Source organism: Pseudophryne corroboree, chromosome 9 (genome assembly GCF_028390025.1).
Source record: "Pseudophryne corroboree isolate aPseCor3 chromosome 9, aPseCor3.hap2, whole genome shotgun sequence".
In the NCBI taxonomy this organism is placed as follows: domain Eukaryota; kingdom Metazoa; phylum Chordata; class Amphibia; order Anura; family Myobatrachidae; genus Pseudophryne; species Pseudophryne corroboree.
This window is the reverse complement of record NC_086452.1, coordinates 403,160,051-403,232,139: the sequence shown is the minus strand read 5'-3', so window position 1 is coordinate 403,232,139 and position 72,089 is coordinate 403,160,051. Positions and strand designations below refer to the sequence as shown.

At 42.1% G+C, this 72,089-nt stretch overlaps 1 long non-coding RNA gene across 2 annotated transcripts; it reads left to right on the top strand.

Moving 5' to 3' along the window:
• Positions 1–12,222: 12,222 nt before the first annotated feature.
• On the top strand, positions 12,223–58,223 carry LOC134957080 (uncharacterized). 2 transcript variants are annotated; one of them, XR_010186441.1, is made up of 3 exons: positions 12,224–12,288; positions 55,288–55,436; positions 57,792–58,223. It is a non-coding gene; the product is annotated as an uncharacterized LOC134957080 (long non-coding RNA). The 2 variants fall into 2 exon arrangements; XR_010186442.1 differs by lacking the exon at positions 55,288–55,436 and having other exon boundaries at positions 12,223–12,288.
• Positions 58,224–72,089: the final 13,866 nt, after the last annotated feature.

Sequence of the window (72,089 nt, the reverse complement as noted above, 5' to 3'; positions counted from 1 at the left end):
AAAAAAAAAAACACGGGTAGGTGGTATACAATTATGGACGGACTGCCGAGTGCCGACACAGAGGTAGCTACAGCCGTGGACTACCGTACTGTACTGTGTCTGCTGCTAATATAGACTGGATGATAATGAAATGTAGTATGTATAAAGAAAAAAGAAAAAAAAAACACGGGTAGGTGGTATACAATTATGGATGGACTGTCGAGTGCCGACACAGAGGTAGCTACAGCCGTGGACTACCGTACTGTACTGTGTCTGCTGCTAATATAGACTGGATGATAATGAGATGTAGTATGTATAAAGAAGAAAAAAAAAACACGGGTAGGTGGTATACAATTATGGATGGACTGCCGAGTGCCGACACAGAGGTAGCTACAGCCGTTGACTACCGTACTGTACTGTGTCTGCTGCTAATATAGACTGGTTGATAATGAGATGTAGTATGTATGTATAAAGAAGAAAGAAAAAAAAACCACGGGTAGGTGGTATACAATTATGGACGGACTGCCGAGTGCCAACACAGAGGTAGCTACAGCCGTGGACTACCGTACTGTACTGTGTCTGCTGCTAATATAGACTGGATGATAATGAGATGTAGTATGTATAAAGAAGAAAAAAAAAGCCACGGGTAGGTGGTATACAATTATGGATGGACTGCCGAGTGCCGACACAGAGGTAGCTACAGCCGTGGACTACCGTACTGTACTGTGTCTGCTGCTAATATAGACTGGTTGATAATGAGATGTAGTATGTATAAAGAAGAAAGAAAAAAAAACCACGGGTAGGTGGTATACAATTATGGATGGACTGCCGAGTGCCGACACAGAGGTAGCTACAGCCGTGGACTACCGTACTGTACTGTGTCTGCTGCTAATATAGACTGGATGATAATGAGATGTAGTATGTATAAAGAAGAAAAAAAAACCACGGGTAGGTGGTATACAATTATGGACGGACTGCCGAGTGCCGACACAGAGGTAGCTACAGCCGTGGACTACCGTACTGTACTGTGTCTGCTGCTAATATAGACTGGATGATAATGAGATGTAGTATGTATAAAGAAGAAAGAAAAAAAAACCACGGGTAGGTGGTATACAATTATGGATGGACTGCCGAGTGCCGACACAGAGGTAGCTACAGCCGTGGACTACCGTACTGTACTGTGTCTGCTGCTAATATAGACTGGATGATAATGAGATGTAGTATGTATAAAGAAGGAAAAAAAAAACCACGGGTAGGTGGTATACAATTATGGATGGACTGCCGAGTGCCGACACAGAGGTAGCTACAGCCGTGGACTACCGTACTGTACTGTGTCTGCTGCTAATATAGACTGGATGATAATGAGATGTAGTATGTATAAAGAAGAAAGAAAAAAAAAACCACGGGTAGGTGGTATACAATTATGGACGGACTGCCGAGTGCCGACACAGAGGTAGCTACAGCCGTGGACTACCGTACTGTACTGTGTCTGCTGCTAATATAGACTGGATGATAATGAGATGTAGTATGTATAAAGAAGAAAAAAAAAACCACGGGTAGGTGGTATACAATTATGGATGGACTGCAGAGTGCCGACACAGAGGTAGCTACAGCCGTGGACTACCGTACTGTACTGTGTCTGCTGCTAATATAGACTGGTTGATAATGAGTATGTATGTATAAAGAAGAAAGAAAAAAAAACCACGGGTAGGTGGTATACAATTATGGACGGACTGCCGAGTGCCGACACAGAGGTAGCTACAGCCGTGGACTACCGTACTGTACTGTGTCTGCTGCTAATATAGACTGGATGATAATGAAATGTAGTATGTATAAAGAAGAAAGAAAAAGAAAAAAAAAAACACGGGTAGGTGGTATACAATTATGGACGGACTGCCGAGTGCCGACACAGAGGTAGCTACAGCCGTGGACTACCATACTGTACTGTGTCTGCTGCTAATATAGACTGGATGATAATGAGATGTAGTATGTATAAAGAAGAAAGAAAAAAAACCACGGGTAGGTGGTATACAATTACGGATGGACTGCCGAGTGCCGACACAGAGGTAGCTACAGCCGTGGACTACCGTACTGTACTGTGTCTGCTGCTAATATAGACTGGATGATAATGAGATGTAGTATGTATAAAGAAGAAAAAAAAACCCCGGGTAGGTGGTATACAATTATGGATGGACTGCCGAGTGCCGACACAGAGGTAGCTACAGCCGTGGACTACCGTACTGTACTGTGTCTGCTGCTATATAGACTGGATGATAATGAGATGTAGTATGTATAAAGAAGAAAAAAAAAACCACGGGTAGGTGGTATACAATTATGGATGGACTGCAGAGTGCCGACACAGAGGTAGCTACAGCCGTGGACTACCGTACTGTACTGTGTCTGCTGCTAATATAGACTGGTTGATAATGAGATGTAGTATGTATGTATAAAGAAGAAAGAAAAAAAACCACGGGTAGGTGGTATACAATTATGGACGGACTGCCGAGTGCCGACACAGAGGTAGCTACAGCCGTGGACTACCGTACTGTACTGTGTCTGCTGCTAATATAGACTGGATGATAATGAAATGTAGTATGTATAAAGAAAAAAGAAAAAAAAAACACGGGTAGGTGGTATACAATTATGGATGGACTGCCGAGTGCCGACACAGAGGTAGCTACAGCCGTGGACTACCGTACTGTACTGTGTCTGCTGCTAATATAGACTGGATGATAATGAGATGTAGTATGTATAAAGAAGAAAAAAAAAACCACGGGTAGGTGGTATACAATTATGGATGGACTGCCGAGTGCCGACACAGAGGTAGTTACAGCCGTGGACTACCGTACTGTACTGTGTCTGCTGCTAATATAGACTGGTTGATAATGAGATGTAGTATGTATGTATAAAGAAGAAAGAAAAAAAAACCACGGGTAGGTGGTATACAATTATGGACGGACTGCCGAGTGCCAACACAGAGGTAGCTACAGCCGTGGACTACCGTACTGTACTGTGTCTGCTGCTAATATAGACTGGATGATAATGAGATGTAGTATGTATAAAGAAGAAAAAAAAAACCACGGGTAGGTGGTATACAATTATGGATGGACTGCCGAGTGCCGACACAGAGGTAGCTACAGCCGTGGACTACCGTACTGTACTGTGTCTGCTGCTAATATAGACTGGTTGATAATGAGATGTAGTATGTATAAAGAAGAAAGAAAAAAAACCACGGGTAGGTGGTATACAATTATGGATGGACTGCCGAGTGCCGACACAGAGGTAGCTACAGCCGTGGACTACCGTACTGTACTGTGTCTGCTGCTAATATAGACTGGATGATAATGAGATGTAGTATGTATAAAGAAGAAAAAAAAAACCACGGGTAGGTGGTATACAATTATGGACGGACTGCCGAGTGCCGACACAGAGGTAGCTACAGCCGTGGACTACCGTACTGTACTGTGTCTGCTGCTAATATAGACTGGATGATAATGAGATGTAGTATGTATAAAGAAGAAAGAAAAAAAAACCACGGGTAGGTGGTATACAATTATGGATGGACTGCCGAGTGCCGACACAGAGGTAGCTACAGCCGTGGACTACCGTACTGTACTGTGTCTGCTGCTAATATAGACTGGATGATAATGAGATGTAGTATGTATAAAGAAGGAAAAAAAAACCACGGGTAGGTGGTATACAATTATGGATGGACTGCCGAGTGCCGACACAGAGGTAGCTACAGCCGTGGACTACCGTACTGTACTGTGTCTGCTGCTAATATAGACTGGATGATAATGAGATGTAGTATGTATAAAGAAGAAAGAAAAAAAAAACACGGGTAGGTGGTATACAATTATGGACGGACTGCCGAGTGCCGACACAGAGGTAGCTACAGCCGTGGACTACCGTACTGTACTGTGTCTGCTGCTAATATAGACTGGATGATAATGAGATGTAGTATGTATAAAGAAGAAAAAAAAAACCACGGGTAGGTGGTATACAATTATGGATGGACTGCAGAGTGCCGACACAGAGGTAGCTACAGCCGTGGACTACCGTACTGTACTGTGTCTGCTGCTAATATAGACTGGTTGATAATGAGATGTAGTATGTATGTATAAGAAGAAAGAAAAAAAAACCACGGGTAGGTGGTATACAATTATGGACGGACTGCCGAGTGCCGACACAGAGGTAGCTACAGCCGTGGACTACCGTACTGTACTGTGTCTGCTGCTAATATAGACTGGATGATAATGAAATGTAGTATGTATAAAGAAGAAAGAAAAAAAAAACACGGGTAGGTGGTATACAATTATGGACGGACTGCCGAGTGCCGACACAGAGGTAGCTACAGCCGTGGACTACCGTACTGTACTGTGTCTGCTGCTAATATAGACTGGATGATAATGAGATGTAGTATGTATAAAGAAGAAAAAAAAAACCACGGGTAGGTGGTATACAATTATGGATGGACTGCAGAGTGCCGACACAGAGGTAGCTACAGCCGTGGACTACCGTACTGTACTGTGTCTGCTGCTAATATAGACTGGTTGATAATGAGATGTAGTATGTATGTATAAAGAAGAAAGAAAAAAAAACCACGGGTAGGTGGTATACAATTATGGACGGACTGCCGAGTGCCGACACAGAGGTAGCTACAGCCGTGGACTACCGTACTGTACTGTGTCTGCTGCTAATATAGACTGGATGATAATGAAATGTAGTATGTATAAAGAAGAAAGAAAAAAAAAACACGGGTAGGTGGTATACAATTATGGACGGACTGCCGAGTGCCGACACAGAGGTAGCTACAGCCGTGGACTACCATACTGTACTGTGTCTGCTGCTAATATAGACTGGATGATAATGAGATGTAGTATGTATAAAGAAGAAAGAAAAAAAAACCACGGGTAGGTGGTATACAATTACGGATGGACTGCCGAGTGCCGACACAGAGGTAGCTACAGCCGTGGACTACCGTACTGTACTGTGTCTGCTGCTAATATAGACTGGATGATAATGAGATGTAGTATGTATAAAGAAGAAAAAAAAAACCACGGGTAGGTGGTATACAATTATGGATGGACTGCCGAGTGCCGACACAGAGGTAGCTACAGCCGTGGACTACCGTACTGTACTGTGTCTGCTGCTAATATAGACTGGATGATAATGAGATGTAGTATGTATCAAGAAGAAAGAAAAAAAAAACCACGGGTAGGTGGTATACAATTATGGATGGACTGCCGAGTGCCGACACAGAGGTAGCTACAGCCGTGAACTACCGTACTGTGTCTGCTGCGACTGGATGATAAATAATGATATAAAAAATATATATATATCACTACTGCAGCCGGACAGGTATATATTATATAATGACGGACCTGCTGGACACTGTCTGTCAGCAGAATGAGTTTTTTATAGAATAAAAAAACACCACACAAGTCACACGACGAGTGTTTAACTTTTTCAGGCAATCACAATATAGTATACTATACTGGTGGTCAGTGTGGTCAGGTCACTGGTCAGTCACACTGGCAGTGGCACTCCTGCAGCAAAAGTGTGCACTGTTTAATTTTAATAATATGTACTCCTGGCTCCTGCTATAACCTATAACTGCTCCCCAGTCTCCCCCACAATTAAGCTGTGTGAGCACAGTCAGATATTATACATAGATGATGCAGCACACTGGGCTGAGCACATATATGGTATGTGACTGAGTCACTGTGTATCGTTTTTTTCAGGCAGAGAACGGATTATATTAAATAAAACTGCACTGGTGGTCACTGGTCAGTGGTCAGTCACTAGTAAACTCTGCACTCTCTAGTACTCCTAAGCTCCAGTAAATCAAGTGTCTCTGTCTCAATCTCACTCTCTCTCTTCTAATCTAAATGGAGAGGACGCCAGCCACGTCCTCTCCCTATCAATCTCAATGCACGTGTGAAAATGGCGGCGACGCGCGGCTCCTTATATAGAATCCGAGTCTCGCGATAGAATCCGAGCCTCGCGAGAATCCGACAGCGTCATGATGACGTTCGGGCGCGCTCGGGTTAACCGAGCAAGGCGGGAAGATCCGAGTCGCTCGGATCCGTGTAAAAAAAGCTGAAGTTCGGGCGGGTTCGGATTCCGAGGAACCGAACCCGCTCATCTCTACACAAAACCCGAAAAATTTCCGGTGCACATTACTAGTCAAGATGCATATCTGTTGCAGGTCCTGGAGTTCAGATTACGGCAGCACTAAGTAGCCTCTTCTCATTCGCTGTATGTCTTTTGACCTCTTAAGCTTATTATTATAGCATAAGTAGCAGCTGTCTATTTACATTATTTAAAGATAATTCCATTTATACTCTAGTAAGAAAATACATTTTATTATTAAAGGAGAAACCATCAGATGTTTGTATGTTAATATACTTTAACCGCTTAACGGAAAAGCATTTTTAAGAGCATATTCACTGTAAATATGTTATTTTTTTAAAAAAATACCCACCTTATGTCTATAGGCCTCTCCATTGTAATTTTACTTCCCACCGCCATCAGATATATTGCCTCTAGTGGCGTAAGATCCCGTGCATTATCAAACCCCCCAGGTGGTAATAGAACCCCTGGCAGAGCCCCCACCCTCACTTCCAGTGACAATGGGCTGTAGCAGCAGGAGTACATTCATTCTGCACTTGGGAACACATTTCCTCCACATCTAATGATGGAAGCAGTGGAGTTTGATGGGGTTTCGATGGGATATGACCTGGTCAGGTACCGGACTCCTGGATGCAGTCACATACTATAAATTTAAGCCAGGCTAGTGGTATATATACTTACTTGTTACTTTTGACTAAACATGGGGATATGCTAGTGTTTCTGTATATCACTGGATGCTTGTAAATGCGCGTATCCATATTTGTGTAATTTCTAGAGATGTGCAGCGGGCATTTTTCGTGTTTTGTGTTTTGGTTTTGGATTCGGGTTCGTGGTCGTGTTTTGGATTCGGACGCATTTTGGCAAAACCACCCTTTCGGGTTTTGGATTCGGATACGTTTTGGATTTGGGTGATTTTTTTAAAAACCTCACAAAACAGCTAAAATCATAGAATTTGGGGGTAATTTTGATCCTATAGTATTATTAAGCTCAATAACCACAATTTCCACTCATTTCCAGTCTATTCTGAACACCTCACACCTCACAATATTATTTTTAGCCCTAAAATTTGCACCGAGGTCGCTGGATGGCTAAGCTAAGCGACCCAAGTGGGCGGCACAAACACCTGGCCCATCTAGGAGTGGAACTGCAGTGTCAGACAGGATGGCACTTAAAAAAATAGTCCCCAAACATCACATGATGCAAAGATAAATAAAAAAAGAGGTGCAAGATGGAATTGTCCTTGGGCCCTCCCACCCACCCTTATGTTGTATAAACAGGACATGCACACTTTAACAAACCAATCATTTCAGCGACAGGGTCTGCCGCACAACTGTGGCTGAAATTACTGGTTGGTTTGGACCCCCACCAAAAAAGAAGCAATCAATCTCTCCTTGCACAAACTGGCTCTACAGATGCAAAATGTCCACCTCCTCCTCATCATCCTCCGATTCCTCACCCCTTTCACCGTGTACATCCTCCTCACTGAGTATTAATTCATCCCCACTGGAATCCACCATCACAGGTTCCTGATTACTTTCTGGAGGCAATTGCTGGTAAATGTCTCCACAGAGGAATTTATCATTCATTTTGATGAACATCATCTTCTCCACATTTTCTGGAAGTAACCTCCTACGCCGATCGCTGACAAGGTGACCAGCTGAACTAAACACACTTTCGGAGTACACACTGGAGGGGGGGTAACTTAGGTCAAATAAAGCCAGTTTGTGCAAGGGCCTCCAAATTGCCTCTTTTTCCTGCCAGTATACATACGGACTGTCTGACATGCCTACTTGGATGCTGTCACTCATATAATCCTCCACCATTCTTTCAATGGTGACAGAATCATATGCAGTGACAGTAGACATCTCAGTAATCGTTGGCAGGTCCTTCAGTCCGGACCAGATGTCAGCACTTGCTCACGATTAGCACAAGACACTGTACTAGTATTAGTAATGTAGTATTACTGAGCACCACAAGACAATGAGCAGTGATACTGAGCACTGATGATACTACTGAGCACTGATACTAAGCACTAATGATACTACTGAGCACTGACACTGAGCAGCACGATGAAGCACAAGACACTGTACTAGTATTAGTAATGTAGTATTACTGAGCACCAAAAGACAATGAACAGTGATACTGAACACCGATGATACTACTGAGCACTGACACTGAGCAGCCCTATGCAGCACAAGACACTGTACCATACCTCCCAACTGTCCCGATTTCAGCGGGACAGTCCCGCTGATTGGACACTGTCCCGCTTTCCCTTTCACGGGTCGCAGTGTCCCGCGGGCGGGGGGGGGGGGGGGGAGTTGGGAGATCCTGTGATCACCGCTGCTCTGCTTTGAAAAGCAGCCGGTGATCACACTGAATAGATGCCGTGCGCATGCGCACGGCATCTATCAGCACAAGGAGGAGTGCCGGGGGCTGTCCAGCAGCTCATGGAGCGCTGAACACTCCCCCAAAATGACGAAAATGGGTGTCGCCGCGGCAATAGGCCTCACCCCCTTACCAAGAGGCTTCGCCTTTCTGCCCGAAGCTCTGCCCCCTTTTCATCCGCGGCTGCGCCTTCGGCGCGGTGTGTCCCTCTTCGAAAAAGACAAAAGTTGGCAGGTATGCTGTAATACTATTAGTAATGTAGTATTACTGAGCACCACGATGCAGCACTAGACAATGAGCAGTGATACTGAGCACCGATGATACTACTGAGAACTGGCACTGAGCAGCACGATGCAGCACAAGACACTGTACTAGTATTAGTAATGTTGTATTACTGAGCACCACAATGCAGCACAAGACAATGAGCAGTGATACTGAGCACTGATGATACCACTGAGCACTGACACTGAGCAGTACAATGCAGCACAAGACACTGTGCTAATATTAGTAATGTAGTATTACTGAGCACCACAATGCAGCACAAGACAATGAGCAGTGATACTGAGCACTGATGATACCACTGAGCACTGACACTGAGCAGTACAATGCAGCACAAGACACTGTACTAGTATTAGTAATGTAGTATTACTGAGCACCACAATGCAGCACAAGACAATGAGCAGTGATACTGAGCACTGATGATACTACTGAGAACTGACGCTGAGCAGCACAAGACACTGTTCTAGTATTAGTGTGCAGCACAAAAGCACTCTGGAATTGTCACCCTCCAGATACCACTGTGACTGGAATGATGATGACCGTTGCACAGTCACAGGACACTACTACCACAGCACCCTACAGCAGCAAGATGCAGCACAAGAGAGACACTGTACTAGTATTACTGAGCAGCAATAAGCACTGATACTGAGCACTGATACTGAGAACTGACACTGAGAGAATGTAGCCACGTCCTCTCTATATCCTCTACAATGCCCGAGTGAAAATGGCGGCGACGCGCGGCTCTTTATATGGAATCCGAATCTCGCGGGAATACGACAGTGGGATGATGACATTTTGCCTCGTTAGGGCTTTCCGAGTCAGGCGGGAACAATCGAGCCAGACTCGGAACTGTGTTTGACACGTGGAGTTCGGGGGGGGTTCGGTTCTCGATGAACCGAACCCGCTCATCTCTAGTAATTTCCTGTATTAGTTTTGGAAATCAAAACTGCATGAGCCCTACAATATCTAAAGGAATTATCTGGAGCTGTACATATTTTGGTACAGGAACATAATGACACCTTCTCAAACTACACCAACTTTTAGAGGATGATAGAATGAATACAATGGGCGGGATGTAAAAGAGTTCGCTCAACGTGCGAGATGTCGGCTGACCTCAGACATTATTTTAAAGGGGCAGTAATTTACAAGGCAAAACCATTCCTTTGTAAATGATTGCCCCTATAACAAATTGTCCATGTTCGACCGGCATCAGAATCTATTATATGCCATCCAATGTGCTTTATATTACTTGGACAGTTTATATGTATGCAAAACAAAAAGGCAGTTGTTTTTAGAACTTGTCCTTACTATTAAAAATCTGTTTATATTTAGAAAAGTATGAAGTACTATAGTTTATATTTTGACTAAAACATTGAAGCTTGCAATCCACATCCACAATATCATTCCAAAAGTAACAAATCTAATCATTTAGATGTTTATCTTTATCATTATTATTTGAGTATAATAGCTTGATATTTGGATTTGAGATGTCTCATTGAGTTATTGTACTGTTTGAGGAGCACAGTGACTGACTGGAGGAGTAGAGGAGGTGCAGAGTGAGGTTGGAATCACCTACTAATGCCAGCACTAGGAAGTACACTGAGATACTGTAAGTTTAATCTTGCATACTGTATGTTGCATACTTTGCGTATAGGATATACAAAGTTGAGGCTAAAAAAGAAAATAATGATGGTACTTGATTATGTAATCCTGTGGTGCAAGTAGAAACATTTTCTTAGTAGTACTGAGTGCCGAAAAATGGGCATGGTCACGTGTTGTAAGGGTGCGTGACCACATGCCACTAATGGGAGTGGCTACATGACACTTGCAATGCTGCCACATGACACAGACCCTTTTCTTTTTCACTCTGGGGGCAAGGCTAGAAATATATAGTAATGCCTCAGTATAATAGAAATATATAGTGATACCCCCAGTATAATAAATATATGTAGTAATACCCCCAATTTAATAACATTATATAGTAATGCCGCCATTGTAACAGGAAATATACTGTAGTAGTGCCACTGGTATAACAGAAATATATAGTTATGTCCACATTACAATAGAAATATATAGGTATACCCCAATAATAATAGAAATATATAGTATAGTAAATATATAGTAATACCCCTATAATATAGAAATATATAGTAGTGTCCACATTATATTAGAAATGAATTACTGCACACAGGGATGCTAGATACATGTCCAGCAGCCCAGCCTGTAAAGAACAAAAGCCGCTCAGTGCTGATGCATCATACGAGCTGAATGAAGGGAAACGGCTGCACTGCTGCTCCCAGCAAGGGACGCTGCGGAAACTGCACTCAGGCTCCTCTCTTCACGCCAGCCACAGCTGCAAGAGGAGGAAGCGTGATGTGACACCATGATGTCACCGTCGTGCCCCAGTAACCCTGACAAAGTGGGAGGTGGCGTCATGCTGCCAAGCACCATGATCTTGTTGCTTTGTGGCACATTATAATCGTGATAATGGCGGTCATGGGTGCAAAGTGTGTGGCAGGTGGTACTGAGTACCCACTGCCAAATTCTTAAGGGTACTCCGTACCCGAGCGTAACCGCATACTTGAATCACTGATGTAGTCTGTCTCACCAAGTGAGTATGGCAAAGCTTATGATGATACTGACTGCGTTCTCAAGTCAGTACCCACTTGGTGATCACTGTTGTGTAATTGTAGCACATCCTAAATGAACTTACTGGCAGGCAAGTGCTTTACTGGGAAATGTGCTGCTCTCAAGGGAGTCTGGGATAGCTTACTCTATTTTGGATATCCCTCAGACATAGAGAAGATTTAGGCAACTATGGATAGGTCTCTCTGCTCCTGCATGCTTTGTCCCGTAGTCACTGAGAGATGTACTAAGACATAAATCACATTTTACTGGGAAGAAGGGGACAGTAGGTGGTTAGTAAGAATATAGGAGACAAGGTGATACATGGGGCAGGGTTTCCTCTTACTACAAACAAGAATAACATTGTGCACTGGTATCTATTTATAAAGAAATAAAAGATTATACTGAGAATTTAATCTCAATAAGAAGTTTCACTGTGCATCATGTTCATATGCAAAGATACGATACTGAGAAGTTCATACAAAATTAAATAGGCTTTATATGTAATGGTGGGTGCCAATATAGTGAAAGATCATAACAACAGATACCTTTAAATTGAGTCTTTTTTTCTTGACTCCTATTTTCTTAGATACTGTAGTTTGGACTTTAGACACTCAAATATATTTGAAGTTAACTGTGCTTATTACTTTCTATATTTGCAAAACATTAATTATACTATACTTGATTATCAGCAATTTAATTAATTGCATGAGGGAAATCTAGGCAAAACATTTATCTGTGTCAGCATGCTATTTTGTAGACATTAAATAGCAATTTTCATCCGATGAAATATATGACTGTAATTTTTAAAATACTTTCAGAAACAGTCACACCAGATGTAGGAGAAGAGTCACCTTTTCATTACGAATTATCCTTTTTTATACGGTAAGGGCATGTTTTGGCTTTCAGCTATGCAAATACAAATCTTTATAATACCATTATAGCATATGTTACATTTTTGTAAAATGCAGCTTGGATCAAGTATCAACTTTAAAAGAAAAAATATTTTCCATTCATTTTTTCTTAATTTTTAGGTACTTTACAATTTTCACACCAATGTTAATGGCCAAATCTAATTATTGAGCATGATCAACTAAAAGCATTCTGTAGGTCCTCAAGTGCTTAAGACATATTATATGCATTTTTAAAGAGCAGAAAATAACTCAATACCATCACAATGGCAAACTGATTACCTACTGTAGAATTGCGCAAAAGTATTGTGATGAGTGCAAGCTAATTGTTCCTAATTTCAGACCCAGGAGATTGGGAGCTCAGTATACTGTAGGGCTCAGAAAGCTGACACATTGCCTATATTCATTGCAAGAGGCAAAAAAGTTAAGAGGGCCAGTTGTAGATTGACAAAGTATGAGGTTGTTGTTTACATTGTATTAGGCAGAGGACTAAGAGGGTCATTCCGAGGTGATCGCTAGCTGCCGTTGTTCGCAGCGTAGCGATCAGGCAAAAAAATCAGCATTTCTGCACATGCGTACGGGCCGCAGTGCGCACGCACGAAGTACTTTCACAAAAAACTATGCAGTTTTACACAAGGTCGAGCGACGCTTTTCAGTCGCTCTGCTGATCAGTTAGTGATTGACAGGAAGTGGGTGTTTCTGGGAGGTAACTGACCGTTTTCAGGGAGTGTGCTAAAAAAACGCAGGTGTGTCAGGTAAAACGCAGGCGTGCCTGGGGAAACGGGGAAGTGGCTGGCCGAACGCAGGGCGTGTTTGTGATGTCAAAGCAGGAACTAAACAGACTGAAGTGATCGCAAGGAAGGAGTAGGTCTGCAGCTACTCTGAAACTGCTTGAAAAAATTTCAGCACTGTTCTGCTAACCTTTCCTTCGCACTTCTGCTAAGCTAAGATACACCACCAGAGGACGGCGGCTTAGCGTGTGCACTGCTGCTAAAAGCAGCAAGCGAGCGATCAACTCGGAATGAGGGCCTAAGACAGATGGCCAAGTGAAAAATGGAAGCTGTTCTTTCAGTGAAGACTCACTAAAGTAACTGAGAATTACTCCTTTCACACTGCCAAAACAACCTGGGTCAATGCCGCTGTGACTCAAAATATGGCTGCCCGACGACAGCTAGGCTGTGGAGGAAGGGAGCAACCCTAAACATGTGAGAACTTCCCTTAGCGCAGGTGGGGTGGGGGCAGGACCTGGCATGCGGGACTGTCTTGCCCTGTGCTGGGCGGCCCCCTGCATGTTAGTGGAGAGAGTTGTAGTTGTGTGAATTTTCGCAAAATTACAACTCATGATAAATTAAGCTCTTAGGGCCTAATTCAAGGTTAATTGCAAAAGCAAAATCTTCCTCTAATTGGCAAAACCATGTGCAGTGCAGGTGGGGTAGATGTAACATGTGCAGAGAGAGTTAGATTTGGGTGGGTTATTGTTTCTGTGCAGGGTAAATACTGGCTGCGTTATTTTTACACTGCAATGTAGATTTCAGTTTGAACACACTCCACCCAAATCTAAAGGGGGGTACCCACAGAGAGATCAGTGCTTAAATCTAAGCAATCTGACTAGATTGCTTAGAACTTAAGCACGGATCTCTCCGTGTGTATGCCCCACAGCGATAGCGATGCGCGGACCCGCGTGTCGCTATCAACGGTGCTAGATTGGCCTGCATGCAGGCACAATATAGCAGGTCGCGCATTGTGTGCTGAGGGGTCACTGATAGATCGCTCAGCACACATCTCTCCCCGTGTGTATGGGGCTTAACTCTCTCTGCACATGTTATATCTGCCCCGCCTGCAGTGCATACGGTTTTGCCCATTAGAGGAAGATATTGCTTTTGTTAACAACCTTGAATTAGGCCCTTAATATGGTATGGAATAAGTCATAAGCCATTATAAGATGTTATAGGGCTTAGACAAAGCTATGGAGAGAAAAGTGATGTTTTTATGTTGAGGAGTCGACATACACAGGAAAAATATATTATCTGTTTATTATTTACATATTTGTGCGTATATGTTTATATATGTATGAGAAACTCTGACATAACCATACTTGTCATTTTTGTAAAACAATCTGAGTACAAAAAGTGTATTTTGCAGACTTTCTGCAGCAAGTTTTTTATTCTTTTGGTCTGAAATCAACCACTTGGAAACCCCCACCTTGTGTGTTTGCCTGTGGGTCTATGGGAGTTCTCTGATTTCTCCTTGTCTGAGTATGCAATACACGAGATGGTGTTTGCATGAATTCTTGGTTATACTTTATGAAATATTTTTGATAAATGACCCATAGAAAATACATTATATATGTGATATTCTTATTAAATTAAGATATGCTATGAGTAATGTCTTGAACTGAATTTGTGTGCCTCGTAAAACTTCAGTACATCATATATAATTCTATTATAACTGTGCAAGTGCTGGGGAAATAAGTCTTCTGTAGACTTGAAAAGTTATACAGTATATGTGTAGATAGATAGATAGATAGATAGATAGATAGATAGATAGATAGATAGATAGATAGTTAGATAGTTTTAATATGTAAAAGACTCAATCGCCCAGGATTTGTAGTCATGGTTGCAGTTTGGTACGGGATTTCAGTGCCGGTAGTCACAAGACCAATAGCGGCTTCCCGACGGTCAGAATCCTGACCCCTTGTTGATAAGTATGCTAACTCTTCTCCCTAACCCTCCTTCCCGCAGCCTAACCATTACCCTCCCTGGTATACTTACAGTATAGTACATTTATGATGTTGACTGTCAGGATTCTGGTGTTGAGATTCTGATGGGTATTGGGATTCTGGCATCAGTCTTCTAACTGCTGGCATTCTAATCGTCGGAATGCCAACTACAACCCCATGGTTTAATTGAAGGTAAAATATATATTTAATTCAGTCCCATGTGATTCAGCTTAGCCTTATATATACATACTGTGTGAAATCATACAATATGCTGATATATACTGGTAACAGGAATCCCATTAAATAATATCATGATAATACCTTAAGTTGGAGGAATGCAGGGTACATCACATATGACCTGGACTCTGGGTGGATTTTTCGTAGTATGTGGTGAAAAAAATCAATATCTCACCATTCACTTGTAAACCACGGATGTTGCAGCCAAATAATGAATGATAAAAACGTTCCATGCAGGTTAATAAGCCAAAACCCAAGAGGCAAGCATTAAAATGATACTTTGATTTATTTTGTATATGGTTATTGGAAGATATTAGAGCAGTGAAAGGCAACCACATAGTCTTCACGAGAAGCATAGATATCTTCATAATAACTGCACATTACACTTGGGGGTAAATTTACTAAGAGGCACATTTTAAAGTCATGGCTGGATTTAAAGGGGCAATAATATTAAATACAAAACAAGGCATGCTTTGGATTTACTACTATTGCCCCTTTAAATACTGCTAATGAATGCGGGGTGGCTTTGAGAAGTAGTACAATTACCACTTAGTATCAGTAATACACTAAGTTAAACAATACAATTAATGAAAGAAAAAGACACATCTATAAAGACTTATCAGAAAGCTGATATACAATATAACACTGCAATTTAGAGTAAAGTAGATATCAACCAGAGAGTGCAGGTAAATGCTCATAGGGCTGCATGTAACCACGGGACCAGGGCTGTTTCTAGCCAATTTGGCTCCCAGTGCAAGACTTAACCCTCCCCCCCCCCCCATTGGCATTAAAAAAGATGCACCCTCCCCCGTGGATATAAGAAATACTAATTTGAGTGCGCGCTCCCGGCAAGAGTGTGTGGCCTCTCTAAAATGGGAGTGGCCTCACAAAATGGGTGTGATCTCACCTGAAAAGGCTACCTTACACCCCAGTTTTTGACCCTGCACCAACAGATCAAGGTCGCCAAAGGGAGAATTTTTACGATCCCATCCTGCACATGTGGCAGCATTTTCTGAGGGGGAGGGTGCAGAAAAATGCGATTGCCTATGCCTGTCAATCATGCAGAAGCAGTCGTGGGGCGGGGTGGCGGCAACGCTCCATTTCCAGGGCAGAGACGTAGCATTGTGGGGGCGATGTGGCACGAGTGCGGGCATGTCATGGGCATGATCGCGGCCACCATGACCGGGAACATGGCGGCAGGCCTCCTGCAGGTGCAGCTAAGCTGTGTCGGCAGGAGGCATCTTATATTTCTGCAAACAAGCAGAAATTGTGATTCATTCACAATTTCTGCTTGTTGAAGGTGTGGGGGGGGGCGGCAGTCAGCATAGCTGGGTGGCCTTGCCCTGAGATGGGCGGCCCCCAGCTTGCTAGCAAAAGGATTGCAAATTCTGCTTATTAGCAGAATTTGCAATCCTTACTAAATTAGGTATATTGCCTTTATCATTTTCCCCTATACTCCTGGTTAAGGAGCTGATTCAGAAGTAGATGCTGTTTCAATGTTTTTGCAGTTTGGCGATGTTTGGAGGACAGTGCACGCATCAGAGTTGTTGTGGTGCACGTGTGCCTCCATACAGCTGAGACACAGTCGCAGTGCCCCATAAGCCTCAGCATGATTGACATGCTTTTCTCATTTAGGGAAGGCAACAGGGTGCGTTCTAAACAATGGGGACAATTTTCTGGGTGCGCCGAAGCCAGTGGCTTTGTCCTCGCATCTAGATTTGCGGCGTAATTTTGCCAAACATCCGGAGTAACCTGAGGCTTTCTTAGATGTACAATAAGCCGGCCAATGTTTACACTGTGGATCAGACGCTGCGTCTTCGGATATGAAAAGCCAGCAGTGGGTGTCTATATACAAAGAGATGCCACCTGCCAATGGCGGTTACAGAGGAGGGGCTCCAGCGCAGTCCAAAATTCAAATAAGGGAGCCAGTCCAACTCCAAATGAGTCCCGCATTGTGATGCTTGGCAGCTCTTAGAGTGGCAGTTGGTGTTGTTTCCCTATTTGAATTTTGGACTGTGCTGCAACCCCACCTCTGGAACCGCCACTGCCACCTGTTGCATTAGCATATACATTCAGATCCACTGCGATCCACAGCACCGATCCACCCTGCATCCCCCTGCATTAGCCCCTGAATGTGGAATCTTTAATGGAATAGTTGCTCACAGTTATTGTTTTCTATTAAAGTTCCTGTATAATGTATATATGCACATTTAATAAACATTTATCTAATGTGTTTTATGGTTATTTACTACTGTAGTGCACATTACTAGCAATTCTGTAAAGTCTCCTGCTAGTGTCATGTTGCTATGGTAACTCAAAGCTAAATGTGATAGTACTTCTGAGATAGAATCTGGAAATATGCCACAGGTTCAATAAGATCGGCCATCTGTTTCCGTCTGTTGTTGTGCTATCAGTTTACAATACGTTTCTTGACATATTTCACCTGCTACACATCAAATAAATAGGGCTCTGTGTGATTTGGGAAACATTGTGAGATAACAGCATCTTTATAACTTCAAGACGAATTCTGCTTTCCCTGGAGCGGGATTTGTACATCATAGGTTTCCTTTACTAGAAAATAGGGGAAAACAAACTGATAAAGACATGAGAAAGGTTGAAAAGAAATATACAGCGTGTCACCCACTGAGGTCTGGTACCCCATGATGTGCCTTGTCCGGCCACCTAATATTTAGATACTTCAGAAAAACAAGTATGGCAGGTCAAAAATAACGAATTAAATGGATTTGTCAAATCTGTTTTTCATTATTAGTGTTTTTGAATAAAGTTCAGCAAAGTATCTTCTGTGATCTCAGATCACTGCCTAACAGTTATCTACAACCTTTGTGAGAGCTGCAGACAGAACAACACAACAAGTGCAAGTTCAATTGTGTATTTAAATGTTAAATGTTACAAATTAAGGAATTATTTGGTGTCTTAATATAAAGCAAGTAACATTATGTTGATAGTAAATAGTGCTAGAAACTTGCTATCATGGTTCTCAACAATCAAGTAATTCCAGAGTTCCCAAGGATGTGTCTTGTTCAGAGGTGTAGCTAGATGCCATGGTGCCTGGAGCAACAGTATGTTTTGGCGCCCCCTCCCCTATACTGAATTGGGTGCATGTTACATTTGAAAAGAAAAAATATTGAAAAATCCAAAATTGGTGACAGGGCCGGTTCTAGACCTTGTGGATCTCAGGGTGAATTTTTTTTGGGGGCGCCCGTCAGTGGGACAGTGCGCACCAAAGTAGCGCAACAAAAATATAGGGGAGGTTATGCCATAGTAGAGCCGCTTATAAATGTTACTCTGCAGCTTCTTATGCAGAGAGAGGTGCTGCAACAGCAGCCTGGGGCAGAGACGGGTGCCGCAGCACCCGAGGCAGGAAGAGGTGCTGCAGCAGCTGTGGCAGAGATAGGTGCTGCAGCACCTAGGGCAGAAAAAGGTGCTGCAGCAGCTGGAACAGAGAGAGATGCTGCAATAGCTGGGACAAAGAGAAGTGCTGCAGTAGCCGTGGCAGAAGGAGGTGCTGCAGCAGTCGGGGCAGAGAGTGGTGTAGCAGGACAGAAGTAACCTGCTGCACAGCTACAAGCAGACAGTGAAACATATAAGGAGGGTGGCAGAGCTCCGGCATGTGTCGGCTTTCAGTGTCTCCTGCTATCTCCTCTGACCTACCCTGCTTCCTACCTAGTCTTAGAGTCCGAGTCAGTGTGGTATAGCGGGCAGAAGGCGGGGGTGAGCAGGCGGCGGAGTGACCTCTAACTTTTCCGGCTTGCGTTCCACTGGAGCCACCCTTGCTACACCCCTGGTCTTATTGCACTTTTCCGCCATAGTACTTCCAGCAGTGGTGGTTAGCAGCAATGGATGGTTTGGAATTTTATCAGGAGAATTCAATCAGCTGCCCTAATTTACCATGGTCTAATTGATTCCCTGGGGCTATCCAATTAGTCCCGAAGGAAGCAGTTATTGGGAAGTGTGTGTGTGTGTGTGTGTGTGTGTGTGTGTGTGTGTGGTAGGGGTGGGGGGAATGTTTCCAGCAGGCTCAGAAAAAATCCCAGACAAATAGTGTGTTAACAGGTGCCACAAACGTGTTAACGCATAGGTCCGTGAACTTATCATTGGTTCTATGTGATAACACCCATTAACACATGTTATTGCCCAATAAAATATTAATTTAATGGGTGTTAAAAAGGGTGTTGGCTGAAAACAGGAGTGCAATTGAATAGCCCAGTGATTAAAGCTCGATGCTACCACCCTTTTTCACCACGGTTAAATTGATGGTGCTATTTGAATTGCCCTCTAAGTGGTGGTAACTGAGAGTTTGCACTTCACAATTGTGTACAGGTAAATGTTTTGGGACAGATCCAATTACACACAAGCTGCTGCTGGTAACTCACGCTGCTCAAATATGCGCAATTATGGTATTTGATTTCTGCTTGTACCTCCATTGGCTCTATGCAGAATTGTCACATCCTGCAGAGCTGTCAAAATTCATAGACTAATCATCCACTCTCTCATCTCGATCAGTGAGGACTACAGTTCTGAATGACATATTCATTTTCATTTGTAGAGCTGCCATCCGATACATCAAGTCTTGTGTATTTCTCACAAGTGAAGCTATGATACCCTTCCATATGATGGATCAGAGCTTATGTTTCATCTCTTCTCTATGGCAGCTTTGGCTGATCTTTTGTCAACAAGTCAAAAAACAGAATTTTTCAATGTTTTTAGTAGAGATGAGCGCCTGAAATTTTTCGGGTTTTGTGTTTTGGTTTTGGGTTCGGTTCCGCGGCCGTGTTTTGGGTTCGAACGCGTTTTGGCAAAACCTCACCGAATTTTTTTTGTCGGATTCGGGTGTGTTTTGGATTCGGGTGTTTTTTTCAAAAAACACTAAAAAACAGCTTAAATCATAGAATTTGGGGGTCATTTTGATCCCAAAGTATTATTAACCTCAAAAACCATAATTTACACTCATTTTCAGTCTATTCTGAATACCTCACACCTCACAATATTATTTTTAGTCCTAAAATTTGCACCGAGGTCGCTGTGTGAGTAAGATAAGCGACCCTAGTGGCCGACACAAACACCGGGCCCATCTAGGAGTGGCACTGCAGTGTCACGCAGGATGTCCCTTCCAAAAAACCCTCCCCAAACAGCACATGACGCAAAGAAAAAAAGAGGCGCAATGAGGTAGCTGTGTGAGTAAGATTAGCGACCCTAGTGGCCGACACAAACACCGGGCCCATCTAGGAGTGGCACTGCAGTGTCACGCAGGATGGCCCTTCCAAAAAACCCTCCCCAAACAGCACATGACGCAAAGAAAAAAAGAGGCGCAATGAGGTAGCTGTGTGAGTAAGATTAGCGACCCTAGTGGCCGACACAAACACCGGGCCCATCTAGGAGTGGCACTGCAGTGTCACGCAGGATGTCCCTTCCAAAAAACCCTCCCCAAACAGCACATGACGCAAAGAAAAAAAGAGGCGCAATGAGGTAGCTGACTGTGTGAGTAAGATTAGCGACCCTAGTGGCCGACACAAACACCGGGCCCATTTAGGAGTGGCACTGCAGTGTCACGCAGGATGTCCCTTCCAAAAAACCCTCCCCAATCAGCACATGATGCAAAGAAAAAGAAAAGAAAAAAGAGGTGCAAGATGGAATTGTCCTTGGGCCCTCCCACCCACCCTTATGTTGTATAAACAAAACAGGACATGCACACTTTAACCAACCCATCATTTCAGTGACAGGGTCTGCCACACGACTGTGACTGATATGACGGGTTGGTTTGGACCCCCCCCAAAAAAGAAGCAATTAATCTCTCCTTGCACAAACTGGCTCTACAGAGGCAAGATGTCCACCTCATCATCACCCTCCGATATATCACCGTGTACATCCCCCTTCTCACAGATTATCAATTCGTCCCCACTGGAATCCACCATCTCAGCTCCCTGTGTACTTTGTGGAGGCAATTGCTGCTGGTCAATGTCTCCGCGGAGGAATTGATTATAATTCATTTTAATGAACATCATCTTCTCCACATTTTCTGGATGTAACCTCGTACGCCGATTGCTGACAAGGTGAGCGGCGGCACTAAACACTCTTTCGGAGTACACACTTGTGGGAGGGCAACTTAGGTAGAATAAAGCCAGTTTGTGCAAGGGCCTCCAAATTGCCTCTTTTTCCTGCCAGTATAAGTACGGACTGTGTGACGTGCCTACTTGGATGCGGTCACTCATATAATCCTCCACCATTCTATCAATGTTGAGAGAATCATATGCAGTGACAGTAGACGACATGTCCGTAATCGTTGTCAGGTCCTTCAGTCCGGACCAGATGTCAGCATCAGCAGTCGCTCCAGACTGCCCTGCATCACCGCCAGCGGGTGGGCTCGGAATTCTGAGCCTTTTCCTCGCACCCCCAGTTGCGGGAGAATGTGAAGGAGGAGATGTTGACAGGTCGCGTTCCGCTTGACTTGACAATTTTGTCACCAGCAGGTCTTTCAACCCCAGCAGACTTGTGTCTGCCGGAAAGAGAGATCCAAGGTAGGCTTTAAATCTAGGATCGAGCACGGTGGCCAAAATGTAGTGCTCTGATTTCAACAGATTGACCACCCGTGAATCCTTGTTAAGCGAATTAAGGGCTCCATCCACAAGTCCCACATGCCTAGCGGAATCGCTCCGTGTTAGCTCCTCCTTCAATGTCTCCAGCTTCTTCTGCAAAAGCCTGATGAGGGGAATGACCTGACTCAGGCTGGCAGTGTCTGAACTGACTTCACGTGTGGCAAGTTCAAAGGGCATCAGAACCTTGCACAACGTTGAAATCATTCTCCACTGCGCTTGAGACAGGTGCATTCCACCTACTATATCGTGCTCAATTGTATAGGCTTGAATGGCCTTTTGCTGCTCCTCCAACCTCTGAAGCATATAGAGGGTTGAATTCCACCTCGTTACCACTTCTTGCTTCAGATGATGGCAGGGCAGGTTCAGTAGTTTTTGGTGGTGCTCCAGTCTTCTGTACGTGGTGCCTGTACGCCGAAAGTGTCCCGCAATTCTTCTGGCCACCGACAGCATCTCTTGCACGCCCCTGTCGTTTTTTAAAAAATTCTGCACCACCAAATTCAAGGTATGTGCAAAACATGGGACGTGCTGGAATTTGCCCATATTTAATGCACACACAATATTGCTGGCGTTGTCCGATGCCACAAATCCACAGGAGAGTCCAATTGGGGTAAGCCATTCCGCGATGATCTTCCTCAGTTGCCGTAAGAGGTTTTCAGCTGTGTGCGTATTCTGGAAAGCGGTGATACAAAGCGTAGCCTGCCTAGGAAAGAGTTGGCGTTTGCGAGATGCTGCTACTGGTGCCGCCGCTGCTGTTCTTGCGGCGGGAGTCCATACATCTACCCAGTGGGCTGTCACAGTCATATAGTCCTGACCCTGCCCTGCTCCACTTGTCCACATGTCCGTGGTTAAGTGGACATTGGGTACAACTGCATTTTTTAGGACACTGGTGAGTCTTTTTCTGACGTCCGTGTACATTCTCGGTATCGCCTGCCTAGAGAAGTGGAACCTAGATGGTATTTGGTAACGGGGGCACACTGCCTCAATAAATTGTCTAGTTCCCTGTGAACTAACGGCGGATACCGGACGCACGTCTAACACCAACATAGTTGTCAAGGCCTCAGTTATACGCTTTGCAGCAGGATGACTGCTGTGATATTTCATCTTCCTCGCAAAGGACTGTTGGACAGTCAATTGCTTACTGGAAGTAGTACAAGTGGGCTTACGACTTCCCCTCTGGGATGACCATCGACTCCCAGCAGCAACAACAGCAGCGCCAGCAGCAGTAGGCGTTACACGCAAGGATGCATCGGAGGAATCCCAGGCAGGAGAGGACTCGTCAGAATTGCCAGTGACATGGCCTGCAGGACTATTGGCATTCCTGGGGAAGGAGGAAATTGACACTGAGGGAGTTGGTGGGGTGGTTTGCGTGAGCTTGGTTACAAGAGGAAGGGATTTACTGGTCAGTGGACTGCTTCCGCTGTCGCCCAAAGTTTTTGAACTTGTCACTGACTTATTATGAATGCGCTGCAGGTGACGTATAAGGGAGGATGTTCCGAGGTGGTTAACGTCCTTACCCCTACTTATTACAGCTTGACAAAGGCAACACACGGCTTGACACCTGTTGTCCGCTTTTCTGTTGAAATACCTCCACACTGAAGAGCTGATTTTTTTGGTATTTTCACCAGGCATGTCAACGGCCATATTCCTCCCACGGACAACAGGTGTCTCCCCGGGTGCCTGACTTAAACAAACCACCTCACCATCAGAATCCTCCTGGTCAATTTCCTCCCCAGCGCCAGCAACACCCATATCCTCCTCATCCTGGTGTACTTCAACATCTTCATCTTCAATCTGACTATCAGGAACTGGACTGCGGGTGCTCCTTCCAGCACTTGCAGGGGGCGTGCAAATGGTGGAAGGCGCATGCTCTTCATGTCCAGTGTTGGGAAGGTCAGGCATCGCAACCGACACAATTGGACTCTCCTTGTGGATTTGGGATTTCGAAGAACGCACAGTTCTTTGCGGTGCTTTTGCCAGCTTGAGTCTTTTCAGTTTTCTAGCGAGAGGCTGAGTGCTTCCATCCTCATGTGAAGCTGAACCACTAGCCATGAACATAGGCCAGGGCCTCAGCCGTTCCTTGCCACTCCGTGTGGTAAATGGCATATTGGCAAGTTTACGCTTCTCCTCCGACAATTTTATTTTAGGTTTTGGAGTCCTTTTTTTACTGATATTTGGTGTTTTGGATTTGACATGCTCTGTATTATGACATTGGGCATCGGCCTTGGCAGACGACGTTGCTGGCATTTCATCGTCTCGGCCATGACTAGAGGCAGCAGCTTCAGCACGAGGTGGAAGTGGATCTTGATCTTTCCCTAATTTTGGAACCTCAACATTTTTGTTCTCCATATTTTAATAGGCACAACTAAAAGGCACCTCAGGTAAACAATGGAGATGGATACTAGTATACAATTATGGACTGCCTGCCGAGTGCAGACACAGAGGTAGCCACAGCCGTGAACTACCGTACTGTACTGTGTCTGCTGCTAATATAGACTGGTTGATAAAGAGATGTCTATGTAACTATGTATGTATAAAGAAGAAAGAAAAAAAAACCACGGTTAGGTGGTATACAATTATGGACGGACTGCCTGCCGAGTGCAGACACAGAGGTAGCCACTGCCGTGAACTACCGTACTGTACTGTGTCTGCTGCTAATAATATAGACTGGTTGATAAAGAGATGTCGTAGTAGTATGTATGTATAAAGAAGAAAGAAAAAAAAACCACGGTTAGGTGGTATACAATTATGGACGGACTGCCTGCCGAGTGCAGACACAGAGGTAGCCACAGCCGTGAACTACCGTACTGTACTGTGTCTGCTGCTAATATAGACTGGTTGATAAAGAGATGTCTATGTAACTATGTATGTATAAAGAAGAAAGAAAAAAAAACCACGGTTAGGTGGTATACAATTATGGACGGACTGCCTGCCGAGTGCAGACACAGAGGTAGCCACAGCCGTGAACTACCGTACTGTACTGTGTCTGCTGCTAATATAGACTGGTTGATAAAGAGATGTCTATGTAACTATGTATGTATAAAGAAGAAAGAAAAAAAAACCACGGTTAGGTGGTATACAATTATGGACGGACTGCCTGCCGAGTGCAGACACAGAGGTAGCCACAGCTGTGAACTACCGTACTGTACTGTGTCTGCTGCTAATATAGACTGGTTGATAAAGAGATGTCTATGTAACTATGTATGTATAAAGAAGAAAGAAAAAAAAACCACGGTTAGGTGGTATACAATTATGGACGGACTGCCTGCCGAGTGCAGACACAGAGGTAGCCACAGCCGTGAACTACCGTACTGTACTGTGTCTGCTGCTAATATAGACTGGTTGATAAAGAGATGTCGTAGTAGTATGTATGTATAAAGAAGAAAAAAAAACCACGGTTAGGTGGTATACAATTATGGACGGACTGCCTGCCGAGTGCAGACACAGAGGTAGCCACAGCCGTGAACTACCGTACTGTGTCTGCTGCGACTGGATGATAAATGATATAAAAAATATATATATATCACTACTGCAGCCGGACAGGTATATATTATATATTATATAATGACGGACCTGCTGGACACTGTCTGTCAGCAGAATGAGTTTTATTTTTATAGAATAAAAAAAAAAACAACACACAAGTGAAGTCACACGACGAGTGTTTAACTTTTTCAGGCAATCACAATATAAGTATACTACTAACTATACTGGTGGTCAGTGTGGTCAGGTCACTGGTCAGTCACACTGGCAGTGGCACTCCTGCAGCAAAAGTGTGCACTGTTTAATTTTAATATAATATTATGTACTCCTGGCTCCTGCTATAACCTATAACTGGCACTGCAGTGCTCCCCAGTCTCCCCCACAATTATAAGCTGTGTGAGCTGAGCAGTCAGACAGATATATAATATATATAGATGATGCAGCGCACTGGGCTGAGCCTGAGCAGTGCACACAGATATGGTATGTGACTGAGTCACTGTGTGTATCGCTTTTTTCAGGCAGAGAACGGATATATTAAATAAACTGCACTGTCTGGTGGTCACTCACTATATAATATTATGTACTCCTGGCTCCTGCTATAACCTATAACTGGCACTGCAGTGCTCCCCAGTCTCCCCCACAATTATAAGCTGTGTGAGCTGAGCAGTCAGACAGATATATAATATATATAGATGATGCAGCACACTGGGCTGAGCCTGAGCAGTGCACACAGATATGGTATGTGACTGAGTCACTGTGTGTATCGCTTTTTTCAGGCAGAGAACGGATATATTAAATAAACTGCACTGTCTGGTGGTCACTCACTAGTAAACTCTCTGCACTCTCTACACTTCTACAGTACTCCTCCTAGTCCTAAGCTCCAGTAAATCTCTCTCTCTTATAATCTAAATGGAGAGGACGCCAGCCACGTCCTCTCCCTATCAATCTCAATGCACGTGTGAAAATGGCGGCGACGCGCGGCTCCTTATATAGAATCCGAGTCTCGCGAGAATCCGACAGCGTCATGATGACGTTCGGGCGCGCTCGGGTTAACCGAGCAAGGCGGGAGGATCCGAGTCTGCTCGGACCCGTGAAAAAAACCATGAAGTTCGGGCGGGTTCGGATTCAGAGAAACCGAACCCGCTCATCTCTAGTTTTTAGGGGAAATTTTGATTCACACTATTCAATTTCAATTATGTTTTTTCGACTTGTCAAAAATGCCGGCACTGGCGAAAAACATGTGGATCGACGAATTCACTGCCAATCCACGTTTTGTCGAATCCACAGGGGGTTTTTGCCAGTTTTTGGGTCCGTTTTCGCCCATGCTGTTTCGACCCAAAAACAAGGTGAAATGGTATGGGGGAAAAAATATTCAGACAGGCGAAAATGCCCGCAAGTGAATATGGTGGGTCAAATTAGTGCAGTTTTTTTGGCTAGCCAAAAAAATCGGCACCAATTGAATATCCCCATAATTTGCTAGCACATATTATTTTGAATTATACAACTGACATATTTTTACATATTCATTTTTTAAATGCTAAACATATGAAAATAGAGTGCATCAGCACTACAGTACTTCCATACCACTGGCCCTGCAATAGCTTATTTTCTTGTACTGCATACTTCATGATCGGCTATAGTCTATGCACATTTGATCCTTTTTCTGTGCCGCATTTAGGCTTATCAATTGGTAAATCTTCATTCTCATTTGACCATCTTTAAGCAAGGGAGGACATTAATGCTGGGTACACACTAAGCGACATATCATCTGATATATCATTCCAACACGTACACATCACATAGTTGATGTCGGCCTCAGGGTCGTACCATCTGATGTACTGCACAATAGATGCAGCTACCCCACATACGATAGTATACAGGAAAGTGTAACGATATATCGCACCAACATACATGCAGTTTAATGTATCAGTACAACCCATCTGCCTGTCACTGAGACACACATCGTTTTAGTGTGTACCAAGCCTAAGTCTTTATCCTCATCATACTTCTTGCATGTAACTATTACATTGCCTAATTTTCTCTAATACTAAATATAATTACTGTGAATGATGAGACTATCACTTTATTTTTTTATTTTAAAGTACTTTATTTTCACTGCTATTATGACATGACATACAGTAAGAGTTGAACCAACATACAGTAACCTGACATACAATAAGAGTTGAACAAACATACAGTAACCTAACATATAGTAAGAGTTGAACCAACATAGTAACCTGACATACAGTAAGAGTTGAACCAACATGCAGTAACCTGACATACAGTAAGAGTTGAACCAACATACAGTAACCTGACATACAGTAAGAGTTGAACCAACATACAGTAACCTGATATACAGTAAGAGTTGAACCAACATATAGTAACCTGACATACAGTAAGAGTTGAACCAACATATAGTAACCTGAACCAACATACATTATCCTGACATACAGTAAGAGTTGAACAAACATATAGTAACCTGACATACAATAAGAGTTGAACCAACATATAGTAACCTAACATATAGTAAGAGTTGAACCAACATATAGTAACCTGACATACAGTAAGAGTTGAACCAACATGCAGTAACCTGACATACAGTAAGAGTTGAACCAACATACAGTAACCTGACATACAGTAAGAGTTGAACCAACATATAGTAACCTGACATACAGTGAGAGCTGAACCAACATATATTAACCTGACATACAGTAATTGTTGAACCAACATATAGTAACCTGACATACAGTAAGAGTTGAACCAACATATAGTAACCTGACATACAGTAAGAGTTGAACCAACATATAGTAACCTGACATACAGTAAGAGTTGAACCAACATATAGTAACCTGAACCAACATACAGTAACCTGACATACAGTAAGAGTTGAACCAACATATAGTAACCTGACATACAGTAAGAGTTGAATCAACATATAGTAACCTGACATACAGTAAGAGTTGAACCAACGCACAGTAACCTGACATACAGTAAGAGTTGAACCAACATATAGTAACCTGACATACAGTAAGAGTTGAACCAACATAGTAACCTGACATACAGTAAGAGTTGAACCAACATACAGTGACCAGACATACAGTAAAAGTTGAACCAACATATAGTAACCTGACATACAGTAAGAGTTGAACCAACATAGTAACCTGACATACAGTAAGAGTTGAACTAACATACAGTAACCTGACATACAGTAAGAGTTGAACCAACATATAGTAACCTGACATACAGTAAGAGTTGAACCAACATACAGTAACCTGACATACAGTAAGAGTTGAACCAACATATAGTAAACTGACATACAGTAAGAGTTGCACCAACATACAGTAACCTGACATACAGTAAGAGTTGAACCAACATACAGTAACCTGACATACAGTAAGAGTTGAACCAACATACAGTAACCTGACATACAGTAAGAGTTGAACACAAGTCATAGTAACATAGTATCTAACATAGTAACATAGTATCTAAGGTTGAAAAAAAGACAATTGTCCATTGAGTTCAACCCATTTGCGGTCTCCTATGCAGGATTAATTGGTCTAAAAGTTTGACTGATGCTGATGTCAGCCATTGCGTTTTATCCCTCTTTTTATAGTAACTATTGTGCGTGACTATGCACCATAGCCCTGGATATCCTTATCCATTAGGAATTTATCTAACCCATTCTTAAAGGTGTTGACTGAGTCCGCCATTACAACTCTCTCAGGCATGGAATTCCAAACACGTATTGTCCTTACCACGAAAAAGCCTTTACGGAGTATTGTGCGGAATCTCCTCTCCTCTAACCTAAGCGAGTGTCCATGAGTCCTCTGTGTTGATCTAAACAAAAACAGTTCCCGTGCAAGCTCTGTGTATTGTCCCCTTATATATTTGTAGATGTTGATCATGTCCCCTCTTAGTCTCCTCTTTTCCAGTGTAAACATGACTAGTCTTGCAAGCCTTTCCTCGTATTCCAGCGTCTCCATGCCCTTAATTAGTTTTGTCGCCCACCTCTGAATCTTTTCTAGCTCCAGGATATCCTTTTTGTAGTATGGTGCCCAGAATTGCACACAGTATTCAAGGTGTAGCCTCACTAGTGATTTATATTATGGGAGTAGAACACCCTTGTTCCTTGCATCAATTCCCCGTTTTATGCATGCTAATATCTTATTAGCTTTCTTTGCTGCAATCCTACTTTGGGTACTGCTGCTTAGTTTGCTATCTATGAGAACACCTAAGTCCTTTTCCAGTACAGTATCCCCTAATTTTACCCCATTCAGTATGTACAGTAGGTGTTAATTTTGTTCTTGCTACCACAGTGCATTACCTTACACTTGTCTGTATTGAAGCGCATTCTCCATTTGACTGCCCATGCTTCTAATTTAACTAAGTTGTTCTGAAGAGACTCAGCATCCTCCTCTGTATTTATAGCCTTACACAATTTGGTATCATCTGCAAAAATTCACACCATGCTCTCTAGACCTTCTGTTAGGTCATTAATGAAAATGTTGAACAATAGCGGTCCTAGTACCGAGCCTTGTGGCACACCACTTAACACTTCAGTCCATTTTTTTTAAAAGATCCATTGACCACAACGCGCTGCTCCCTATTGTCTAACCAATTTTTGACCCAAGTGCATATTGTGCTTCCTAGCCCTATTTCTTGTAGCTTGTAGATAAGTCGCATGTGTGGTACTGTGTCGAAAGCTTTGGCAAAGTCTAAAAAGATTACATCCACCTCTTTACACTGATCGAGGTTTGCACTTACTGTTTCATAAAAGCCAGGTAAGTTGGTTTGACAGGATTTTCCTTCACAAATCCACGTTGATTCCTTTTAATGACTTTATTGGCTTCGAGGAACTTCTGAATACTATCCCTTAGAATACCTTCCAGTACTTTCCCCACTATAGATGTAAGACTAACTGACCATACCTGATATAATTACCCAGTTCAGCTTTACTTCCCTTTTTGAATATAGGCACTACTTCCGCTATACGCCAGTCTTTGGGAACCATACCTGATATAACTGAATCCTTAAAGATCAAAAATAGCAGTTTTGCAAGTTCAGAGTGAAGCTCCATTAGAACCCTTGGGTGGAATTCCATCGGGACCCGGTGACTTATTAATCTTTAAATGTTTTAATCGGTCACAGACTACCTCCTCACTTAAATAAGTACCTATCAGTTGGAAATTCTCATTATTGAGATTGTGTGTTAGTCCCTGAATTGGGTCCTCTCTAGTAAATACTGTTGAAAAAAACTCATTTAGTGTGTCCGCTATGTCACTATCATTTTTGATTAAGACTCCCAACTTGTCTTTTAAAGGGCCTATACTCTCCTTCTTTAATCTCTTGCTATTAATGTATTTAAATAATTTTTTGGGATTCGCTTTACTTTCCTTTGCTACTAGTTTTTCAGTTTCTACTTTAGCTGCTCTTATTTCTTTTTTGCATATTTTGTTATAGTCCTTATAGTGCTGGAATGATTCCGCATTCCCGTCAGATTTGTAATTTTTAAATGCTCGCCTTTTCTTGCCCATAAGTTCCTTTATCTTTTTATTAAGCCACATCGGTTTATGATTTTTATTCCTTTTTTTGCTGCTCGTAGGAATAAATTTGAGAGTATTTTTAGCTAGCAGTGATTTTAATACATCCCATTTCTCCGTAGAATTTTTTCCTAGGAACAAAAATTCCCATTCAATATCCCTCAAAGTTTCCCTCATCATTTCAAAGTTGGCTTTGCTAAAGTTTAGAGTCCTAGTTGAGCCAGTATAGGACTGTGTATGAAAACTTATATTGAATGTGACCATATTGTGGTCGCTGTTTCCTATGGGCTCCCCTACTATAATACCGGATACCAAATCCCCATTGTTTGTTAATACCAGGTCTAAGATTGCATTGTACCTGGTAGGTTCCTCAATTAGTTGAACTAAGTAGTTATCATTAGGTGTGTTTACAAACATATTACCCCTAGCAGTGTCACTTGAATCGTTTTTCCAGTTTATCTCTGGATAGTTAAAATCTCCCACCACTACTATGTCTTTTACTCCTGCTGCTCTTTCAGTTTGCTTCAGCAACAATTCCTCATCAGATACATTAATACCAGGCAGCCTGTAGCATACACCCAATATTAACTTTTTTATTCCTTTTTCCCCGCATGCAATTTCTACCCATAATGTCTTGACAGTGTCTACAGTCCCCTCCTGCATATCTTCCTGTATATCAGGTTTTAAAAATGGTATTACGTAAAGACACACCCCTCCACCCCTTTTATTTAGTCTGTCTCTCCTAAACAGCGTGTAGCCCTCTAGATTGACTGTCTAATTTTGAGATTTGTCCCACCAAGTTTCAGTAATGCCTATAATATCAAACTGTTTGCTTGCTGCAAGTATTTCTAGTTCACCCTTTTAACCAGTAAGGCTTCTAGCGTTCACATACATACAACTAAGATAAGTATTTCCCCTTGCGTTAGGGACATCATTCATCTTATGTAGCAACAATGGCCCGTAATCATTATTAGTTAGTGCTTTGGTAAAACCTCTTTTAGAACCCATGTTAATACCCTTGCCGGCTGCTCTTACCCTCCCCCCAACTTCTCCCCCATTTCGTTTACTACCACCATCCCCACTATTCTCACTGCACGACCTGTAGTTTCTAGCTAAACCCTCCCCCCAGGCTCATTTAGTAGATGGACCATGTGATGTCTCACAGTGTGCATGCTCTGTAGCTGAGCCTAGAAAACTTTGAGCAACTACAGACAATGCAAAGTCATATGCATCTATGCCACTCATGATGTCTTCAAAGTCTGAAGGGTCTGACTATGTTGATAAAGTTCTTTATCACAATGTGAAAAAGGGGATAGAGATTTACAATTTTCATTGTCATCTCATCTGAAAACATTGGCTAACCATTCCATAATACTAATGTTTGTGAAACATGCAATATGGTAAGTAATAGGGTTTTTAGCAGGAGCCAATGCTCTATAAACATACTGTACACCAGTTGAGATGCCAATATATTGTCTGGGTATCTGAGCACTTAGATAGATAGCTATAGCTAATAGGCTCTCTTGTTAATACAGCAGTGGAAACAGCAAGCAATGTACTGACTGGGTATTTGAACTCCTACTTGGATTATACAAGTGAAAAACAAGGGGTTGTGTATTATTAAAGTTCTAAATTAAATGTAAAAAGTCCAGTCAATTAATAATATACAAATTGACTGGACTTTAATAGATTTGAGTTGCTAACAGGCTAACTAAGTAGATTTTATATGTATCAAGTTTGAATAGAACAAAGGTTAAGGTGGAAACTAGAATAATCAGGAGTCACTGATAAGTCACAACTTACATCTCATCTTCACAAATAATAGCATCATAGACATTTCCCTAGTAGCAATAGTGAAGTACCATTGCCGGAAGTGCTATAAGCTGCTTTTATACAGCTATAGACAATTGGCTTTTCCTGAACGGCATCATTATATTCAATGAACTGTTATTGGCCTGATTTTCCAGGAGGAGATTATACGGCACATTTTGGGTGACTCCTATTCATGACTTAATTTCTGAATTTCAGTTCAATTTCAAAATCAATTCAATAGTTTCACCCATCTCTTGGTGTAATTACCAAAATAAAATAAACTCTTGAGATGAAGGAAATACTTCCATGCAGGTGTAGTTCCTAAAATTAATTAAACAAGTGATCATGCTGTTACGTTCACTGTACTTGGTACTCAAGAGACAGGGTGGATAAGCTCCAAGTACAGGAACGTGATGCTGCTGTTGGAACTGAGTTCAGCAGCAACCCCTATGGAAACCCTGACTTTGTTGTCTCCCCTACGTGGTCGGTCTACGCCTGCGGGACTATGTTTTCTTGAGCACACGGCAGCCGCGTTTGAAGGGCGGATTAGGTCTGCCCAACTCCGATGCCCCCCGGTCTTAATTGGAGACAAGGCGTAAACTGAGACGGGGAGAGAACAAGGGGAAACACAGAGATAGGGGAAACTACTGAACACTACAAGAAAGGTATGTGCGGCGCGGCCGCCAAGACAAACTATAACAGAAGCGACGCTGTCCAGACGCCAAACACAACCCCATCGTATTTTGGCGAGGACAGCGATGGCGGAAGCCTGACAGACCAATCAGGCAGCCCAGCCCCCGGGTCTTGATTGCGCCAGCTGCTTCTGGGCGCGCTGCGCACAGCGTCCCGGCCGCTTAGCAACCGCCGGGACAGCTGTGCAGGGTGGCCGCCTGGCGTCCCTGGTTGTCATGCAACCAGCTGGGGAACCAGAGGCGGAAATGGCGCACCGGCCCCATTGCCTAGCAACGGCCGGGAGCCGGCGCGTCTCACTGCTGACACATGCTTAATATTTTGTATACAATTTCTAAAAGAAGACACCTTTATGAATAAGAGAGTAGAGTTAGGAAAGGAGAATGCTGTCACTGAAGTGAACTTTCTGCCTATGTTATGCATTGGCAAAGACAAATGGGTGTGCAAGACTATGGGGGTCATTGCGACCCACTCGCATGCTGCTGTTTTTCACAGCGGTGCGAACGGGTCGGTACTGCGCATGTGCGGTGGCCGCAATGCGCAGGCGCGTTGTTGCCCAGCGACGGCCGTCGCTGGGCAATGACAAGAAGAATGAAGAAAGCGATCGCTGCCGTGATCGCAAGAAGATTGACAGGAAGAAGGCGATCGAGGGCATCAACTGACCGTTTTCTGGGAGTGGTGCGGAGAACACAGACGTGTCCAAGCGTTTGAAGGGCGGATGTCTGATGTCAATTCTGGGACCTGTAACGCTGGATTGATCGCACAGGGTAAGTTACTCTTACCTTGGTCTTGTTCTACACAAAACTTTTTTTGCATAGCAGGGCTGCACAAGTGATCACTCCCCCATAGGTGGCATCTAGTTGATCGCACGGGCTGCAAAAAGTTGCAGCGTGCGATTAACTCGGAATGACCCCCTTTGGGTCTAATTCAGAGTTGCAAATTTGTTAGCAGATGGGCAAAACCATGTGCACTGCAGGGGTGGGCAGATAAAACATGTGTAGAGAGAGTTATATTTGGGTGGGGTGTGTTCAAACTGAAATCTAAATTGCAATGTAAAAATAAAGCAGCCAGTATTTACCCTGCACAGAAATAAAATAACCCACCAAAATCTAACTCTCTCTGCACATGTTATATCTGCCACACCTGCACTGCACATGGGCCCTCATTCCGAGTTGTTCGCTCGGTAAAAATCTTCGCATCGCAGCGATTTTCCGCTTAATGCGCATGCGCAATGTCCGCACTGCGACTGCGCCAAGTAAATTTGCTATGCAGTTAGGAATTTTACTCACGGCTTTTTCATCGGTCTGGCGATCGTAATGTGATTGACAGGAAATGGGTGTTACTGGGCGGAAACAGGCCATTTTATGGGCGTGTGGGAAAAAACACTACCGTTTCCGGAAAAAATGCAGGAGTGGCTGGAGAAACGGGGGAGTGTCTGGGCGAACGCTGGGAGTGTTTGTGACGTCAAACCAGGAACGACAAGCACTGAACTGATCGCAGATGCCGAGTAAGTCTGGAGCTACTCAGAAACAGCTACGAGGTGTGTAATCGCAATATTGCGAATACATCGTTCGCAATTTTAAGATGCTAAGATTCACTCCCAGTAGGCGGCGGCTTAGCATGAGCAAATCTGCTAAAATTCACTTGCGAGCGAACAACTCGGAATGAGGGCCATGGTTTGCCCAACTGCTAACAAATTTGCTGCTGTGATCTGAATTACCCCCTATGGCTGTAGACCTGCCTTATATGGAGTTTGTAGGCATGTTCTCAAGTCTATGGGTCCACATGTACATTTGCCCAAGGTGCCTTTGCATATGCTGGTATATGCAGCATTGTCCAAATAATGTATACATTAGTTTCATAATACCGGATAGAGGGTTCATTAAGACCTGATTGCTCACTAGCGTTTTTTGCAGCTCTGCGATCAGGTCAGAACTGCGCATGCGTATGCACCGCAATGCGCTGGCGCGTCGCATGGGTACAAAGCGGATCGTTGCTGTGCGATGGGTTTTACGAAGAATCCATTCACACAGCCGATCGCAAGGAGATTGACATGAAGAAGGCGTTTGTGGGTGTCAACTGACCGTTTTCAGGGAGTGGTTTGAAAAACACAGTCGTGTCCAAGCGTTTGTAGGGCAGGTGTCTGACGTCAATTCTGGCCCCGGACAGGCTGAAGTGATCGCAGCGGCTGAGTAAGATCTGAGCAACTCAGAAACTGCACAAAGTTTTTTTGTACCGCTCGGCTGCACATGCGATAGCACACTTGCACCGCTAAAATACACTCCCCAGTGGGCGGCTACTATGCAAACGCAGGACTACAAAAACCAGCTAGCGAGAATCAGGTCTGAATGACCCCCATAATATACTATCATTTTAGAGGTGTTATTTAGTTTCTATCTTGTGCTGTTTCCACAGAAACCAGCTGCAAGTTTATTGAATAGAATGGCTTTAGGTTAGCAGATGTCCGGGCCTACTAGCACCCTGAGCGAGAAAATGTGAAAGCGCCCCCCCCCCCCTCTCCTTGTGAGCGCCGAAGGCGCGCGCGCTCCTGGAAAAGTGGGTGTGGTCTCTGGAAAAGTGGGCGTGGCCTCGTGACTTCATATCACCAAACTATAAATAAATATATTTTCACACCCCCTCTACGCACACAATTAGCAGCCTTACACATAACAGCCACAGTAGTGTTCCTTACACATAATGTCTCCAGTATAGTGACAGATACACATAATGTGCAGTGCCAGATAGACATGATATGCAGTGCCAGCTACACATGACATGACCCCCAGCAGTGCCAGCTACACATGACATGCCCCCCAGCAGTGCCAGATACTTAAATGGCCACACAGTGCCAGATATGTCCCCACAGTGCCAGATACATACATGTCCCCACAGTGCAGATATGCCCCCACAGTGCCAGATACATAAATGCCCCCACAGTGCCAGATACATAAATGCCCCCACAGTGCTGATATGCCCCCACAGTGCCAGATGCATACATGCCCCCACAGTGCAGATACATACATGTCCCCACAGTGGCAGATACATACATGTCCCCACAGAGCCAGATACATAAATGCCCCCACAGTGCCAGATACATAAATGCCCCCACAGTGCTGATATGCCCCCACAGTGCCAGATACATACATGCCCCCACAGTGCCAGATACATACATGCCCCCACAGTGCCAGATACATACATGTCCCCACAGTGCAGATATGCCCCCACAGTGCCAGATACATACATGCCCCCACAGTGCAGATATGCCCCCACAGTGCAGCTATGCCCCCAAAGTGCTGCCAGTTACACAAATGCCCCCACAGTGAATGCCAGATACACTAATGCCCCCACAGTGCTGCCAGATACACTAATGCCCCCACAGTGCTGCCAGATACAAAATTGCCCGCACAGTACTGCCAGATACAAAAATGCCCCCAGTGCCAGATAACTGTATCCAAGTGCGGAGATGAACGGGCGGTGCGCAGTGTTCAGAATGCTGAGGTATGGGAGCTTTGCTCCCGGGACCTCAGCTACATGCAGGCAGCAGGGGATCGAGCTACGGCAGCAGGGACAAAGGACATCCATACCGCCCTCAACCCCCGGATCAGACTCACCCATGCGTGACCCACCGCGATGTCTGCGGAGCTGCGGCTGCTCTCCGGCGCCGGTCATCTGAAATATGGCGCCGTCCTCGAGCCAATCAGAGCTCGCGGCCCGGCAGCCAATCAGGAGCCGCTGCTGCCGGGCCGTGAGCCCTGATTGGCTGATGGCCGGCACCATGTTTGAAATGGGCTGCCGCCCTTAAATAGCTGGCGCCCTGTTCGGCCTCTCCAGTGGAACGTGCCTGGAGCCGGCCCTGATGTCCGGTCTAGACATATTACATTACACTGAGCAAAGTTTGTGCTCGGAAACTTGAATTAGTGGTCTGTTGGAGTTCTATTAGTTTACAGGAATTCTGAGTGTGGCTATAATGTTACTGAATTACACCAAGTCAAGTCTGTGCACAGGGTATTAGTGGGCTATTAGATAGAATTAGTGGCAGTTCCAGAGGTGGCACTGCAGCGCAGTCCAAAATTCAAATAGGAGAGCCACGCCAAATGCCAGTGAGTCAGATTGGGATGGCAGTTGGTAGCAGTTGATGTGGCTCCCTGATTTGAATTTTGGACTGCGCTGCAGCCCCACCCCTGGAGCCACCACTGCTGGATAGAATCCTTTTACTTTATCTGAAGTCCAGTTTTTAAGTAACGTAGAGCAGTCTCATGAAACCAAAGGTCCGCTTTCAGATGTCTGAGTTAAAGAATAAACATTTTTTTTGATGATCCCTTAGCAGTTTTAGAAATATGTACGTGTTTAGGTAGTCCAATAATAAGTTATATGATATGTGTCATATATTGTGCATGTATAACAGTGTTTAGTGCCTTTTAAATTACTTTATAGGGCACGTTCAAATTTAACAAATTTTAGTCATTTTACCTAACAAATTATGTCACACAACTGATTGCTAATTGTATTTGTATCACTATTTAATTCAGTTATGGACAACATTACTCTGTACTTTTGATGAAGTCCGATTGACATGTGGCCCACGTCTATATAAAACACATGGATTGTTGTGCAGTTCTAGGCCTGGGATTCCAAGGGGTTGGTTACTTATAGTAAATTGGACATTTTGGAAATATTATATAACTTTTTTGACCTTTTAAAAATTGTTTATGTAATGTTTGTTATCTTATTAAAACAATTTGTTTCAGGGCCACCATCAGGGTGGGAACACTGGGACTTGAGTAACAGGCTGGGCAGAGATGGGGCCCACCCAGCAGCCATGCTGGCTCACAATGCCTGCCAGCCCAGGCTGCTCCATACATACAGTACTGTATATTTGGTACGGATCCACAGAGCATACTGTACGTAGAGGCACTTGAAGTCAATATTTTGTTGTTCCCTTATAAAAATAATGAATAATAAAGCAGTGCCCCTTTAAAGTAAAACAATAATGTACTACCGCCTTTTGTAAGAAATAATAAAATATTATTACCTTCTAATAAAAATACTGTAATAGTGGTAGTATAATAATGACAGTAAAAAAACAATGCCCCCTTTTCTCAAAACATAAAATTTGGCACCTTACATAACGAATCATCCCTAACTGAAAACTTTTAGCTCTTTCACTCCTAACTTCATCTGACATAGGGGGTCATTCCGACCCGTTCACACTCAGCGGTTTATCGATGCGGTGCGAACGGGTACGGAAAGTACATGCGCGGTGGCCGCAGTGCGCGTGCCCGATGTTGCCTGGCGACAGGGGTCGCCGGGTTACGTCATGTCTTGAGAAGGAAGCGGTCGCAGAGCGGACCGCAAAGAAGATGGACAGGAAGAAGGCGGACCTGGGCGTCACCGCAGCGTTTCCAGCTGTTTTCGGGGAGTGGATTTGAAAACACAGGTGTGTCCAGAAGAACGGAGGGCGTATGTCTGACATCAAAGCCGGCTGCTGCATTGCTGAGATCGTCGCACAGGGTAAGTAGGTATAGGGCTGGTCTACTTGTGCTTGAAATTTTTTTAGCTTAGCAGGGCTGCACAAGCGATCGCAGCCCTGCTAAGCTAAAATACACTCCCCCATAGGCGTGTACTAGTTGATCGCAGCAGCAGCAAAAAGTTGCTGGCTGCGATCAACTCGGAATGACCACCATAATCCAATGGAAATGGAAAAAACAAAATCCAAGTCTTGTTCCAAAGACTTTGGCTCAGACAACAAGAAGTGATGTCTTATAAGACACAGCCAATCAGGAGCTCAGGAAAAATTGCAGGCTATTATATCTTCCCTTTGTTATGCCACTGTAATTGTCATTTCTTTTTTTAAATCCGTATGATCCAAAAAATACAGTATGATGAAATATCTACATTGGCATTTACTCCACGAGTTTAGAGACTTGAAATGAATTTATATTAAGCTTTCTATGTTAACAATTTCCAGGACCATTAACCATGACTTCCCTGAAAACAAAGGTTCTATTTTTCAAGCAATAAACACATTTCTATAAATGCTATGTAATCAAGTTTCTTTCCCCAGTTACAATTCCAATGCGTTTCTGATGAATCAACGTCTATGAGAGGTCAAGACCTCCGCAACCAACTTTTCTATATTCTCTAAAAGTGATTTAAAGTTGTTGCAGAAATAGCAACGTTGAACAATGAATTTGACGAATCATCTCCGACTCCATCCTGGCAGTTAGTAGTCATGTGACCACAGCAAAAGAAATCTGTGTTCTGCTGATAGAGTTAAAGTGTTTTCGTTTGCTGCAGTTCAGAGAGCAGATCAATGCATTTTACTTCCTTTTGCAGAAAAAAAAGGTGGTGTTTAGCGGCCAGGACTTCTAAGCTTTCCTATTTATTTGTGTTATGCCTCAGCAATTTACCAAATGAAAAATCAGATAAATTGCGGTATCAAACAGCCGCCATGTACACTGGGAGAAAACTGTAGGTATAATAATTTCAAGAGCAATGGAAAATATTTGAATTACAAAAATGAAATGGTATTAAGATGACATCATTACATCTTACATACTGTACTTGATTTGATGTTTATGCAACAATGAGCTGGAAGTTAAAACAAGCATGATCAGTAAAGAAAATCTCCCAGAGTATTTTCTAAAGGTAGATGCTAGAATCAAGTGGGCTAAGGGACCTTTTCCGTCTGGGGGAGGAGTTACGACACAAGGGGGAGGAGCTACGCCAGCGGGATAGTTCCTCTACTATCCACGCCACCAACTATTACCTTTAGTAATCAGGTGGCGAGCGAAGTGGAGCGGAGCGAGCCACCGAGCCCGAAGCGTGGCGAGCGAAGCGAGCCCGCGAGAGTACTTTTCGGGTACCCTGTTTGCCCGTAGCTCCTCCCCCTGGTGACGTGTCTCCTCCCCTAGATACGTCAGAAGATCCCTTCTCCCACTCCGAAATAGAATCAACCATTTTCTAAAGGCTTGATGGCCAAACAGAAGCTAAACTGTGTAAAATTTGTAATGTGCCATAGAGCTTCCAGTTTTGCAGCCTCCACCGCAGTGTAAAATATGTTACACATATATGGGGTAATTCAGATGTGGTTGTAGTTGCTATCACTGCTGCTTCCTTGGAAGCCTCAGTGATAGTGGTGTATGGTGATACCACAGAAGGCGTCTATTACAAGCAGATGCCTCCTGCTGCAGTAGTGATCCGACCTGCATCTTAGTATGCAACATCAGATTTCTCACTCACCATCAGTTGGCTTGTGGCATCCATGTTGCCACACAAGCCACCCATTGCAGAGGTCAGGAAATCTCTGTGCAACCAAGGAGAGTCCTAGCCTCTTCCCTTCTCCTAAGTGGCATTGACATGCCTCCATTTTCACAAACGGTGACCAGCAACACTGCATCAGACTGTCAATCAGTGTCAGTATGATTCAGTCGGGTCCCGTGCATGTACGCAGTACAGATAATCAGTGTTTTGTGCATGATGTTGCACCGCAAACCACATGTGAATAACCCCCTTAAATACAATAATTAATATTATATATTGAGCTACTACAATTTCCCGGTCATTCAAGGAAAATAAAACTGTCTTCTCCTTAAATATATATACAGTTGTGCTTAAGAGAACATACAGACATACTGTATACTACAATTGAGGTGTTTAAAGCAGAACCATTTCACCACCTATCTACTTTCAATGACAAATATAGCATTTATTGGGTTTGAAATTGCTATAAATTGCACACTAGTGCCACAGTCTAACTGATAGTTATTGCTGAAATTGTGCAGTTTACGGATATTATTTGGGTTCTTCAAAATGACTTTGTCTTCAACACCTGTAATATTGTTGTTTAAAAATTGACAGGATTCTCATATTTAAATGTTTAGGACCACAGGAAGCTTGTAGCATATTTCCATTATATATCGGAGTGCCTACAGAATGAGGTTTTAGCAGGGTTTTTCCCATTAGAACCTCTTTAAGATGTCTTTAAAGGGGTATGGGACTCAGGGTCGACACCAATTAGGTTGACACCCATTAGATCGACACCCATTGGTCGACAGTGGCTAGGTCACCACTAGAAATAGGTCAACTTGAACAAGGTCAGCGTGAGAAAAAAGGTTGACATGATGTTTTAATTTTTTTTGGTGTTGTTTTCTCCGTCAAGTGACGTTTCAACGCCGCGCAGGGTGTTTTCGTCAAGGTACAAATCATGTTTTGTTACTTGCAGCATTTCTACCTTGACATAAAACGCCCTGCACGGCGTTGAAACGTTGGTACCTGATATGCACCTTGCACTTTAAAATGTAAATTTGGATTACACTATTTTTTGAAAACCCAGAGAGTGCCGCCTGGTTCCTGTGTGTATTCACGTAAGGGGGGGTAAGCATAGCCTGACCCAGGGAACCCACATCCACGTATTGCACAGTTTGGATGGCACCCCGGTAGTTGTCTATGTTGGAAGTGAGTGCCAGCCACACATGACCTATATATATATATATATATATATATATATACTGCATATATCCAACAACTGGCGGCACTCACGGACTCAGAGCTGAAACTAAATACTTCAACGGTTCGATTTTACTTCAGAAAATCGTCATCAGGAATAACAATTATAAAAAAGTTTGACCTTAAATACCTTCACCACAGTGCCGCACATGCTGAATGCCGCCAGCTTCTGACTCCCGCTGACGTCATCAGTCATCACCTACTGTGACCCGAATGGTCAGTGTCAGCTCCTCCCCATTGCTACCATCACCAAGGCAACTAGACACAACAGAGCACTGCTATACATTTCCAATGTCAAACACTAATAGAATTGTAACATGTATATAACAATTAGTAACATATAGTAACTAACACTGGTTACATGCATTTTCACTAAAACGTTGTTAACCAAAACATATTACAAAGATCTACATCCGAATAATTTATAAGAAGCAACCTTAAGAAAGATACTCATTCAGTCCATGCGGCTGCACGGTAGTTAGCTCATATATCCGGCACCTGATCTATCATTCTATATTGTAATTGTGCCAGATTATGACCACACTGCTTGAAGTGCCTGGCTACCGGCTGCTCTATCATTTTGCCTGCTAATGCCTGTTGTGTCGCACTTCTATGCTGCTTAAATGCTGTAAAATAATCCCAATATTATATTATTTTGGAGGGCACCAGGCATATTTGATATACAAGAAGCTGTGATCTTTGAATAACACACACATATATATATATATATATATATATATATATGTGTGTGTGTGTGTGTGTGTATATGTATATATATATATATATATATATATATATATATAGAGTGATGGAGGTCGGCGGCACTCAGAGACTTTCACATCCAGTTTTTAGTCAAACATAAAGTGCATTTATTCGGTCGAATAAATGCACTTTATGTTTGACTAAAAACTGGATGTGAAAGTCTCTGAGTGCCGCCGACCTCCATCACTCTGTATACTGGGGCCGCCATACCCCGCGGAGGGCACCAGAGCGATACCCCCATGGGGACCACGGAGTGCCGGGCTGTTTGCATGGACTATATATATATATATATATATTAGGTGTGGCTATGACACTGATGATATAATTTACATTAAATTATATTAAGTACATTTTAACTGTGTCCGCCTTACATTAAATTATATTAAGTACATTTTAACTGTATTCGCCTTCTGTATACTCCCCTACTGCACCCACACACCACTGCATTCTTATGTTCTGTCGGTCAAAGCTGTGCTGTAGCTCATTGTGTTTAGTCATCTCAACAGCTCCATCACTTTCTTTACCTCAGTAACTTATGCAAAACGGGTTCCCTTGAGTACAGATTTGACTTTAGGGAATAGAATGAAGTCACATGGTGCTAGGTCTGGTGAGTATGGTGGTGTTCTAGCACTGCAATCTGTTTCTCAGCCAAAAATAGCATCACAGAGAGAGCCGTAGTAATGTTGATTCACTGTTGCTCCTTTTGGTACCCAGTCTACCAAAATAACACCCTTCATATAAAAAAAACAATAACATGGCTTTGAATGTGGATTTACTTTGGCGTGCTTCCTTCATTCTCGGTGATGATGGTGTTTTCCAGTGCATTGTCTTCCATTTTGGCTCGGTATTGTACTGGAAGGTCCATGTTTCATCACAGGTATTAACTTTATCTAAAAAATGCAAATCCGTTTGAATTTGTCCCAAAATGTCTGTACACATTTGCTTTCAATTTTCTTTCTGCTTGGCAGAGAGAAGTCTTGGAATCATTTTAGCACAAACATTTGTCATGTTAAGATCTTGATGCAAAACTTGCCTTACAATTTCATTGTCAATGTTTACTATTTTTGCCATCATTCAGATGCTAAATTGTTGGTCAATTCAAACAATTTTCTACATTTTTTTCACATTTTCATTTGTTTTTTAGGCAATCCAAAAATGTCAAAGATGCACCTAATATTTAATTAGTTTATTGTGCAGATATCAAACTGTATTTTTTAATGATCATACCAAAGCTAAATAAACAATTACTCCTAATAGTTTACCCTACTCACCAAATGCAATTCATGACCTTGTCTAGTGTTATGCCAAGACCATATAATTTGCAGAACATCATTCATCTGCCTCAAGCTGTCTCTTTTGTAAATAAATAATTCCACATATAGAATTAGTAATACTTCCCAAACTGGGCGGACCTATTTGAAAGTAGCTTTGACAGAAAGTTAGGATTAGCTTTATAGGGGTAGATGTATTAACCTGTAGAAGGCCTAAGGAAGTGATAAACCAGTGATAAAGCAGTGTTAAGTGCAAGGTGATAATGTACTAGCCAATCAGCTCCTAACTGTTAATTTACATATGGGAGCTGATTGGCTGGTGTGTTTATCACCTTGCATTTATCACTGGTTTATCACTTCCTTATGCCTTCTCCAGGTTAATACATCTACCCCATTGTCCTTTAGTTAGTAACAATAGTACCAAGATGTTGCATGCTGGTGTTTATCCAGACTCAGTAGCGGATCTTGCCACGGGCAAGCAAGACTTTTGCCCAGGGCGCCGCCTTCCGGAGGGCGCCAGCGCCATCCGGAGGGCGCCGCACCATGGCAAGATCCGCTGCTGCTGTGCCCCCCGTTGGTCGCTCTGTCCCGCTGCCGCTGCCGCTGTCCCCCGCTGCCCCCCGCTGTGAAGGGAACTAGACGCGTAGCGTCTAGTTTCCCTTCATGGAGAGGACCTTTACTGTGCGGTGCGCGATGACGTCATCGCGCACCGCACATCATTTCACTACTGTACAGGGGGCGTAAATGACCACGCCCCCTGTACGAAGCCACGCCCCATTTGCCCGCCCGGGGCGCTGGAAGAAGCAGAACCGGCCCTGTCCAGACTACTAGCAATACTCTTCATCCCTCCTGCCCTTTCACCATATCTTGTCCTTCTGGCTGTCACTGAATGCACTTGTCTTATTATAATAACAAGCACATGGTGATAGCTGTGTGTGATTTCATTGTCTGCCAAACCTTGAAATGACATTGTTCAGTGACATGCAAGGGGACAAAATGCTGGGAGGAGAAAGAAAAAAGTTAAGGAGCATATCGGCAGTGTCACTAAAAAGAGGGATAAATAATTGTGACATGAATAATGACTTAGACTTTTCTGTATACTGTAATAAAGATCATCTAACAGGATGATACATATGGCCTCAGAAAGAGTGTAAATTAGAAATGTCACTGCCTACCCCCAAACTCATTATAAAAACTACCTTGAAAGTTCTCATTCTACTTGAAACTTTCCAAGCATGCAGTATCTGACCATTCACGTTACACTGACATCAGTTATATCTTGATTTTTGATACCTGCGCCCAACCCTATACTCAGTTTGGTATGTGAGAAACAAGTGTCTATATGGTCTATAAATACTTTCATTTTTGCAGTCACAATGTTCAGGATAACAGACAGTACATTACTGCATATATATTAGTACACACGTAATTTGAGTGATCACACAGTATTATCTATGATCCCACCGGAAGCTCGGCGGCCCAGCAGCAGAGCCAGGACATCCAGCACTACATGCTGAGGAGCACCACTGGGTACAGAGAGGGTTAAAGCTACACAAGTGGCTACACAGAGGCTCACTGCAGAGTAAGCAACAGGACCGAGGCACCACATCGTGAGGGTAAGTTGCACCTGCAAGCCCGGGACGCCAGCCTCCCAGAACGCGACCCCCATCAGACACCATTTATTGAGAGAGAACTGCTTCTGGGCACAATTGCTCGGACTTATACTGGGGGACACGGAAGTCCTATTAGGAAAAGACTGCCACTTGATATATCCGGAATAGAGACATTCTTTGCTCTCAAGACTGTTCATTAATGTATTCATCATACGACATCAAGTTTGCATTAATTTCTCCACACATCGGTTTGTTCACACTGCATGCATGCTACTGCTATGAGCATAGATAATACTGTGTGATCACTCAAATTACGTGTGTCTAATATACTGTATATGCAATATTGTACTGTTTGTTATACTGAGCATTGTGACTGCAAAAATAAAAGTATTTACAGACCATATAGACACTTGTTTCTCACATATAACACTGAGTATAGGGTTGGGCGCAGGTATAAAAAACTGAACAATATAACTAGCCATTTGGAGTCTGAACAACTCCTTGGATACCAACAGCCCCCCGCAACAAGACACAAATACTGCTGCGCTGTAGGCAAAACCCTTGCTTCCATCAGTTATATTTTGCTAAGTATGGAACATAAGAAAATAAATATTAAAATTGCAATAGATGAAACTGCATATGACTTTAATTTCAGAGCTCCACAGTTTTTTACTTTGCTTTTCCAACTCTATGAAAACTTTACTAAACTTCTTTGTGACATTTAAATTAACTCCCCGCATCCAGTGAATAAGACTAATGAGTAATTAAATTACACTGTATTAAACTTACCTAGTTAAGTTCAACAGAAGGGGGGAAATCTACACCCAAGGGTTTAGCAATATCATCTAATTACAGAGCTGAACAGCCCCCACTTTTCTTCCTTCTTGGTTTTCCTTATAGGAATTTTGATTAAAAATGCTAATGTCATTATGCAATGTAATGCTTAAAACCAACATCATAATCCAAAATTTTAATTAGTAATTATAATTAATCATTATTTCATTAATGGAATGTTTAGTTGGTAATTGTCTTTGAGCACCTAAGTCCCCAGGCTTATAATCATTTCATATCATTTAATTTATCGCAGTCTCTCATTGCGAAAAATCGGCATCCCTCTGGCATTTTAACTCTTTTATCTGATTTTCCTTAGGCAGAGTCACATTTGCACACCTGGAATTACATTGAGTAAAAGAAAAAGCAATGAAACAGATAGATAAATAAATAAATAAATAAATAAATAAATATTCTTAATATATATATATATATATATATATATATATATATATCTATCTATATATCTATCTATATATATACATATACATACACTATATATATATATAGATATATATATATAGATATATATATATAATTTTGTCACAACTTTTTAGGTTAACTACTATGTAACAGCTTTGCTGTCTGGGAGGGCTGTGGTATAAACAGTGTTGTTGAATTGTTTATCTTTGTGATTATAAAGGTGTAAATTAGTAGGAATGCTTATTTTATTAAACACTGAAATCCTATACCTGCAATGTGTATTAATCTCATGATTTGACACATACAATTACACACCCTCTGATGTGCAGTACACAGACAGTATTTGTTATCATGGGTGAGATGCAAATTAATTATACATTATCACATTACATAGCACTCCAAACAAAAAGAAAATAAAGATTCCTAAGGCATATCTTCTGGGCTCCCAGATGTCCATTTTTTTCCCGGAGCGAAAATTTCTGCATCTATGCTTTTTAATGATTGAAACTGACTAAAACAAGGGTTTAAAGAACAAAAAAGGGTAAACACAGTACATGTACACTAGTCAAGTTAGTATATATTAAAATATAACTCTTATTATTAATTATTAAACTATTAGAAACCCACACAAAACCAACCCATTAAATGGTGAAATATTGGTTAAAATTTTAGTGTGCAGAAGAAACAAGAAACAGTTTTTTTTAAAGACCAAGGACTAAAAGGTATCACAATATGTAGAGGCTTTCCTCTTGAATATACTGTATTATTGAGTAAGTCACTCACCTAACATACACATATACAGTTGTGTCTTATGTGTAGTAGAACGATAGATAGAAATTACAAAGTCTGTAACCTATACTGTATGTATTATTAGTATTTGTCACTAATTTCAATCTCACTGTAAAATATAGGATGCACACCAATAATCTATGACATACTGTAATACATTATCTTCACTATAGAATAGTCATAGGTTGTGTGTAAATATAATTAGTGTTGCTATATAATATCTGCAAATGTACAGTATATGTAACCTCTAATAGACTTTGTATGATACGGGAAAAATGAAGATTTATTGAAAACCACTTTGTAGTGCACCTTGCTATTTCTCTGTTTTGTTCTTTGGACTGCGTATCTCCTATGTAATTGCCCAGATCTGTTACTCTGTGATTGTGAGGATAACGCTGGGCATGGCTCGGAGCTCTCATTGGGTTAGCAGCAGGTCTATCACACCCAGCCCACAGCTGATTGGGCGTGAAACGCCCGCCCACACAGGTCACATCCAATGGGAGGTTCAGCCCTTTGGCTGCTGTGTGTTCACAAAACAGGTTTAACAATGCTGTAGCTTCAGGTCCACACCCCGAAATAGGCCCACTGCATCTGCAGCAACATCCCCTCCAACAATTTACACATAAAAATAGCTACAAATGCGAAAAGGGGGTGTGGCCACGGTTACAGTGGCGTGGTCACGCTCCTTTTCCTATACTTTCAATGAAAGTTTGGAGAGTCAAAAATCGGTACTGACCATAAAAAAAGGTACTGTACCTGCCAAAAAGGTCCAGATGGAGGGTATGCCACTGCATCTGCAGCAAGTCTCTGCCCTGTAGATAGGGAAAACAAAAAATCCTTTTACTGCAGTGTCCTATGGGGGTCATTCCGAGTTGATCGCATGTAGCAACTTTTGCTGCCCGTGCGATCAACTAGACGCCGCCTATGGGGGAGGTTTTTTTTTGCAAAGCAAGGCTGCTAACCCTTGTGCAGCCGAGCTCTGCAAAAACATTTTGTGCAGTTTCTGAATAGCTCTGGAGTTACTTACCCGCTGCAATGCATTCAGCCTGTCAGGTCCCGGAATTGATGCCAGACACCTGCCCTGCAAACGCCTGGACACGCCTGCGTTCGCCGCCCCACTCCCAGAAAATGGTCAGTTGATGCCCCGGAACTCCATCCTCCTGTCAATCTTTGTCCTTGTCATTGCCCAGTGACGGGCGTGGCCTGCGCATTGCGGCCACCGCGCATGCTCGACACCGACCCGTTCGCACCGCTATGAAAAACAGCAGCGTGCAAACGGGTCGGAATGACCCCCTATGTCCTGCTGCCAGTCCACCTGCCCCCTCTGTCATCAACAATCCTCACTACCTAGCCGTGGCGCAGATGGAACAAATGCTGCTGCACCCACCGGCATAGATGTGTATGAAAGCGGCGCAACGGAAGGATTTCATAGCCCTCCATGCGCCGCATACTCTCTGAGCCCCGGAGCCTCCTCTGCACTGGAAGTGCCTCCTCGCCACAGCCGCGCTCAGATCCCCTGAGGTCCTGACTCCGCAACACAGCACCTGGCCTGCCGGCCTGGAAGCCCCGAGATGGCTAATGTAACGGATAGAGTAGGTGATATCACGGAGGGTAATGTCTGGACACTGAATCAATGTAAAAGGTGACAGTGCTGTGCAGTGCAGTGGGTGTGCAGTGTCACTGACACTGCACAGCACTCTCACCTTTTACATTGATTCAGCCAGTCAATCAGTTCTGCCAGCCAGTCCCTATTGTAAGCGCCGGTGTACCAACGCGCAGCACTACAAGGAAGTAGACGCACTAAATAAACCACTTCCCAGCAGCCCTTAATGCCAAAGAATTCCGGTGCTAAGGCCTGCTGGGAGCTGTAGTTTATTGAGTACATCTTCTTCCATGTAATGCGGCGCGTTGGGACAGCAGCACTAATAATAGAGACTGGCTGCTTGGCTACTGTGCGAGCTTAGCTGCTTCCAGGAGGAGAAGCAGGAGAAGCATTACCCGCCCCTCCCCCACTCGCAGTACCTCCGGGCCCCATCTGCGGCACCCCCACACACACCCCTCCACCACCCGTCGTGGCTCCGGACTCCACCTGCAGCACCCCATACACCCGCCCCTCCCCCACCCGCGGTACCCCCGCAACCGCAGTGGCTCTGCTGCTTAACAATAATAACTCAAGGCATTGTACATTTACCATTAACACAAAACAGAGGTTTAGATTCAGAGACCATAAATAAAAGAGAAAGTAGAAGCAGCCATTTTGAGTTATTAATTACAAGGATTATTCATCCTATATATGAAGGATCCAGGTGAGGAAGCCATTTTAGGTTCACTACATAGGATTACACCACGAAGAATAGGCAATGCTGGAAAAGATGGACTTAATGGACAGATAAAAATACTAGACGAGATCTTTGTAAACTCATCAGAACTTTGGATTGTACAATCTACACAAGACTAGAGGTGAGATAGCCATGCTGGGCGCACTACATAGGTTACCATGTGCAAGATTAGCAATGCATGAAAATAAAACATACTGTATAATGGTAAATTTTGAAGAAGTTAACAGGATACCCACTACATAAAACATTTCACGTGTTGTTCATATTTCCATAGAAAGTGTTTGGAAGTCTATTTGCTATCTCTATCTTAGCATCATTTTTAATTTACAACATTCATATATTATATAAAATTTCAATACTGATAGGGCTTCCCTAGGGGTATAGCAGCATATCTACCCAATGAAGCAGCAGTAACTAGGTGGCACTCCATGGATTTGCACAATGGTGATACATATTATTCAAATTCAAAGGTGAGGCATAGTGTAAAAAAAACTTTCAATGCCACGCAGGCATTTTATTTATCAAGGTGCTATGCGAAAGGCATGCTTAAATGTGACGTCATGTGTGGTGCCAATTTTAAACCTCCACCTTATAAAAGGAAGTTCCTGGATATTTCCCTGTGCCAGAGTATAGGCTAACATACTATATGCCAGCTTACAAGCATTTGTGCTCCCCATTGCATTTACTAAAGCAGATTACGTGTCCTGATCACTAGTTCTCCTGCCTGTTCCCGGTACCCATGAATTCCCTTTCCGGCCCTGTCCCAATCTAATGACCATCATACTATATGCCACAGTTCTTGCACCATTGTACACCAGCCCACGTACTTAGGAAACTAGGCAGAGGGCCTGCATGTCCGGTGCAGCGAAGCCCAAATCCCCTTCAGGGGTCCCTGGTGAAAACCACCAGCACGTTCGACTCCACGCCTCTGTTCTGGATATCTGCCACTCCTAAAGTATGGGTCAGCATCAAGGATATCATCTGTGAAGTTGTGACAGAAAATGAAGTACTGTTCAATTATTTTTTATAGGCTAGAAAGACAGAGCATTTATTTATTGCTTCATTTCCTTCTAAAATAGTATTTTATTGTCTAGGAATAGTCCTATTACAAACAATAATACAAATCTTTAAAAAGGCATTTATTCACTACACAGTTTTAGAAAAATTACTATAAAAGCTTGTGGCATAAAAATAAAACAGTAAAAGTAAAGAATAAAATAAATGTAAGAAATGTTCAACAATAATAATGAAAAAATGGAACTACAGTACAATGCATTGTTTGATTGAGAACTGCTTTATAAGGACTTGCTATGTTATTATCAGTATTCTTAGTTCTTACAGTGTGTATATACTGTTTCCTTTTTTTCTTGCATGGCATAAGAACACTCAGCATTGTAGCACCCCTTATAATGTTTACAATATTTGGCAGCACCCCTCCCCCATACACCTTTCTCCTTTAAATGTGTATATATGTACACATGAAGGTGATACTAATTCTGTTTGAACTACTGTATCACACCTCCCATCTGCCTGTAGGTGGATTTTAATTAGTGAAGATCCTTGCTGTCTGCATATTAGAATGGGCACTATTATAAGTTAGTCCTGGATTAATTTATATAATGTGTTAGTGGATGTGGATGTGGCAGGTGGGCATGCATTTTTAGCAAAACAAATGCTAAGAACTTTATTTACTCCATGTTAAATTGTACAGTTTATGACAATTGTTTTGGTTATCAGTATTCTTAGTGCTTAGAGTGAGCACCTGCATTTCCCTTTTTATGAGTAGACGTGAAGAGAAGAAAGGTCTTGGAACTTGGGGAAAAGAAGGAGGTGTGGGCAAGAGGTGACTCTGTCAGCATGATACATGCATTAATGCACTAGTGGTGTGATCACAATTCCCAACCCAGTATCAGGGATACTGTATCATCAGCAGACTCTACATGTGTGCAACAGCCAGTGCCTCCGTGATGTGCATCAATTGGAATTGTATAAAAAAAAAAAATCTTGGTGGCAATGGCCGGCAGTTGGAACATTGCTTAGTGGATGATGCAGCTGAGGAAAGATAAGATAGAGATGTCCCGTGAAATAGAGTGCAATCTACATTATATATGCAATGATTTCAGGATTTCCTTGTTCTGTAGGGTGTGATTGAGGGAAAAGCCTTTTTTTGTGTTCTTTTATTATCTTAATATTATGAGGAAGTATTATGTTGATTATGGTATTGTATCTGACAAGACCAGTTTGAATTCCTTAATTCAAATATTAAACCTGTGTTGCAGTTGTCAATAATCAGGGTGTGATATAACTAGTAAACTGTTATGTTGATATGAAATTGTTGACAGGGTCGAACTATTGTCATGCTCAACATGTTGACAGTGACAACGTCGACATTCATGATGTCTTCCCAGATAATATGTTGACATGATTAACTATTGACAAACTGTCTCTGATGGTCTAGTGGCCTGGCGGGAGCAGCAGCTCCAGCATCTTCTTTTGGGTCCTGATAGTGCTGTGAGAGTGCAAAGTTCTGTTATTTCTCGCCATTTCCCCAACCCTAATCCATAACCCTTATCGTCCTCATAGTACCTATCCCTAAAATCTACTCCCACAGCATACCCCTAGCCTACCCCCACAGCCTAACCCTATCCTCTTTGTTAGAATCTGTAATAGGCACGGCTTAGAAGATCATGGTCAGGTTAGTACTGTGAGCCCCTATCAGTCTCCTGGTAACCAGTCTATTGTGCAGACTACTGTGAGCTTCATTGTGCTGAGCTACATTCTGACTCCTGATTGCTGCAGTGAGTTAGAATCCTGCTTGGTTCTTTGGTGCTGATTGGATGTTTCAACTCTTGTAGGAAGTCTTCCTGTATACTCTGTTGTGGGTTTTTAATCAGGCTGATCCTCTCTTGTCCTGATGCATACCTGGATCTATCATCTGAGCTGATCAACAAAGTACATCTGCATGTATCATTTAGAAAGTCTGTTACCTGATGATAATTCTCTATGTTAAAGCTAACCTGGACTCTGTGAAAGATCTGTGAAAGTTTTTTGCTACAGTAATATGATTTATGCTTATTAACAAGAACTGTGTGGCATTGCATTATAGAGTATCATATGCATATATCTGAAGTATTCTTAAGATCTTAACAGCTTGCTTCTGTGAAAATAACTTATGCTGTTGGAAATATTTGTGCAGTATTTATCTAAAAGGCATTTCTTTATGCATGCAGAAAACTGATCAATTCATATCTCTACTGTAAATACTTGTGCTATATATTTTGCAGTGCAATATCTACAGTATATACAAGGCATTGGCCTATACATGCAAAAAATATGTCACTTCTCATTAATTTCCTATTGTGCTATTTGGAAAACTGGCAAGCATTGAAGACTGTTTTTGCTATACTGTAGATCTGGCATGCTCATTTCTGTATAGTGTCAATAGTCTCTGAGGTGTCCTATTCCCTTTAATTATATGTGTCTGTGATCTACAGCTTTCACTATGTAGAATTGAATCCCTGGCGACCGCCAAGTAGCAGTGACCAATTGTAGCTCCATTAAAGGGTGCTTTTATTGGCAAAGCACTTGGCAAGTGAGTTCTGTAAACTTTAGTTCATGGTAAGCACTCATAACACCCTCCCAACAGCACCTAACCCTAAACATCAGCATCCTTGGAAGGTCGACATTTCATAAGGCAACATTTTAGATGTTAACATTGTGAACCTGCCTATATTTTCAGGATGTTGACATGGTGCCTCTCACCAGTTTGAACCATGACATTTTCTGATGTCGAAATTGTGGTGTTGACATTACAAACATCAACATTGTTACTGTTGATCATGCGACTGGATAACCACCATTACATTATCATTTAGTTTGGTTGCATTTTTCAGTTTTGTTGTTTTTTTGTCATGTAATGGCAAGTTCGCAGTCAGGGGTATATGACTTTTCAGGACATAATGAAATATTTATATTTGCTGCTGATAAGACAGAAGGACCAAGAACAGTTCAGAATTTGTGTATAGGCTTCAACACTTTATCAATGAAATACAAGCTTCCAAAGGGAAGAAATTGGGGTCACTAATTTTATTGGACTTGAGTTGGCCTCATTATAAGAATTTAAAATGTAACTTTATGTTTGCCACCAGAATATTGCCCTTGGGTAGAACAATTTTAAGCATGTGGTTTTGACTACTCTGTGAGTACAGAAGGTACAGTTGTTCATGGAGTCCTGTGCAGTAAAGTACATAGAGCAAAACACACTGGGGTAACTTGGGTACTTTTTTTAAAATTCACTTTAAACCTAATCACAGTCTTATGGATTGAATTTCATGGATACATGAAATCAGTTGAAGTTCTTGTGTTTTCTTGAATGGTTACTCTTTTAGTAATTTATTCAAGCTTTACAGTATATGTTATTTAAAATGACTACATTTTGTTTGTTCTTTTGACTTGGATCTGTTTGAATGGTTGACAGTAACCATATCGACGTTCATTTGGCCAATACCAAGGTGTCAACATCAGAATGCAGACATGTTTCAAAATGTGGACAGGCAGCAGGTTAACATTCTTAAACTCTCAACAGGTTTACAATGTCAACAGCTGAAATGTCACCATGTGAAATGTCAACAGTATCAGGATGCCGACAGTTAGGGTTTGACACTGACAGGAGGATCAGGGTTAGGATGTGGAGGGAGGTTAGGCTTAGAACTAGGGTAAGGTCTAAGTTTAGGGATTACAGTTAAGGATAGGGGAGAAATACTCACCGGAACACAACAGCATCGGAGGTCTGCACTGGAAGTTGTCATATGGCCACTGTGGTCTGGAAAAAGATGCTGGAGCTGCTGCTGCCACTGAGGTAGGGTAAGAAACCATAAAACCACAGGGAACACAGTACATCATGTCATCATATCATCCTGGTAGCCATGAATGTCAACGTGGTCAATGTCAACCTGCTGAGCATGCTGAAATAGCTGCATGTTAATTTTTGACCCTGTTGACATTTTCATATCAACCTGATGACTGTTGACCTGATGTCTCTCAACAAGTTGTACCATACCCTTTTGATTATGTCTTCTCATTGAGGGTGAAACCAATAGAGACCCAGGAGATCCAAACAGATTGCACAGAAGCCTTTGTTTATATTATATTTGGGACAGGACCACCAATTACTCATTTACATATTTAACAGAGCACTAGTGTCTCTGGATTAATATCACATTAGAGGGCACACTCATCATTCTATATTATTCTGAACCAATTTACCCCACTTGTACAACTGGTGATGTTGTAGACTGCAGCCCACACTGGATTTTGACAAGGGTTATTGTGTCATAATTTCTTCCCAGAATTCTCCAATGGTGGACACTATTACTGAGGACATTGATGTAAACAGAAAGTCATAAATGCCAACACTACATAGTTATAAATGTATTGATTGCAAGAGATTATTGATGTACAGTAATTGCTGTTCAACTAGACATGGACACACATGCAGGTATGTGTTTTAGGAGTTGCACATTTGAGGGGACTGGTGACTATTAGTACTACTATGTAACCATTTTTGACTTTATCAATGTGGATTGGCCTCTCCATCTCATAGCACTGAAAACATTAGCATTACAGCTATACTAAATAAATTAATTAAATTAATCAGCACCTGTTTATTTGCATTACGTAGTTATCATTTCCATAAAGATTGCTGCCTGGAGGATGATTGCTATTTCAATTTAAAATTAATAAACAACAGATGTGGAGGTTGTTAAAGTCAAATATTAAAACTAAATGAAGTACAATAAAATACAACTTTTTCTGTGTGTTATTATAAATATTATTTTCATTATATGCATAATCTCTTGCTTCTATTAATTTTGCATAACTGTGTATTTATTGATGTTAACAATTAATTCATATGAACATAGGCTGATTAAAATGTTTTTGTTTTTTTATAATACTGCAAATCTGCCTTAAATATAAATATAAACTGGATGCATTGTGTTTAGATCCATTTATTAGGAATTTAGCCATGTACTGCTTACACTGTCTGTCCCTGAAACTTATTCCTCCCCTCACCCATGATAATGCAGACAAATGAAATTAAGCATAGGCTATTCTTCGGCAAAACCCTTAGGCTCTTTCAAGATCCAGCCGCTCAGACAAAGAAGATCCTTATCTAACCAATGCTAAGTGTACACAGATCTCTGCCTATATCCAATTAGTTTATTCCCCAAGGTACATACTTCGTATTCTTCTAAATTTTTGAATTAACCTTATTTGCAGTGTGAACTGCAAACTGCAGTGTGGACTCCTCAATTATTTTATTTTAATAAAGTTTATTTATTTGTTTAAAGAAAAATAGTGAATGTGATTTTGGTTCCGATTAATGGAGTAGAGACACTCCCTGAAACACACGCTGTAATGGCTGTATACAGTCTCTATTGTGGCACTGGACACCTCCCGCAGTGCTGCTAACCCCCGCTGCCCCTATCTAATGGAGCACTACCTCTCCTCTCCCCTGCAGCCGCTCGCTCAGACACCTTTTAAGGAAACGAGCCGGGCCTCAGACAACATAGTGCTGGACGCCGTCATGGACAAGGTGACCACCTCATCCAAGAGGGCAGCTTCAGAAGTTTCTGCTTTACCCCCTTAGGTATGCTGTACATTGGACACTCCAGTTACATATGGAGAAGTAGTGGACGCTAAAAAGTCCACCATGTCCCCTCTTTGCACACAGGCAGTTGCTGATATAACTGCTCAGCTGCAAAATCTAATGCAGAGAGTTACTGACACAGAGTAGTAGGTAGAACATGCTGAACGTGAGATTACCAAGTTTATACACAAGGTTAAACAGCTCACTAATGATAACTATCAGTTATGGAACAAAATGGATGACTTGGAGAACAGATCTTGCAGAAATAACATCAGCCTTGTGGGACTGCCAGAATCAATTAAGGGGTCCACCCTGGCACACTTTGTCCTCAAAAATAGCCTTCCTTACTGAGTACTGAGGAAGGTTGTTGAGACTGAATGATTAAAGGGTACATCAGATTGGTCCCGTACCTACTCTGAATAAGCCACAGCCCCATGTCACTTTGTTTAGATGCATGAACTACCTTCACAAAGTACCATTTTGGTCAGCATCATGTTGTGTGTAGTCACTTATATGGGAAGGCCATAAGTTTTATGATTTTCAGGATTACTCCACAGAGCGAACTAGGGATCATAAACCATTCTCTCCTCTTTGCTCCTAACTCATAGCAGAGGGTCACCAGTTTAGTCTCCTGTATCCTGCTACACTGCGTATAAATGTTGGCACCTCATACAAAGATTTTCTCAACACCACTGACGCTACTACCTATTTGCATGAACTTTCTTCTGCTATACACCCAGATATAAGTGATCCTACTCCAGCTGACAAGTTATGTTATATAAGAGATATGGTGCTCCATCTGTATCCTTATGCCCAAATTCCATTTTCAAACTGAAACTGCACAGTATATTAGTTCTACTTTATTGAGCTGCCTGGTTGGTTTATCCTTAATGGGCTGCTGTTCTTGCTCAAGATGATATGCTGCTCACTTGCTCTGGGACTCTTTTGTGAATATTGTGTCGCTGTTAGTTTGGGACACTTTTCTTTACAGATTTTTTGATGTTTCTCAGCATGCAGTGGACTACTGTAGCTCCCCTTTCCAGTTCACTGGGTTCTGATAATAAGCTGTGTTTATTTCTTTAAATTGCATACAGAAGTAGTATAATGCATTATTGCTCTGCTCTCTGCTCTATTATTTTATATATATTTGATGTATATACCTTCCCCCTCCCTTTCTCCCTTCTCCCTCATTTCTTCTCACAGGATACTGTCTCTAAACAGCTTGCCGACAACCTCATAGATGTATTCAAGGGATACTGATTAGATCATTTGCTAATGAAATGGTTTGCCGGAAGGAGCTAACAGAGTTTGAAAAGGAGATCATCGTGGGCTGAACAAAGTCATGTTTCCAGGGTGACGCTGGACTGGTATACAGAAAATATGGTATCCTATATAGACTGGCCAGCTGAGTCCAGATCATAACCCCATTAAGAACCTCTGGGACAAATTAGAGGACAGATGCATTCTAGGCCGACTCAACCTTCTTCATTGTCACAGTTGGTCACTGTACTTAAAACAGAAAGGCCAAATATACTTTTTGCTGTTGTCCAGAAACTTGTGGACAATTTGTCTGCAGTAATCACTGCACGTGGTGGATCTACAAAGTAATGACATCAATTAAATTTTGTTGATCTATTTGTTGTCAGCGTCCAATCACTTTTGTCTACATAGTATAATTTAAACTAAGATGAGTCTGCATTCTAGCGAAATATAAATTAAAGTTAAATTTTTTAAGTGACAAAAGTCAGGACTGCCTGAGGGCACATACAGAACACAGGGGAGCCCTGAGTGAATTCAATGTTAGATCATTTTGTTTTTCATCTCTGTTGCTACAGGGACTCAGAGTGAAGCTGTTTTCCCTCATCTAAATTTTTATAATGAACTGATTTTATCATATTGGTACATTATTCTTTTGTAGACTGGCTTCTAACAGATGCTGTATACTTTAGACAAGAAACAATGGGCTCTGTAAGAGTTGTCTGTCTTAGGTCAGGGATGTAACGTTGTCCCATTGAAGCAGATGCTTGTCTGTGAGACTAAAAGTGGTAAGTTGATTTGAGGATGGAGAAACATTGTCTTTTGAGGACCAACCACCTGGTGAATATTGATATTTCATGTAACTAATGCAGGAGTTCTAGGCATCAGATGACAACAAAAATATCTGCCGCTCAATATGTTTTCATTTGCTTGCACACAATCATTGAAATGTATTCCCTTCAGACCTGTTCTCTGAAATTGGGTTCCCATTGAAATGGTGATAAACAATGATTTTATTATTTTTTAAAACTGATATTACAACAAGAAATTAAGTGAATTTTGTTTATTAAATAAAATAAAGATACTTGTTTTGCTTGTTCTATTTAAAAAAAAAAATTTTGCACAATCTATTCCATCTACAAGTTTAGCTCAGGAAATCTCTTGTCGCTAGTTGATAATACCTGGATTTACTATGGCCAATAAAAATAAATAGACTTCTCACAGGGGGTCCTACAATAATCTAGGCAGAATAATAAATTCAGTATCAGCATCTGAAGTGGGATGTCATGTTGTCTTCTAAAACCATATTTAATAATCATATGAGTAGAGATGGTTGATTCTCCTATTCCTCTCTTCCCCAGGAGACATAGGCCAAACACAGTGGCTAGCACAAAGACAATCTAAACAACAAGCATTAAGAAATGTCCCAGGTCCATATCCTTAAAAGGATAGTGGGAAGTGTCAATGAAAGCAGCCTTGTAAAAATGTTACAATACTTGTATCTCAAGCTTTGTCTTGTCATTGGCTTGTCCTCTCAATATTCTTGTCTTCATCTAGGATCATGTTCTGTAAAAATGTACAATTGCAACATAGTGGGCTTACTTGTCTATTTTTTATTTTATACCCTTCTCATTTTATACGGAATCACAACTATTGGAGTGCAATAGTTTTGAGTACTTTTGTTATTCCATTAATATTGCCACTACCACACTTATACAGATATTCAAATACCTGCACAATACATTTTCAGCAGTTGTATTTATTTGTCATCTCAACTAGTGTAACTTAAACGTGCACTGACTGGTGCAAAACTATTTTTTTTTCTTTTTTTGCTAACCAATCAGTACGTCCATTTCAAGTGCAGTTATTATTGTATTTGGAGGCCCCAAAATGAAATATTTTGTATTAACTGTCAGTTACTTGATAAAAGATAATCACTTCCATAAACAAAAGTATCCCCCAAGAAATACAATAAGTGTATTAACCTATTGCCTTTTTCAAATTGTTACATATAGCTTTATTTGCCTTTTCACAACTTTGTAGACTTTTGCAGACAATGGGCCTAATTCAAGGTTGATTGCAAAAGCAAAATCTTTCTCTAATGGGCAAAAACATGTGCACTGCAGGTGGGGCAGATATATCATGTGCATTGAGCAGAGAGAGTTAGATTTGGGTGGGGTCTGTTCAAACTGAAATCTAAATTGCAGTGTAAAAATAAAGCAGCCAATAGTTACCCTGCACAGGAACAATATAACCCACCCAACTCTAACTCTCTCTACACATGTTACATTTGCCCCACCGGCAGTGCACATGGTTTTCCCCATTAGAGGAAGATTTTGCTTTTACAATCCACCTTGAATTAGACCCAATATGTAATGTCCTACAGACTACAATTTTGAGCCAGTTCAAGTAGTGCTATGCTCAGAAATAGCCAGATATAGATAAAAAACAATACTACCTTTAACATGGACATAAACAGCACAGACTGTATACTAAAACAAACCTACATCGTTGAGATGATTAGACAAAAACAAAAGCAATGCTAGTGCCAGTGAAAATTAAGCTGATAAATGCAATACTGGTGTAATCTCATCTCACTTACTTATATTTGAAAATATATGTAATGGGTTGCAAATATTTGGAAGTACAGTATAATGGAGAGCAATCTGTGTTCTGCAGATTGCAGTGACACACAATACAAATGACAATGACATTTAAAATTTTCATAAACTACTTGCAAAGTTGTGAAGAAGATTGAAATACACTCAACCAATTAATGTAGCTAAAATTGTTAATAACACTATATAAATCTCTAACACTAACTGTATCTGAGAAGCATATCTTCCCTGTTCTGATCACCTACTGTATAAAAGTGATTATACTGTTAAGAAAAATGTATTGAGCAGAGTTAGTAAAACCAACCATGCAATAACAGAAGTGCCTTAGTTGCCACCTTCATTCTAACAATATTTGCACCAAGAGTATCTGTTTGGCAGAGTAATATATTGCCAAGGCATACATGACCACGGACAGCACTGGTGGCTCCAGAGGTGGGGCTGCAGCACAGTCTAAAATTCAAGTAGTGGAGTCACACCAACTGCCAGTGAGTCCCGGCTAGCAATGTTTGGCAGTTGGTGTGGCTCCACTATTTGAATTTTGGACTGTGCTGCAGCCCCACCTTTGGAGCCACCATTGAGTCACAGGATGACTAACCACATCTAAAGCAGAGGCCCCAGTTATTGGAGGCCCCAGTTATTAAACATCTGTGTTCAACTGAGACAATACATCAGAAAAATCTCCATAATGTTCTAATGTAGAAATCTAAGAATGCAGCCTATGTACAGTAAATGCAGCCTGAATACGTGGCACTATAGCACTTAGTTTGAGTGCCACCCAGACTACACAGATGCAGCTGACAACTCTGGCACATGCTCCAGAGAGTACAATCCTTCATTACCTCCAAGAGTTCTGCTTCATTACTGCTGAAGTCCTGGTGGAGTATCTGATTAAACACCAGTGGCAAATTTTGCCTATGAACTGCAAGACTGCAGCCACCCAGTAAAAACTGCCACCTCAGCTCATGTCAGTGAGCCAGATGCAGATCATGAGACTGCACTGGCTTTACTGTGATTGGCAGTGACTTCCTATTGGAAGCTCTACCTGCCAGTCACAGATACTACAGGTGTTTCCACCCTCTGGGACTGGCAGACTGGGCTGTAATTAGTAGAGAGCTAACTTCCTGTAGGAAGCCACTCCCTGCCTTTCAGGCAGCCCTAGCCGCCTTCTATGGGCTGCAGCTGATGCGGTCCATAGAAGCTGGGGATATGCATATGCGCAGTAGTACCATCGCTGCTACTGTGCATGTGCCGGTCTCGGCTTCTGTCAACTTCATTGTACAGGTGACGGGACCCGGTCAGCAATGGGGACCAGGTAGCAGGGATGAGGCGGCAGGGAGCCAGCAGCATGGTGAGCGGCAGCCCCCCCATCTCCACCCAGGTAGGAGCTGTCTCTGTCAAACACTAACGGGCATATGCAGTAATCACAGGGTTTACCTCATGGCTAATTGTCGCCACTGACCTATTCAATTAATGGCCAAACCCCTTATGTTAATTACCAGAGGGTGCACTTTTCCTCACAGCCTCAGGAGCTGCAAGAAAAACTCTGTGTAAAAATACACATCTGGTAATTAATGTGTAGAGAATCTACTTTTTTACGCGTAATTAGTGAATTACTGCACGTTACCATAGGTTTCTACTGCATGGGAAAAGGATAAATGATTGAATAGCTCAAGGCATATGACCTGGAGCTGTCCCTGCACAGTAAACTTCATGTCTAATTTGATGTGCCCCTAAAGGGGTCCAAATTCAGCATCCAATATATTCTTATTAAAAGAGAAAATTACATGTACAGTAACTAAACGGATAAAATCAAACAAATATCAAACTAATTCTAAAGTAATGTTAGCAAAATAAAACTTACAAAACATACAAAAGACCCAAAATAATATAGAATAAATCTCTAAAAATTAGCTAAAAAAGATGATTGGCTAAAAGTGACTTTGTAAATCACAGTTGAGATACAAGATATTTGGGAGCAAGCCAAAGCTAGTCACAGGTTGCAAGAAATAATTTTGAAAACCTTTTGGGGAACTTCCAAAATATATTTTATGAACTCTCCCTTCCCCTATCAACAATAAGTGTCACTCTTATTAAAAATGAATAAATAACAAGGACAGTAAATATAAGAATACAGTAAATTCACATGTATTCTACGACAAATAAACCAGTCTGTCTGCAATAATTGCATAATATTCTAATTCATAAACATATTCTAATATGTCATTATTTTGTCCCAGGAAACAACAATGATTAGAAAGAGTGTTCAGGATGTAAAATTAATTCATGTGTGCTACTATTATAATTATGTATTGCCTGAAATAAGAGCTACATGGTAATGGAGAAAACAAAGCCTATTGGGAAAATCAGTATACAGCTATATCTAGAGTGACATTAGATATAATTACAATTTGTGTTACTGTGTGCAATTTATAATACTCAGCGAGACAGGGAGCTCAGGGTTAGACCTTACTGTGACCGATGTTACTCCTGAGGCTCTCCATGTAACGTAAAGCATAGATCTCAAACAAAAGAAATTTACAGTTAACCAAGGGAAAATTCCCCAGACGAAATGGTTACATACACTGGAAATCTGAATCGGATTAGGAAAATACCAGCAGCCAAGTCATCATTACACAAAATATACAGTAAGTCAAGAAGTGAATTGGTAATGGTCAGAGAAAATAATTATTTGTTTCTTAATTTCATCCCCATATTATTCAGGCTATAAACGGGGAAATGTTTTCTTTGCATAATTTTATTGTACAATTGATGTCCCAATTTGATTACAAAAGTGAAAAAAAAATTGTGCTATAGCAGATGGTAATTGAGTAAAAACATGTACCATCTAAATTCTCCAAAGACAGACGATTTTAGAGAGTCTAGCATTAACAGATGTTGCTGCTGCATTTATATTTTTCTGTACCAACGTTGAGGTGATATTTCTGCTTTTGGAACCACTTCAAGGTAACTACAATATTTGGAAAGAGTGCAGGCAGTTTTGCATGGAAACAACTGATAGAAAATACCAAAAAAAAACAAAAGCATAATTTGCAAATGTGTGATGGTATGTGGCATTGATACAATAACGTTCTCGTTTTATGAATCAAATATATATATATATATAGTTTTGCGGTATTAGATCTAGTTGTACCTTTGCAATAATTATATAATATCTTAAAATAGAACCACACCCCAGAAACACCCAGACCACCGACAGGGTATATGCCCAAACCTATACATAGTTTTCCTTTGACATTTCACCCCACAATTGGGAAATGTCACTTTTTTCCTGCAGTAGACACCTGCCGACAAAAAGTTGCATTGACTCAACTGCTGCCCAAAACATTTACTGAGACTCTAATGCTGCTTTCAGACATGTGACTTGGGAATTTGCTGGGTTTAGCAAGCCAGCAAATTCTCGGGGTTTCAGCTCTGTGCCCTTGGTAGGGAGCAGGGTCGTGGACCTGGGATCTAGTCCTGGGTTGTTTCCTTTAACACATAGAGAAATCCCAGGTTGATACGTGTTCACTTGCAAAAACTGCTGCATATGTGAAAGGGGTATCACAGGTCTATTTATCAAAAGGAGAAAATCACTATCTTTGTCAAAAATTGGTGTTTTTATTGGCAATAGGGCATTCTCTTGTCATCAAAGAGTAAAGAATAATGCTGTCCAAGATAAGATTAGCATGAGGAAGCCTAATGAAAGAGAATCATGTGCTGCATGTTTCATTGCAATCCTTCTTCTACTACAGTATATCCATCTCATCATGGCCATAGTGACAAAAAAATGCATTTTTTATTTAATTAAACTATTGTTTTCAATTGGAAAACATAGTACAACAGTTATTTAAAAAGCATATTTTTGTAAAAACTTAAGGGTCAATTCAGTTAGCTGCAAGGGAACAAATTGCCATTAGAAAGGCGTGGAAATGCCAAATACAGGACCTCCTCTTGATTTTTGTACACAGCCGTATGGGGCTGCGAGAATAAGTGCGTAATATACAGTAACAGTGTTTACTCGCACAGACTAACGTGGGTGAGTTACTTAACCACTTAACTGATGATTTTTCTCTTTTCACAACATTGCTTTTATAAAAAGTTTTATTTAAAATAGTTTAGAAAGTGTTTTTTAGAATATTTAAATCAGAGATGTGCACCGGAAATTTTTCGGGTTTTGGGTTTTGGTTTTGGATTCGGTTCCATGGCCGTGTTTTGGATTCGGACGCGTTTTGGCAAAACCTCCCTGAAATTTTTTTGTCGGATTCGGGTGTGTTTTGGATTTGGGTGTTTTTTTCCAAAAACCCCTCAAAAACAGCTTAAATCATAGAATTTGGGGGTCATTTTGATCCCATAGTATTATTAACCTCAATAACCATAATTTCCACTCATTTCCAGTCTATTCTGAACACCTCACACCTCACAATGTTATTTGTAGTCCTAAAATTTGCACAGAGGTCGCTGGATGACTAAGCGACCCAAGTGGCCAGCACAAACACCTGGCCCATCTAGGAGTGGCACTGCAGTGTCAGACAGGATGGCACTTAAAAAAATTGTCCCCAAACATCACATGATACAAAGATAAATTAAAGAAAAAAGAGGTGCAAGATGGAATTGTCATTGGGCCCTCCCACCCACCCTTATGTTGTATAAACAGGACATGCACACTTTAACAAACCCATCATTTCAGCGACAGGGTCTGCCACATGACTGTGGCTGAAATGACTGGTTGGTTTGGGCCCCCACGAAGAAAGAAGCAATCAATCTCTCCTTACACAAACTGGCTCTACAGAGGCAAGATGTCCACCTCCTCATCCTCTGATTCATCACCCCTTTCACTGTGTACATCCCCCTCCTCACAGATTATTAATTCGTCCCCACTGGAATCCACCATCTCAGGTCCCTGTGTACTTTCTGGAGGCAATTGCTTGTGAATGTCTCCACGGAGGAATTGATTATAATTTATTTTGATGAACATCATCTTCTCCACATTTTCTGGAAGTAACCTCGTACGCCGATTGCTGTGAAGGTGAAGGGGGGGCAACTTAGGTAAAATAAAGCCAGTTTGTGCAAGGACCTCCACTTGCCTCTTTTTCCTGCCAGTATACATTCGGACTGTCTGACATGCCTACTTGGATGCGGTCACTCATATAATCCTCCACCTTTCTTTCAATGGTGACAGAATCATATGCAGTGACAGTAGATGACATGTCAGTAATCGTAGGCAGGTCCTTCAGTCCGGACCAGATGTCAGCACTCGCTCCAGACTGCCCTGCATCACTGCCAGCGGGTGGGCTTGGAATTCTTAGCCTTTTCCTCGCAGCCCCAGTTGTGGGAGAATGTGAAGGAGGAGCTGTTGACGGGTCACGTTCCGCTTGAGTTGACAAGTGTCTCACCAGCAGGTCTTTGAACCTCTGCAGACTTGTGTCTGCCGGAAAGAGAGATACAACGTAGGTTTTAAATCTAGGATCGAGCACGGTGGCCAAAATGTAGTGCTCTGATTTCAACAGATTGACCACCCGTGAATCCTGGTTAAGCAAATTAAGGGCTCCATCCACAAGTCCCACATGCCTAGCGGAATTGCTCTGTTTTAGGTCCTCCTTTAATCTCTCCAGCTTCTTCTGCAAAAGCATGATTAGGGGAATGACCTGACTCAGGCTGGCAGTGTCTGAACTGACTTCACGTGTGGCAAGTTCAAAGGGTTGCAGAACCTTGCACAACGTTGAAATCATTCTCCACTGCGCTTGAGTCAGGTGCATTCCCCCTCCTTTGCCTATATCGTAGGTAGATGTATAGGCTTGAATGGCCTTTTGCTGCTCCTCCATCCCCTGAAGCATATAGAGGGTTGAATTCCACCTCGTTACCACCTCTTGCTTCAGATGATGGCGGGGCAGGTTCAGGAGTGTTGCTGGTGCTCCAGTCTTCGGCACGCGGTGGCTGAATGCCGAAAGTGGCCCGCAATTCTTCGGTCCACCGACAGCATCTCTTGCACGCCCCTGTCATTTTAAAATAAATTCTGCACCACCAAATTCAATGTATGTGCAAAAGAAGGGACGTGCTGGAATTTGCCCAGATGTAATGCACGCACAATATTGGTGGCGTTGTCCGATGTCACAAATCCCCAGGAGAGTCCAATTGGGGTAAGCCATTCTGCGATGATGTTTGTCAGTTTTCGGAAGAGGTTGTCAGCTGTGTGCCTCTTATGGAAAGCGGTGATACAATGCGTAGCCTGCCTAGGAACGAGTTGGCGTTTGCGAGATGCTACTACTGGTGCTGCCGCTGCTGTTCTTGCTGCGGGAGGCAATACATCTACCCAGTGGGCTGTCACAGTCATATAGTCCTGAGTCTGCCCTGCTCTACTTGTCCACATGTCCGTGGTTAAGTGGACATTGGGTACAACTGCATTTTTTAGGACACTGGTGACTCTATTTCTGACGTCTGTGTACATTCTCGGTATCACCTGCCTAGAGAAGTGGAACCTAGATGGTATTTGGTACCGGGGACACACTAACTCAATAAATTGTCTAATTCCCTGTGAATTAACGGTGGATACCGGACACACGTTTAACACCACCACAGCTGCCAAGGCCTGAGTTATCTGCTTTGCAGCAGGATGACTGTTGTGATATTTCATCTTCCTCGCAAAGGACTGTTGGACAGTCAACTGCTTACTGGAAGTAGTACAAGTGGTCTTCCGACTTCCCCTCTGGGATGACGATCGACTCCCAGCAGCAACAACAGCAGCGCCAGCAGTAGTAGGCGTTACACTCAAGGATGCATTGAAGGAATCCCAGGCAGGAGAGGACTCGTCAGACTTGCCAGTGACATGGCCTGCAGGACTATTGGCTTTCCTGTCTAAGGAGGAAATTGACACTGAGGGAGTTGGTGGTGTGGTTTGCAGGAGCTTGGGTAAAAGAGGAAGGGATTTAGTTGTCAGTGGACTGCTTCCGCTGTCACCCAAAGTTTTTGAACTTGTCAATGACTTCTGATGAATGCGCTCCAGGTGACGTATAAGGGAGGATGTTCCTAGGTGGTTAACGTCCTTACCCCTACTTATTACAGTTTGACAAAGGTAACACACAGCTTGACACCTGGGCCAGTATTTACTAAAAATCTAAGTTTGGCCGATTTGTGTTCTTTTTACTAAGTCCCAACACGGGAATTCACTAAGCACAAATCTCGGCAGTGTTTGGGACATTCGTAATGGTTTGAACGGCAAAGTACACAAATACGAATGAATAGACCATCGGTCAAACGCGCCTGTTATTTCATACTGTACGGGAATTCACTATTCATTCGTATTTGGGTGTTAGTCTCTGAGTGCTCAATTGCGGTCGGATTTGTTTGCGATTCGTAATAAAACGCAGCAAAAAAAATAGACCTGCTTTTTTCAGCCGTGTTTACATGTGTTGACACTTACAAATCATTCTAACCTGAATTAGGATGCCTATAAAAGGGACACAAACTTCTCTCATGCAAAATAATTTATTTCCTTATGTTTGCTGGCCATAAATTGTAGATTTGTAAGGCAATACACATTTAACAACATATATCCATTATTACACACATTTGTGTTCAACTTTCAAATATTTCAAATGTTGTTGTTTCTGCATCATGTTTTTAAATCTGATTACTTATTTTTAACACACACAAACATGGCACAACAATAATGTCAGTCATTTTTGGACTGAATTATCTAAATATTACCCCCAACATATTAGGACACTTTTAGCCAACTCAATTGTGTTTTTCTTGTCAATTCGTCTAGAGAAGAAATGTAAAACAGTTACAATTCACATTGTAAATTGTATTGGTCATGGATGAATCTGCCTGGCTGCCAATTAGTCTTTCTCCTGGCTCAAAGAATGATTAGAATCTAGAAAGAGTAATGATTAGAAAAAAATCAAGTGGTCTGCTTTCTGCCTGCTTAAGACAATCTGCCTGGCTGCCAATTAGTCTGTCTTCTGGCTCAAAGAATGATTAGAATCTAGAAAGAGTAATGATTAGTAAAAAATCAAGTGGTCTGCTTTCTGCCTGCTTAAGACAATCTGCCTGGCTGCCAATTAGTCTTTCGGCTGGCTCAAAGAATGATTAGAATCTAGGAAGAGTATTGATTAGAAAAAAATCAAGTGGTCTGCTTTCTGCATGCTAACATCTATGTGCAGCTCAAACAACAGTTTCCTGCTAACAAAAAATACAAAGATGATAAAGAAGAAATGTGTGTACAAAATTCCTTTTGTTGTTTGTACCAGTTATAATTAATGATGTTGTACAAATCGTCAAGGAGCTAAGTGTTATATATATTCTGTTAATCATACACTTGGTAAGTGTTTTTTTTTTCTCTTCTCTTTAAAGAAATGGGTGTGTTTTTTTATGTTTATTTGGGTGGTTGCTTGTCCTGGCCTTTGCCTTTACCACTGTCATGTTGGCGTGCTCTGGTGGAGCGCCTTGGTGGTGATGACACTGGAGTTACATTTGGAGTAGTCATACCAGAACTGCTGCTTGTTTGCTGTTGCTGCAGGGATCTGAGTGTTTCATTGAGGTTACTGAGGGTGGCATTGAGTTCACGTGTTGCAGCATTTTGATTGTGTACAATTATGGACATGGATTCATTGATCATTTGATTGCTTTCTAAAATGTTTATATAGCTTTGCTGTTGTCTGTGCTGTTCTCCCATTATGCGCTGTATGTTGCCCATGACATGTGTAATGTCTGCAAGTATGATTTCCATGTTATTTGCAATTCTTGTGTTTGTTTCATTTTGTCTACTCAGATTTCTGCTGATTCGTCTGAGGTGAGATGGTAGGCTTGCAAATATTTGGGTCTGCCTACGCAGGCAATCTTCATTAGTGGCCTGCTGTCTAGCCCAAATGGTCCAGAACACTTGATCAGGGCCTTGTGTTACTGGTGTTGTTGGGCTGTGTTGGGTTGGTGGTGTGCTTTGCTGTGGGGGAGTACTCACAGGTGCTGGGGGGCTGATTCCTTCGCTTACTGGATGCATTTCTAACATGATTGTGTCATCCATGTCACTGTGTTGCTGTTGTTGCGGAGGGATGCTGGTACCAGGACTAGAAGCTGAAATTAAAAACATTTTTCCGTTACTTATCCATATGTTTAATACATTGGTACAAAGCACTAAACATGGGACACATGTAATGGACTGGTGCTTTCAGATATCCGGCCTAGCAACATCATCACTCATTACTTAAATACATACATATGCCTGTTTGTGGCAAATGTGTCTGGTTACTTCATTCTGAAAGCAAACACATGAGTTGTATGGTACATCAGACATACTCCTGCCTAAAAACACATTGTAATCCATAATGTGTTGCCTTATAGTGTCTCCAACCAAAACATAGTAATGTTTTTGTATGCAGTTGGCAATGTTAGAATCATTTACACATGTGTGCTTGTCCTAACAACCTTACTATTTGCAAAGCTTACACATGAGTTTCTGTTGCAGCATCTTCCACACAATGTGCTACTGTATGGCTGAAGTGGACATACATATCTTTACTGGATGTTGTGTAGGCCATTTTGTTTGGTTTCCATTTCATGTTTTACTGACTTGGGTAAGTATAGCAGATTTTGATGGGTATTGACTTAATGAGTTCAAGTAAATGGTTTTTTAAAGATCTGACATTTTTAATTGTTATCACAGTTTGTTACTCACAATCAAGATGAGGGGAGTGTGGTTGTCGTCTTGGAGGTGTGTCCAAAATTTGGAGTGGGGGCACCGAACAAAGAGTAGATAATCTTCGTGGTGGGGTAGCCTGCTGTGGTTGGCCCTGGACATCAGACCTTGCTTTCTTTGCTGACAGATGTTTTTTGTGGTGTGTTCCAGAAGTGTGCCTTCTGCTGCTTAAGACTTCTTTGGATGGACCTAGTATTTAAAGTGATATTTTGTTATGGCCATTCATTCACAAACCTAACCTATACTACAATGGACACTTTACCTGCTTCCGCAGCGTCATCATCATAAGATGTGATGGGAGTGACTGTAGGATGACCAGTACTGCTTTTTTTCAACACTGTAAATAAAAAAATAAAAAAAATTATTCATGCTATTGTTAATACATCCACCCATTATGCTTATAAACATTACATCTTTAAAAAATGGATGTTTTATTATGAATCTAAAAATAAGGACATTAAACACAAAAAGCACAACAACAAACCCAAAACATTGTCCAATAGCCATATGCACTATGGAAAGTGCAACACAGGGAATCATATACAGGACACAGACATAGGACACAGTTCCAAAAATATACACTAACAAGCCAAAACACACACAGCTTCATTTTCAAATAAAATAAAAAAAAAATACAGATGCGATATAGAAATAGGTCTGTGATGTGGCACTCCAAACACACAGTAACAAAATATGAGGCCAACAAAAAACAAAACAAAAAAAAAACAGTAAGGTAACTAAGTCTGCAGTTGTTGTGTCAGTGTACAAATACAGACTCAAAATGAACCAGCAAATAGTGGCCTTGACTTAAACAATATTACATTGAGTACTAATGAAATTATACATGTAACTGCCTTCAAAGACACTTTGCACTACTCCAGCCTCTAACATATCAACCACTGATTTGGAAACATTGCACATGAAGAACAGAATAAAAAAACATAGTCCAACTTTCAAAATGTACAATGTGCAAAAGTAAAACATTATTGCTGGACAATTCAATGACACACCAAGTCCAAACTACACATGGAAAATGTACTGTCCAAAAACCACATGACATACAAGCAAGTAAGACGTTACATTGACTTTTGTATGAAACATGACCCAAAACAATGTATTTGATGACGCACACTTGAAGATGGGAGTAATATGCAACGTCACATGACACACATTTAAAACATACAGTAAGCCAGAAGTAATGTCATAGAATGTTAAAGCAAATACACATGCTCACCATCCTTCCTGGGGCAATCGGAATCCCAGACATGGGTTGCAGACACTACTTCTGGATGGATTATTGTCCGCATGGGCTCCTCATAGTCCAGATATGTGGCAATAAAGAGACTTTGCCTCCTTGGCCATTTTGGACTTGACACGTCGCTTTATGTCATAGTACCGTTTGCGGCACATGTCCTCCGTCCGCTTCACCACCCCCTCACTATTTACAGCAGCAACTACTTTCGCCCACAACACCGTCTTCTTCCGTGTTGGCACCTTGGCGGACTCAGGCCCAAATAGCTGCCACTGATACTTCATCAGCTCCCGCACCAATGCCACATTTTCTGCATAACTAAACTTGACATTCCGCCCAGTCTTAGTAGTGGTGCATGGCTGTGGAGATGTCTGACTGTCACTATCACTGTCACTTGAGGCTGCTGCAGCAACCTCACCAACCTCCTCCACCTCACTAACCTCACTAACACTCACCTCCTCCACCTGACCAACCTCCTCCCCCTCACTAACACCCTCCACCTCACTCACCTCAGCCACCTCTGAGTCACACATAATTGTGGGACTAAACAATTAACACAGAAAAAAAAAGACAAAACAAAACACTCCTCCGCTACAACTACACTAATCACACACACACACACACACACACACACACACACACACACACACACACACACTGACAAGGGACTATAAATAAAA